Genomic DNA, 60,948 nt, shown 5'->3' on the forward strand with positions numbered 1-60,948 from the left:
GTCTATTTCTGTTTTTAGCATAATATTTTGAAATTCAAAATTATTGTATATTTTTTATGCAAAAAGGTTATTATACATTGATATTGTAAATAAATTTATATAAATACTTAATTATATTTTATTACCTTATTTTCTGTGTTTAGATATTTAGTCAAGCAAAAGGATTTTTAAATCCCACATTGAGCCGACATATGATAGACACACGCAAATCATGACGGTCAAAACCTCCTTATCAAAATGAGAATCCCCAACACATTTTACGATTGGTAGCGGTCGTCGTAGGGAGTCTTAACCACCATTGATTGAAAGCGGGAGTTCATGATCTTTTGCCTATTAATTGTACTATAAAATTTTGGGAATTGTTATTCAGACCCCACCCCCCTACAGGCTACAGCTACAGCTATTCAGATCGAATGAATTTTCTGAAACCCGAAATTACTCATTTCGAACACACCTTTAAATTGCGTGACAGTCGCAATTTGAATCTCATGTTCCGAGTGCGACACGAACGCACACTGAGAGTGCGTTGGTGACGCACTTTGAGAGTGGCTTCTGTACTGCACTGGCAGAAGTCGTTGCACTACCTACACGCCTTTTACGGGTTACCTCGTCACGCCTTTTACATGCTTCTTCTTTCTTTCTTAGGGCGGAGGCTTCACGCTCCTTACGTACCGATGTCGTGGGGGGGATTCTACTACCATGGCTAGAACGGTTGGCATGGGGCAAATTCAAATTCTTTGTTCTTGGCATATCTGAACAAAAACATAAAGGCATTGAAACTTTGACAGATAAGAGTCTAAGACGCACTCTCAGGGTGCGTCTTGGTCGCACCTTTAAGGTGCGTATCAAGCGCACCCTTAAGGTGCGTGTTTTTTGAACACGCACCTTCAAGTTGCGACACAGACGCATCTACAAAGTGCGATAAAAACCATAACATAATGCGTCGGGTCGCGTAACGAACCTGAGTTTCGGGAAGAATCTTGGGTGGTTGGCAGCAGAAGGTGGCGATGGGGGTGGCGGCGACTCCACTCGATTGCGGTGTCGCTGGCGTAATCGATGGCGGTGGCAGGCGGAGGCAGTGGAGGAGGATGCGTGAGAGAGGGAGGGAGATTTTGAATGAGGAAGATTTAAATGTGTTTGGAGGAGGGGGGGGGGGGGGGTTCGGAAGTTTGAAGAAGTGGGAGAAGTGGGAAGGGGGGGGGGGGTTAGTGGGGAAAGTGAGAAGTTTTTTTTTTTAAATAGTGGCATTTTGGGCAATTCACCAATTTTGAGGGGTCTTAATAGCTGTGGGGGGTCTGAATAACAATTCCCTAAAACTCTTGCAAAACTTAATATAATCTTTTAATATTTCAAATTCCTAGCAAAATTCACAGGTAAATTTGCAAGAAAAAATTAAAAGTAAGTATGCAAGAAGTTTTTGAACCTAAAATGTCACTTGGATGTCGCAATGCCTGAGATTTTTAACTCAATTCTAATGTGATGTTATGATGTGCTCTGCTTGGATGACCTAGGTTGAAGGCTTCGATTGAATGATTGATATTGGTGCTCTGATGGCTAGAATTGGGAATTACTCTCTCAAGTCAAACGGGATTGAGCCTCTAAACATGCGGGGTTGAGCTAGGTCCCCGCTATATATGAGTCACATGTTAGGCTTAACATGCGAACATCAAATTTCTTTTTTAGAACATCTTCCCATTATATTAATTGAAAATTAAATTACATGTTAGAGGAGTGCTAGCAATCCACTGCAAACCTGAATCTTCAATTTTTTTAAATTTTCCATTATTGCATTTCATGTCATCTGCAGGAACCACATCATTTTTTTATTGATGAAAATCAATGATTGGTTTATACGGAATAATCAAAGCGTGATTGATCACAAACCTTGCATGATTTTGGGGTTCCCAGGCTTTGCTTTTTCAACTTATGTCGTTGAACATTAAAAAGAAGCTTGGGATGCACATGAGCTTAGAATCTGCTTTAAAATTTACACGCTAGCTAGCTCTAGCTGTATGCAACATATAAATGCATGAGACAGAAATGACATGAAAATGGCCCCATTACACTTTAGTTTACATGCAGTGATTTCCATAGGTTGTTTGAATTCCCATTTGTAAATATTTGAATTTATCAAAATCGATCAACTTTAAAAGTTTGGATCGGATGTTTTCTTATACAGTTAATTCGAAGCTAGGTGTCATAGGTGTTTTATACTATATATAGTATAGTGGTTCACAAATATTTTTGCTAAACCTAATTATTTTTTAAAAGAAAGTTTTGGTGAGTTCAGTTCGGGTACCACTACCAAGGATTAGGACATACCTTTAAAATCATATGTCATTTACAGAGGTACTTACAGATCACCCACCAACATAGTCTTGATATTGATAGTGAGAATCGAATATACAATCTTCTAAAAGAAAGTGGTATATCCTTACCAACTGTGGTGCTAAACCTAATTAATCACTTCTCACTAAACATAATGAATTTTACTAAAATCAACGATGGTGACCCAAACACACTTCAATTTCAAATGCATGTCAACAACTATGAGAAATTCCTACTTATATATAGTTAGGTCCAGCTCTTCCTCACCCATATCCGTTTGAAATTTGACCTGTTCACCATTTATACAAGCTTTGTTAGCCATGCACCCATGATTTCCTCCAACACTGGCCATAATTGCCTCCCACTTTTTCTACCTATATCCCTAGCATTTTTGAGTTAAGGCTCATTATTATGTATAGTAGTACTTATTTGTCAACTTATTACGATATTTTGCTTATTGTTATAAGCTTAAATTACACTTTGCGTGGGACAACAGCAATGTAAATTAAACGAATGTTTCTACTAATTTTCAAAAAAAAGAAAATCCATTAAGCAGTTCCTGACTACTTTATACTATCCCATTGTATGTGGGTCACTCTGACCTTCCAAAAGGACTACCCAAAATGTGACTCTATCTCTATCATCACTATAAGTATTTAATGTATAATCATAATGATCTAATTAGATTGTACAACTATTTTCCCCAACTTTTTACCCACTCTATAATTCAAACATCATGCTTTTTCATTCATTAACATTTAACTATATGTCAACATGTGGCAGCAGGTAGTCACCGTTAATTAATTTAATTTAAATAATGGCTGGCACCATACAATGCGAGATTAAAGTGAAAGTCAATTGTTTTTTCTTAGATACTACCTTTCGGAATCGAATCCCAGTGGTAGATTGAAAATTTGTTAGCCACCGCAAAATGTTACTAGTATACAACTTGATTAAATTAAAACTATTAGTATATGGTCCTAAGATGAAGATTTGGCATGTCATCCAGGTACTTGTATAAAGAAACTATCAAATTCAGTATATGTCATAAATTTACCAAATAAATCAAGTGACGTTATTATTCAGAAATCCAATAATATGGAACTAACTTTATCTGTCGTCTAATGACATGCCTAACTAACCATTTTTTTATTATAGTAATACAAATACAATTCTTAGATTAAAATGACACTAAAGTAGGATGCAATATGCACGAGGTGTGTTGTGGTGGTTGCTCACATTGTCAGTTAATTGTAACGTCAAGAGTTTGATCCTCATCTAAGGGAATAAAACATATTTTGTTGTCCATTTACCGCTTAGTGCGAGCAGCACCCACAGTGAGAGATTTTAGTCAGTGTTGTCAATAGTGGATACCCTAGTATCAAAGTATCAAACAAAAAGAAAAGTATCATGGAGTGTCACCTTAGCACATGTTAGTTAGCTGCATGGACCCTCATACTACTTGTTTCTTCTTGTCCCTCAACCTGAGGACTATAAATCACTGACAACTGTTGAGGAGACAGCAAGAGAAAAGAAGTTTCCTCTTCCAAGAAGTACCTGATTGTTTATATCAATATATAGTTACTAGAATTTCTACCAGGTACACATGGAAATGGGAGGACAGAGTTGCTTCAAGGTTTTGATTGTGTGTCTTTTGGCATTGATTGCATCAAATCATGCTCAATTAGAGCAGGGTTTTTATACAAAAACCTGCCCAAAAGCTGAGAAGATCATTTTAGACTTTGTTCATGAACATATCCACAATGCTCCATCACTTGCAGCTGCATTAATAAGAATGAACTTTCATGACTGTTTTGTCAGGGTATGTATTTCAATTTTTGGTTAATTAGTTATCAGAGTACTGTTATGTCAAAATTGAGGAGGTAATTAATTAACATTAAGCATTTTCAGGGATGTGATGCATCAATCCTTCTGAACTCAACTTCCAAACAGGCTGAAAGGGATGCTCCTCCAAATCTTACAGTTAGAGGGTTTGACTTCATTGACAGAATCAAGAGCCTTGTTGAAGCTCAATGCCCTGGTGTTGTCTCTTGTGCTGACATAATTGCTTTGGCTGCAAGAGACTCAATTGTAGCCACTGTAAGTGCTTAATTCTATCAAGATCAAAATTAATAGCATGTTCAGATCAAATTATTTTTCCTCGGAACCAACATTGGATCACAGAAGCTATTCACAACAGCTTTTCCCAGAACTGTTTTTTGCTTCACAAGCACTTTATGTTTCGAAACTCGTTCGAAAAACACGGTGAAGCCAAAATCATGGTAGACATAGAAACAACTCTCCTTAGCTTTGCTTCTATCCACTATGATTTTGGCTTCATTCTAGTTTTTCAACGAGTTTATAAACATATTGTAAAAGGATTTCCAAACATGCACATAGAACTCTCTGCTTTCATCTTACATTTTCATTTTGAGGATAGAAATGACCCTTTTGGTTGTTTTTGCCATAATTGACATGGGATTTCAGGGAGGCCCCTTTTGGAAAGTTCCAACAGGTAGAAGGGACGGTGTCATCTCTAACTTGGTAGAAGCCAGAAGCCAAATTCCTGCTCCAACTTCCAACTTCACCACCCTCCAAACACTCTTTGGCAATCAGGGACTTGATTTAAAAGACTTGGTCCTCCTCTCTGGTATTATATTAAATAGATTGTTGTTACGGTAATGATATTTAGACATTCAGTTAGTGCGGACATTCCACATAGGGTGTCTGTTAGATGTCTGCACTCAGGTGTCTGTTGAGTGCTTGCATTAGGTGGATTACTGAGAATCACTTTCCTTGTTGTTGTGTATGTTATATTCTGTGGTTGTGATCACCAAGAGCTCAAATTGTTTCAGGTGCTCACACAATTGGGGTGTCCCATTGCTCATCACTCTCAAACCGTTTGTTCAATTTCACTGGTAAGGGTGATCAAGACCCATCACTTGACAGTGAATATGCAACAAATCTCAAGACCTTTAAGTGCAAGAACATCAATGACAACACCACAAAGATTGAGATGGACCCCGGAAGTCGCAAAACATTCGATCTTAGTTACTATGGTCACTTAATCAAGAGAAGGGGCTTATTTGAGTCTGATGCTGCATTGTTGACAAACTCTGTTACAAAATCTGAGGTCATACAACTGCTTCAGGGGTCACTTGCAAATTTCTTTGCTGAATTTGCCAAATCTATGGAGAAACTGAGTCAAGTTAAAGTGAAAACTGGGACAGAAGGAGAGATCAGGAAGCATTGTGCAGTAGTAAATAGCTAAGAATCTTGGCTTTTGATATTGAATCATTTGGGTACAACTTGTATGATACCATTTTGGGTTTGGTTATTTATGCTGTTGCCATGGGGTTTCTCCTAATAAAAGACCCTATGGTATGGATGTTCCATGTTTGTTGCGTAACGAGTGAGTTCCATTGTTTTTCTTATTTGCTTGCTTTGTAGATCATGTTCTTGTTGTAATAAAAAGCAGGTTTGAGAGAAATTTTCCTGTGTTTTTTACCCAAAGCAAAGTTTGGTATCATTATTTGGTGATGTACTTTTTTCACTAGTACTCTTTTTTCTTGGTTAACAAGGCAAATAAAGAAACTACTCTTGGAGAGAGAGAATTCCCACCTTGATAGTTCATACAAAAGATATCAAGTCGAATCCATAAAAGGAAACTCATGGACAACAAACTTCAAGAGATTTTAGTACCAAAGCTAATAAGTTAACAACAATATTTCCTTCACGCAAAGTATGCTCAAAGTGAATAAGCAATCCCTAACTACAAACCTTATAATACTCACAATGATTGAAGAGATGAAACTCAATGACATTATTGTTTTTATTGAACAAGCTTCAAAGTATAAAATTATTATATATATTCGCAAAATTGAGCTAAAAAATATTAAAAATTGGCATTAGTGTTAATAGTTTTATATTAATAATATTAATGCCAAAAATAATAATTTTAGGAGGATTATTGGGGGGTTTGTTTTATGGAAGGGGTGGTCATTGTTTCTTGGGTAGGCTGGTTTTTTTTGGGTTTCAAGAAACATTGTTCATTGGTTTTTTTTCCTGTCTATATCTTTGTAGATTGTCTCTCCTATTTATAAATAATATTCCCCTTTTGCTTTAAAAAAAGTTTATATCATAATATAAAATTATTTTCTATATTTATTAACAAAATTCACCTTTGAAAAATATTATTACCAATATTAATTGATCATTATTTTTGTTAAATTTTTAATAAGAACTTATTATTCTTTATATTACTAAATATATTAATTATTAAATAAAAATCACGTATAAATGTCATTTACTGATACTACAATTTTTCTAACATGTGGAGATACTTCTCAAAGACAAAAATAAATAAATAAAACCATGTAATCTATCTCTAGTAAATTAGAGTATAAACAAAAGTAAAAAACAGAGTTTATTCCGGCTGCACCTACCGTGGGTGCTTTTCAAAATGAACCACGGTGGTGCAGTTACTATTCCACACTTAAATTACCAAATTGTCTATTTTTCTTTTTTACTTTCCATCCTTCTCCTTTTCTCTCACTTTCACTGCCCTTCCCATCTGTCTCTGGTGAGCCATGACAGACCGCGCCTGTCTCAACCCATCACTCCAACAGCTCCGCCACTCCACCACTTCCTCCGATTTTTCCTCCTCTACTCCCCTACCTAGCCAATTCATAGAGATCTTGCACACATGTGAAGATAGATCTCCACTTTGCAGATCTACTGGGAAAGAAAGAGAAAGAGAGGGAAATGCAGTGGTGTTGAAGATCCATCCATGGAAATCAACAAGCAAGAAGACACGTTGATGTAGAAAGTCGAAAATCGGAAATTGGAGAATATAAATCGAAGTCGGAGATCGAAAAACATAGATCTAAGTCGTAGATCGAAAATCAGATATCGGAAATTAGAGATTGAAGTCAAATATAAAAATATAGAGGTCGAAGATCAGATCGAAGAAGAAGAAGAAAACTGCAAAAAGGAACTAAGGGTTGATCAGAGGTATTTCTTCCATATCCCAAAGCTTTTCTCCAAGCTTCTTCCATCTCTGTTTCTCGTCAAGTACCTCAAGTGGACTTATGAGACAAATTGGTATAATGATACAATATTGCTTGTCCAGTGGTGCAGAGGACAAATTTTACACTAATTTGGCATTTCTATCCTTGAAGTTCATAATAATTAATTTGATTGAAATAAACAGTGTTGAACTCTATGATTTTATATTTTTTCTCAAAAAAATCGTTTTGGTTGGCTTATAGTATAGGAACGTAGGTTCTTGAATCTGGATTCTGGAACCTGGACATGAAGAAACCCAATTAAAAGATCCAACTTTCGGAGAGGCGAGTTTGATCCTAGAGAGAGATTGGTTTCCGGAGATGGCAGTTAGAGACTTAGAGCTGTAAGGCAAGGAGAAGGGTGTGATAAAGAGAAGGCTTCAGGTGGTTGCTTCGTCGTTTGTGGTGGCGACGGTGGTCGACGTCGGCGATGTAGATGGAGGAACTGGAACAGGGCATGGATGGGAGAACGAACAGTAAAACCGACAACTTAGTATGGGTAGACTGATAGGGGGTGTTTTTGTAAAACCAACAAATGATTTTTTTAACGTTAACTAATCTCATCCATGAATTTAAAAAAACATTAAATCGAACGGTGAAAAATTAATTGAACCACGAAACTGACCCACGCTAGGCAAAACTGTTTATTCCTTTGGTCTATTCAACTGAATGATGAAATTTATTGTTAAACTTAAAACCTTGCCATATGAGGAGTTTATTATGGTCATCTAAAAACTTGTGCATAGTTGCACCATGCACTTTTTACCTGTTATAATGGATTTATCAGGTATTTCGAATTAAATTTAATTCAAAAAATATATTTATTAGTTAATTAGTTAATGAAAGTTTTACTAAATTAAATACCTAATAACCTAATGACTAAATTAAACCCTCCATCATCTTCATCACCATCTTCATCTACCTTCATCTTCACTAGATTCAACCCCACCATGAACCCAGAACTCATTGTTTACTGTGTGCTATGAGCATTGGCATTTGGCAGCTATGAAATTAGTTTAATAGATTAGATTTTAACAAAAATGCTGAAATTCATAAACACGTTGAACTTTCAATATCACTGGTGTTCTGAGTTCAAGGATGAAAATTCAAAACATACATAACCCACAATGAGATCTCAATTCTGAACTCCACAACACATTTTTTCAAAAACAAAAACAAAATCTTTACAAGTTAGAAACCAAATTGCGCACAAAGATTTAAAACTTTCTTAAGCTTCAGGGAAAGATGAAGATTGGTGGTGCAAAATCCTCCTCATCCTCTCTCTCTGCAGCTTTCATGGTGGTTCTGCAAAACCCACGGGAGTTGGGTTTGGCACCCCACCTATGGGGCTTGGCACCCCACTTTATCAAATACAGAATTTAAAATTCCGTATTCTCCCTATTGAATACGAAACTTAAAATTCCGTACTGTATTTAAGCATGCGTGTCACATTTTCAACCACTCATTATATACTAAAACAGATACGGAATTTTATTTTCCGTATTGATACGGAACTTTAAATTCCGTATTTAATAAAGTGGGGTGCAAAGCCTAAGGGGTGGGGCACCAAACTCAATTCCCAAAACCCACCCCACCCAACATGGCGCCAACCGCCACGCCCACCCTCAACCTCAACCTCAACCCCCACCCCCAAACCGAAACTCCACCCTAAACCCCAACCCCCACCTGCAACCGAAACTGGAACCCAACCCTACTCCCACCTGCAACCTCCACCCCCCCACCCCCCCCCCCCCCACCCCAACCCAAACCCAACCCCGATCTGCAACCTCAACCCCACCCCACCCCCACTCGAAACCTCAACCAGACGAAGCAAGGAGAAGGAGTGGTCGAGAGAGAAAGAAAAACCCAACCTCCATGAGTCCCAAAACCCCGATCTGGATCTAGATCGTAGAAGGAAGGCGAGCTCAGATCAAACCATATCGAGACCAAACGAGCTCAGATCGGGCCACATCGAGACCAAACTCCGATCTGGATCTGATGAAGGTTTTGGCTAGAGATCCAGATCGAGAGGGAGGTGGAGGATGAGAGGGAAGAAGATAGTGGTGTTGGAGGTGGAGGAAGGAGGGGACGGTGGTTGTTGTGGTTGGTGGGCTCGTGGGGTCTTAACTGCAGGTTTTGGATTGATGGTGGCTGGGTGGCATGGAGGTTTGAAGATGAGGAATGAAAAATGGATTTCAGAATGGGTTTTGGATCTGGTGTAAGAGAGAAGAGGAACAGAAGATTAAGGATTAATGTTTTTTTCTAAATTAATTAAGGATAAATGTTTAATTAAGAAAATATATATTTTGATTTTTTTTATTAAAACCTGTTATAGTGAGTCAAAATGGGTTGGTGTAACTTTGCACAAGTTTTTGACTTGGGTAGGACCTTAAAAAAAAGTGTAATACCGTCGTGCAGTTCCAAATCAGAAATATCTGATGCATTATAGACCGTTGATTTAAATGTTTAAAATTGGATGGCCAGGATTGAAGATATTAAAATTACCAAAATATGTCACATTCTCTCATCTGAAACATCTCCTTCCCCTGCCACCACCGTAACACCCGCCATGAACCAACAACCTTCAAACCCTCCCACCACCACCCTCTCTCACCCGCTGACAGTCAGGGCTCAAAATGACCGACAGGAGCGGCTCGAAAAATGGAACAAGAAACAACCTTCAAACACTTCCACCATCACCTTTTCGTTGTAAAGTTGCAGTTTATATATATAGTTGATGTTTTTCTACTCATATTTGGCTCAAAATTTTCTAACTTAAATCAAATTTACTTCTATATAAAATAAAGTGACACAACTGATGTAACACATGTTGCATGCAGGTCATTGTATCTTCCTTGCATTCCTCCTCTTTTACTTGCATTTTAACAACAGTCCCAGTTGAGAAAGCCTAATTGTCTTCTAAACCAGTTGTGCAAATCATGGCTCTTCTTCAATGCACTTTGGACACCTGCATTTAAAACCATAATCTGCAAGCGATGCCTGTCTCTCTTCAAGTGGAAGGTCCTCATCAACATAGGAGATGGTTATCTGAAAATCCTTCCAATTGTTAATTACTTGAACATGGCAAACACTTCAAAAGCATTAGAAATTTAATATGGTAAAATTCCATATATTGTCTCCTTTAGAACCTTGTCATAAACATCATCAATCATTTAGGCAGTATCAAAAAACAACTAAGTAAAATCATATAGTTAAAAATATTATTGGCCTATTACTCTGTTAGATCTAGGCATCAACCAACCTCTTCTCCTTTACAAATGGACCTCAGGGCAATTATTGTTGCTTGGCCATCTATATCCTGCACGCAGAGGATGTAAGATACAAAAATAAATTATTATTCAATGTTACATACAGCAGAGGTAAATTATTTCTTTTTGGCAGACAAATGCTGGCCATATGTCTAAGAAGTTAGAACCAAACAATAGTTACATGAACAGAATCTAGACAGATTGCAGAACTGAGAAGTACAATAAAACATGTTGAATTAAATAAAGATAAATGAATGTGAATTCAATAACAAGAACACTAAATGGCCAGCCGACATTATACTCTCAATTTCCGTTGGTAAGTAATTGTTCTTAACCGTTTATTGTTAGTGATTTTTGACAGCATGAAAAGGCATACATCGGAGGGCTAGGAGATCTTGTATATACATATGATAGCAATATGGAAAGAAGAATTCTCATTTCCTTTCTCAAGTTAAAACAAAATCTTAATATAAATATAAAAGGACAAGGAAAACTATCTAATGTTTTTGTGGCATCAAATGAAGTCAAATATAAGATAAAATAAAGATATTTTGGCCCCACATACCTGATCTCTTTTGAAAGCTTTGGCATTAGGATAACAGGAATGGTTCATGCAGCTTTGCAGAGGATAAAACGCAGATCCTAAAATACAGCTATATCACTCAACATTTAAAGGATGATAATCAAAATGAACCACGATATATCCTAACTTCTCAGGTTAAAAACAAAACTGAAATTGCATTGTTCTTATAATCAGTAAGGTAGTAATGTTTTCCTTTGGAGAGTCAGACAGAGAGTGAAGTAATTGCAATTGAAACTTCACAAAGGCACATAATATTTGCAAGTAAACTAAATAAATTCTTATGATAGATGTATAATTTTCACTCCATTCAATTTCTGTTTTAGGAGGGATAGTAGGGGGAAATTTTAGTTGTCAAAAGTTGAAATACAGATGATAGCTCTCCTCCAAAACTAAATGATATAATTACTTAAATAGTTCATAAAAGGCTAACTTCCAACCACTCATCAAAAAGAAGTTCAGTCAAAATCTTTAACTTGAATATTGTCTTGTATTAAGACAATAAAGACAAAGCATGAACTTAAGTAATGATAAAACAGCTCAATAATAAGAAAGGAAAGATGAAAGAGAGAGACGAGAGTTGAACTATAGATATTGTATGAAGAGATAACAAGGACTTGTCTGCATATGTCACCAGACAAACTGCAGTAAAATCAGTACCTTGGCAACAAATAGAATAGTCTTCACCAAGAGCATCCAGAATAGGTTGTGTAATATTCTCAGCTTTTTCCTGCCATTGATGATAGCAGAGAGTGAAAGACCTATTTTTTTTAGATAAAGTAGTAAAGCACGCTAATGAAATTTTACCTTATCGGGATGTGTCATATCATCAATGTATAAAAAGTAATCCTCCACAGGAGAGGCCACAACCAAATCGCTGACAAATATAAACACTGGATTAATATACATATGAGTATAATCCAAAACTTTAAACTGTAATTCTTATGTTCAGTTTAATTCAATGGCTACACCTATATGCAATATTCAAGTATTATGTTAATGGAAGCAAACACGACACAGTATATGGCTAAGACAGAATATAACAAAAACAAAGCTCTATAGCTCTTACAGATTATTCAGCTCAAACATGCCAATGATGTGTCCAAAGATTTCAAGGGAAAATACTGGAAAGTGTCAAGGACTTGGAGCTAAAATTCACAAGAAAATGATGACCCAATTTCATTGGGCATGCATATAATGAATAGTTCATCACAAAATTAGCATCTGTAAGGATACATGCTTCACATTCCTTGTCAAATATAGCTGTCTTGAGAAGTTGGAGAGACTGAAACATTATATCAATAAGCATAAAATTAGGTATAACATATTAAATAGTAAATAAAAATATGAAGAATTTCACCTCAAATGCTAACTCTTTTATTTGCATCCTGAATGAAGCTTCATCAGAAGAATCAATATCATCTGGCAATGCAATGCAGTCCCACCACCTACAAACGCTTCGAAGTGAGTACTCTGACATAGTTCCAGTTAAACCAAACAAGAATGCTCATGTTAGGAAACTGGTTCAGCAAAGAGAAACTGACAGAAGAAAAAGGATGATTTATTGATATGACTTCCTTTTTAGAACAAATAATCCCTAAGGAGGTGAACTACATGAATAAATATCCAGGATTTGTGGACATCCCACAACACTCAAATGTGTCATACAAGCACTCTCCTCTTCTCTCCTTTCACGTTTTATTCTTAACAGAATATGCTATCTGTCAACGTCCCTAAACACTTCCCCAACCTCCTAACTGCTTATAATACTGTTCTGTTGTTCGAGATGTGGGTCCACTCTCGTTGGGCCTCCTCCTACCTCTCCTATGATATACTCTCTTAATCAGGGGCCTAACAGTTCAATATCACAACTAAAAAGAACATAATGAAATTATTTTCCCAGATTATAAGATCAACTTTACAAAGTAGTTTGATAAAATAAAAATTATACTTGTAAGAACCAAAAAAAATGAAGATAATTTCAATATTCTAACTACAAAGAAAGCCCAAAATCTGCTTTGCTTAACAAGTCTTACAAAGGACATAATTCACTCTCTAAAAAGTTTGATAAAATGGATAATTTGACAACCATATAAAACAGATAGGAAATCATATATCTTGGATTTTTTAAAGTCCAATAGAGTACACAATTTCAACAACCATGCAACATAAGCATAGGTAATGGCGTAATGCAACACATACCACAAATATTTGAAACCTAACTACTTGAAACCATGGTCCAGTATATTCTTGAAAGGCATCGGTACACATGCATTTTTTATATTCATCAAAATTCAAATTATTAACCAAGAAATCATGCAATTTTGCCTGAAAATTCGATCATACACTAGGCAAGCATAAGCACTCTGTATTCTGACTTCATGTAAACGGATAAGTTATTTAGTAACAACCTTTTCTTGTGTCCCATTGATATAGGCCTCCAAGCTTCCAAAAGAAGAGAGAAATTGCAGTGATTTGAAACACGGGATGTATCATATGTCACTTGCTCCTCAAGGAAATTTGCTTTTAACTTGCGGTACCTTAATATGGTAGAAGAAATGGCCTAGTTATAAAATCCAGTTAGTTCTCCAGTCAGAGAAGTCTAATAGAAATAATTTATGCAACAACAACCAAAAATGCTCTTCTCACTGGCTGGGGTAATAGAAATAATTTATGCAAAGACTTATTAAAATAACTTGTTTCATAAGTTGAGCATATATAGATAAACAGTAAACACATGTCAAAATAGAGGGTAGCTTAGATAGAACAAAATAAATGTGTAAAATAATTAAGATAAATGAATCATGTCATATTAAGGCAGAAGCAATGTCTTACAAAAGCAAAATTTCTGCAAGATTGTTTTCTTTATTTAATGTGCCAGCTTTTTCTGCACATTAATACTTTTGAACTCTGATTTCAATAATACCTTATTAGATATGGATATATAAACAACATGCACTTGAGCACACACAAATTAAGGCAGCATTCAAGAGACAAGAAATTCAGAGTAAAATGAAACATTACCTTTGCTGCAAGGATGAATATGTCATTTGTATCTGGGAGAAAAGGAAAAGAACATTAAATAAATAAGCAAGACACAAAACAAAAACTTTCAGAACAAACTTAGATTGTCAAAGATTACTGGTGCCCATAAGGAGTCTCACCATTAGCATGTTTGAAGAATTTATCGAGCGCCGCCAAATGTGCTGGATCATTACTATCACCAGTACAGAGTAAAGAATGAGAGGATTCCCAACCAGCGTCTTCACATGACTCGCTACAGGTATTGACAACACCATCAGAAGAGATTATTTCATACTTAAAACCTAAAAAAATGATGTGCAAGAACAAATATTCTAGTAACCATATGAAACTGCAGTTAAGATCAACTTTCATCTGGCAATTTATTTAAAAGTAACCTAACATCAGGAATAGAGCTACCTTGGTCCCTGTGTTAAATTGGATACATGAAGCATTGTGCAGATCTTCGCAGGAGTCCAGGTTTTATTTTTTAAAATTTCATGCATGCGATTGAGAATTAGAGATACCAAAATCAATGATTTATATGGCTTTCTTTTATATTCCTGTTTTAGAATATACATAGGGAGTTTACTCTTCACTGTAAAGTTTACAAAGTGTCAAACTAGACCTTTTAATCAGTTTTGTTTAAATAACTAAACTAGAAGAATCACCATTGGAGTTTGGATTCCCATGCAGCACTCATTTCTGAAATTTTTTTCAGTAATAATTCATTCCTGCTCCTTGTTAAAACAAAAAATATGCTAGATAAAAGCATTATATGCCCTATATTATTTCTTCAAGCAACAACAACGGCCTTGCCTGCAATAGTAAGCTTCTCCACATCCACCACGACACGGAACATCCGACGGCAAGGAGAACTTCTCAGTGAAAGGCAATATCAATTGGCCATTGAGCAATGATTCCACAACACCTTCAGGGAGAGGAACTTTAGCTTTGGAACTCGCAGAAGCACATAGCCGATCGCCCTCCTCTTCATCAGATGAATCCATTTTATGGCAGGCATCTGAAGAGCCTGAAAAGTTTCCCACATCACAATCATGACTCTCACTGGCTTGACTTTGCAAGAGAAGCCTCCTTCCAATTTGATGTTCAATGGAACCAATAAACCGAAAGCAGTAGCTACAGACAAAACAATCAATCTGCAAAGTAAGGTAGTAAATAAGAGAAAGAACTAAGAAGCATAACAAAATAAGAACACAATAATTTTTTGTGAATAAAAAAAATTAAATAAACCTGGTTGGAGGAGTGTTGAGCCCCCACAAGCATGTGGTCCTTCAGAACCAGTTCCTCCTCTTTGAAGTCCATGGCAGCAAATAAACCTGCAATTCTCCAGTAACAGAAGAAATTCAATGGCTTATTATATAAAAAAAAAATAACAGGAAAAACAAAAAAAAAACATGTTCTTGCAATTACTGGTGTTATTGAACAAAAATGAATGACAGAATGAAAACAAAAAATACCCTTTTCAAAATTCTCATATTGTTTGACTGTGATGCCACTGCACTGTCTTGTAGACAGAAGGGTGTGATAATATTCCTGGAGAAGAGAAAAACAGCAGAATCAAGAGCAGAGCAAAATGCAAAGGATGAGGGAGAGAGAGATGAATGAAGAGATTACCTGAAGTTGAAGAGGTGAGGGAGGAGCAAGAAGAGCAGAGATTTCAGAGGCGCAACGCGAAGAAATAGGGCAAACTGGCTCCATTGATTGCTGGAAGAGTGTGTCGGAAGTAGCACAACAGCAACAAGATCAGAAACTTGACGGCGCCACCATTTTTTCGAAGGTTTCTATGATGTTTTATTGTACTCCGGTGTGATGGCATGGGCTCTATGATGTGTTTGGATGTGCATTTTCACTAAAACGGATATTGACACTTAATTAATAAACCAAATTTTTATTATGAATTGGAATGATTTTGATTTGTTCATGTTAAATTGTTTTTCTTGTAACATATGTTATAGACTCTTTTTTGGTATGATATATAATATAAGGTATGATAGTATAAGATCAAATAGTATTTATTAGGCCTGATAGTATTAAACATGATAAAAATTTAATATTATACAACATTTAGTCATACATTATTTAACTTATTATTTCGTTTAAATTAATATAAATCTATACTTCATGAAATATTGATGAATTATAGATATTATAAAAATGAGATAGTGTTAGTAGGTAGTAAAGATGGCGGTGGTGACCGAGGGTGCTACGACAATGGCAGTGACAGTGATGGTTGTGATGGTCGATGTATCAGTGATGGTGGTGATGTTGAGTAGTGGTGGCGATGACGATAGCGATGGAGGGTGATGGAGGCAACGAGGGTGGTGGTGGTGGTAGATGGTGTAGGTGGACAGGATTATGGTGGTGGTAGTGTTGTAGGGCGACGACAGTGGATGTTAGGGTGGTGGCGGCGGTGGTGCTTCGAGTGGTGGTGTATTTGGAAGAAGAAAAAAAGAAAACCATTGTGAATGTTCAAGCTTAAACCTGATTGTTTTCGATAGAGGGATACATGTGTTATCTAAAAAAATTACATGCATAAATTTAAGTAAATATAAAAAAATAAATGAAAAATTTATTACAAAATTATATTAATATATTTCGTTGAACTTACTTAAAATCAAATAATTGAGTAATTTATTCTTCCTTTCCATGATACAAACTTTAATTACACTCTTTTTCTCTTATTTTAAATCATACACTCTTCTGCAATGAAATGAAAGAAGCTTTAATTACTCTCTTATTTAGAAACCCACACATCCTCCCCAAAAGATAAATATTAATTGCACTTTAGTACTCCTATTAGGATGTCAATTGCACCACCCGCTCCGCAAGTGAAAATTAATACGCGTACCCGCTTCATATCTACACGGATATCAACTAAATGAGTTTTAACCGAATTTTAAAATATTTGTAGATATCCATGGGCATCTGACACCCACGAACATATATGAATTACATATATTTGTTCAAATGAAAATAATGTTTAAAAAATTTTAAGATACAGTCAATCAATGTGTAAAGGCAAATACTTATTTTCTACCCTTTTTTGGATGTAAGGGTTTCCATTTACCATTACTATTGTACAAGTTTACTTGAAGAAGAATTATAACTCAAACACAAATTCATTAGATATTAGACTTAATATACATCTCTTTATATCTACGATATTTTAGTATTTTATATATCAGGTGGGTATCCATGAGTATAGTTACTTCAATATTCGTACCCGCCGCATTAATAAATAAATAATGAAAATATATATTAAATAAATTTGTGGATACCCGTGGATGCGGGTAATTTTACACAACAGATTTTTATCCACTGGTGTGAGTAATTTTAACATCTTTGTCTTCTATATTTAAATACAAATAGATGTTTTAATGGTTTAAATGACCAAAGCAAAGAACATAACAATGTCATAATTAACTAATTTTAAACACTTACTGAGCAAAGAACATACTCCCTCCGTTCCTTATTAACTGTCCATTTTGAAGAAAAAAATTGTTCCTATATATCTGTCCACTTAAAGTTTCAAGAGAGCATTAAATGATGTTTTTCCAAAAAATGTCCTTGCAGGAACAATAAATGAAGAAAGATAATATACATTTTAAAGGGTGAAATAGAAAATCAAATAATATTTTTATGAAAAGTAACAAAATTAATTGCACTCATTAATATGTGTGTTTCTTCTCTTCCTGGACAGTTAAATAGGAACAAATAGGAACGGAGGGAGTAACAATGTCATAATTAACTAATTTTAAACACTCATGTGCCATTGTGCCATAGTACTTAGTTTATTTCATCCCCTAGGCCCTAACCATGAGATCAGTAGTTTGATCCTTGTCACGGAGGGAGTAACAATGTCATAATTAACTAGTTTTAAACACGCATGTGCCATTGTGCCATAGTACTTAATTTATTTCATCCCCTAACCATGAGATCAGTAGTTTGATCCTTGTCCATGAGAAATGATGTGCATATTGTGGCAAGCCATTTACCCTTTAGAGCAAGCACACGTGGCAAGGAGATTATTAATTGTTGTCGGCGGTGGATAGCCTGAGTTTAATCGCATCATGATGTATTCGCAAAAAAAACTGCATCATGATGTAATGATATCAATGAAAGGATCTGCATTTTTAGTTGGTCATTCCAAGTATCAAAATGCCACCACCATACCAGAGATAAATAGTTACAAGCGAATCAAATACACGAACTTTTTGAAGTTATACAATTCAGACCAATAAACTTCTCCATACTGTTTGGAGGATGATCACTTGATCAGTAATATTTTCCATGATTGACATATGTAAAATGATCAGATACAAATATCCATTAAAATTTGCCACCTTGCCAGTTTAAAATGTCGGGATGGGATCCAATCTAATGCACAGATTTCAATCAAAGATGAGAAAAGGAAAATAATAGAACTTGTTCCTCAAAACATCATACACATAAACAGCAGATCTTTCACCTACATGACTGAGAACCCATCAAAGCTTGAAGAAAATCTAACCTAGTTCTAATACATCAAGAAAAGCTAGGAAAATTGTATTGTGAAGATAGAATCCAAAATGCAGGGAGAAAACAAACCGGTAGCCATTTAAGAATAGTATCTGATTTTAAGTGTTTAGTTTCATATGGATCCAAAGAACAGTTCCAGGGCTGGAGCACTGAACACATTACCAGCAGTTCGTTCGCTTTTGTGAGGAGATACATGGAGTTGATACTTGATAAACCTCTGCAACATGATTTATTGTTAACCATTAGAGGACATAATAATGAAAATGTAATATTTTAGCCATAAAAAGAAATAATGATATGGTTATTAATCAGATAATGTATTTGACTAGCTCAATATAGTTAAATATAGTAACATACGGCTAACTGAAAGACAATTTCAGGATTTGTGTCGATATGCCAATCTGGCTCCAATTGTCGAACAAATGATGACCGTCCATTCTCTGTGCTGCAGAAGAGAACCTGCATATAGGTGCCAGATAGCAAAATAGAGCACAAAAGGTTATTAAGAATCACAAGAGAAAAGTAGGCAGTTTGTTGAACTCATGGATATTTACAGCACATTAGGTACATAGAAAACTGACATTTGCTACAAATCACAATTTAATCTGAATATTTGTTGCCATCTAATTTTGCAACATTCCTCTGATTCTTTTTCTTCATTGTTACACCAACTATAACGATGATCAAGCAGATTTAATTTTGTTGGAAGACAAGGAGACAGTCACGAGTAATTGTTTCAGAATTTCAAATTTCAGGTTCCAAAGGATATCTTGCAAGGAACAATAAGAAACAAGCAGCAAATGACAATAAACATTTTTTACTATTGTTGTTTAAAATTAAACCCCCTACTGGAGTCGTGCATCATGGTGATGCAAAGCATTCATTTTCCAAAATGACATTTCATATTGAATTTGTCTTTGGTCTTCTCAACCTCAATCATAATTCTTAAAAAAAAAATCATTTAATTAAACCTCTCTCTCTAAAGGTACTCTTGAAAGTAGCATAGATGTCCTCTAGGAGATCTCTGATCAAGATGTCAATCAATGCAAATTTTAGTCACATACTAGTATTCATTGTCAGAGAGCATGTTAAAACAAAATGAAAATGATAATTCCTGTGTTATCCATCAACATGTGAACAGAACACAAAAAGATGTCCTTTTAAAGTGGAAAAATACTTGTTTATGCAGGCAAACTTGGCAGACAAAATGCCCAACAATGCCACATCAAGAAGGTAGTCAAGTTCTACAGAGCTTAAAAAAAGGTATAATTGTTCAATGCATGTTCACATACCTTGTCCTTAACCAAACCACCTGAAGTGAATACCCCTGCTTCTTCTAACGCTACAAGAACTCTTTTCTGCAAAAATAATTCATTCATAAAAGCTTTAGACATTTTAATAGCATGCATTTTAACAAGAGAGGTGACACTTGCAAGGAATTTCAGTTTGACATCTGAGACTAACAGCTATAACAGACATACAATCTCAAATTCAAATTAGCAGTTGTATGATATTAAAAACTTAGCAGCATGTGATCTATGGGAGGATGGATAAGCTGGACAAAGTTAAAAAAAAATAATAAAATAATAATGACATTTCATACATCTAATGTGTCATTAACAATGGGACCATTAAAGTTTCCAAAACCAAATTATAAGGTAAGAATTTTTGCCACAAACAATTATACAATATCTTAGTTCATGCTTACAGAATCATTTGGAAAATGATAAATTTGCAGTATATGATATGACGTATAGTTCATCAATTCGATTAATTTTATCAGATTATAAAATAAGCTAATAACAAACGACACACACCTCGCTTTCGTCATCCAGAACTCGTTCCATGAGATATAAATCACAATATTTTGTTATTTCCAACAATACTTCTAGCACAGAGGATCTGACAGTAGCTTGTTTCTGCCAAGAACAGCATAAACCACATTGATTTCTTACTCCATTTTGATGTCAGAAAACAAAAGTATAAGAGAGGACAATTTCACCACCTGAAGCTCCTCTGGACTAGTTTCCTCAAGGACCACTCCAAGAAGACGACAAGTTACCTACATACAAGAGATGGGTCATGAAGTCAGGAAACATTGACCATATTAATGTTAAGCAATTAATACGACAAACTTGTAAAATTAATGTTCCTTGTGTCATCAAGTGTGAAGTATCTCATTCCAGTTAATAATCAACTATGTTGCAGAGAAACCGGTAAATAACATAATATGGTTTACCAAAAGAAAAAGAAAATAGCTTGAGTTTCTAAGTGGTTTCAGCTACAACCTGAATTTTCGATTAATGTAAATTCAAACTTATTAATTCAATGGATACCTTACTATTTTAAATTTCTGACTTCTGAGATTGTCATCAATCATTTTACTACAGAAATTCAAATTAAAAGACTGTTAATAAGTAACATTTACTCATTCCCTCAACAACAGATGTTCTTGGTAAGTAATTTTAAACTTATGGTCAGTAGTATACCTCTACAATGAGAGAGGCTTCATAATGAGAACCCCTTTTCGAATCACACACACACACAAAGACACACAGACAGCAGCAACAATAACAGCAACAATAATAATAATTGCTCTTATTTGTTTCAAAATCCAGTGTACTAGGAATTAATAGGGGCCGCGAGTTTAAAAATATAAGTTAATGCACTGTCCCTCATTGTATTCTTAATTGAAGTTAAGGATAGATAGCAATTAAAACAACAGCAAGAACAACTTCATATCAATTTTTCATATCCCTTCTCATCCAAAACCAAAAAATTATTAAGTGATTGCCCAACATTCATTCATACAAATCTCATTTATAGAGCTATATAGGTTAGTAATATGATATGGCATATTAATTTAACTAGCACTAGATTATGATCTAAGATGGCAATGGTCACCAAAGATAGATATTTCTAATGATCACACAAGAGAAGTTGATTCCTACAACTACAAGATCATAACAACAACAAAGTAGGCACGAATCATACATCATAAACACGTAAGAGTATTGAAGAGAAGGTGTTTAATTACCTTTCTTCCTTCACTCAACTTCTGCCTAACTATCTGCCCCAAGGTTGGCTGAAAAAGTTGAGGAAAAAGCAAAGTTAGAATTGCCATTTGCCAATCACACGCAAAGCTATCAAACTCAGCCCAACTTGTCTTGCACTAATCTAAAAACTTCACACATTGTTTGAACTCTGAATCATCAAACAAAGGAAAGTAGCAAAAAACATTTTACCTTGACTGGCTGAAAGAACTCATCCACAACATTTTGTGCCCTTGAATCATGTGAGGGCAAACTAGCTTCAGAAGGAACTACCGAGGCAATTGAACCTGCCCTTGCTCCAGGATTACTATTACTAGATGAAGCACCTTGCCGTTTTTGTTGCCTCTGTTGAGGCTCACCAGGGGATCTCAACAGCCTCCATGTGAAAACAATTGCAACAGCTAGACCAGCAACCGCCCCAATAGAGCGTATATCCTATTACAAAGTATATATCATCATGAGGATCATTGTAAGGCACATGCTCCAAATTCCACAAACAAACATCAAAACAGTAGTACTTTGATCTTTTATACTAATGAGACCTATTATGATGTATACACCAGCTCACTCTTTTCCCCCATTCTGGACAATAAATATGAGCATAAAACCTATCCTTTGATTCCTTTCTACCCTCACCTCGCATTAAATTAAGCTTGGCAAATACCCAGTTGAGTTTTATCATTAAAAAACAAAACTTTCACAGTTTGGGTGAAAAATTAAACAACCCGGATCCTAATAATTCAATTAACGATAAAGGGTACACATAAAAATCAAAATTTTCAAACAGAAGTGTGAAGAAAATTGAACATGAAACCAGAACAAACAATTACGAATTCGACAAACGGCAATCAACAACAAAAAGGACAAGATTTTCATAGCGTATCAGATCCAATTCAATGATTTGGAAAATTTTAGGAAAAAAGTAAAAGCAAGTGAGAGAAGACGTACGAGATTGTGAAGAGAGAGGGAGACGAGGTTGGAGATCTTGAAAGTGACATAAGCACCGAAGCGTTTGATGAGGTGAAAGAGTTGTTGTTTGGAGGTGTCACCGTCACCAGCACCAGCGCCACCAGTTGACATGGCTGAGCTTCACCGGATTCGTGAAAATCGAAGGAAGTTTCAGTTTCAGTTTGTCATCATCGAATTTATCACTGAGCGAGAGAGAGAGAGAGATGGCTTCGGGTGTTTGCCGTCAACGATTTCTACGAGCTTTCTGGTTTTGTTCCAAACAAATTTATCAGCTGCACTTAATTACAAAACTAAATAATGTTTTTTTTAAGCCTAAAAAACACTTTTTTGCCCCTTATGTTTCAAGTTTGTGCAAATTCTGCCTCTACTCTATTTTTGTCGATGTTTCTACCCCTCATGTTTTCAAACAGTGCACCGTCTACCCCCTGTCAGTCAACGTTAAAAAACTAACGGAATGAGCTCATTTGGCTTTTTTTTTATATATTTTTTGAACCTCGCACGTGGAAATTACAAGTGAAATTGGGAAAGGGGCAAGGGAGATTCAAACTCAAGACCTATAAGTAGAAAAACATGTATTCCAGTTCAGTTACATACGTAATTGATATATACATCAAGCAAATTTAATTTATATCATTTCCTTGATCATCATCAACTTCATATACTCCTCTTCATCTCTCCAATCCAATCAGGAGCCTCTTCTGAGAAAGCCTGACTGACGGAGGGGTAGACGATGCACTGTTTGAAAACATGTGGGGTAGAAACATCGACAAAAATAGAGTAGGGGCAGAATTTGCTTGAAACATCAGAGACCAAAAATGTTTTTTAGCCTTTTTTTTTTAATTAACAAAACTAATGAGTACATTCTTAATTTCTTAATGTACTTATAAAAAATGTTCAACTTAAACAAGCATTTATTTAAGATTTTATATATTATCATTATTATTATTATTATTATTATTTTTTTGTCCTTTGGTCACAAGTATCCACGGGAAAAGGGGCCACACGTGAATAATCTGACTCAAGATACAGTGGGTCCGGATCCTCTCCGGTGAAATTCTCTCAATTTTTCTCCAGTGGACATTTGTGGCGGTTTTGAACCGCCACAAAATTTTTCCAGCTGCCACAAAATACTGCTGAAAAAAATTGACAGACTTTGTGGCAGCTGGAAACATTTTGTGGCGGTCCAAAACCGCCACAAATGTCCACTGGAGAAAACTTGAGAGGATTTCACTGGAGAGGATCCCAGCCCGTAGAGTGATGTCACTGGTCACAAATGTATTATTATTATTATTATTATTATAGATATACTCCATTAATTTCTTTGATACTATTAGGGTGATTTAACCTTGTGAAAAAACTACACATATATCATTTTAAATTTTAAATTTTTATTATTTTTTCAAATTAATCATTTTAAATATTGATTATTTTTTCAAATTAATCTTCAATTGTAAAATATATTTATATTTTCATTTGTTTTACCTTAAATCAACTCAAATCAATCACTTTTGTGCAAACTGAAACTCAAGAGGTCCAAGCAATAAAATGGGCGAAAGTGCACATCGTAGCTCAACTCCGACACGATGGCATGATTACCAAGGTAATAGGTGACGATAGGATAAACATGTGTACTTGGTGAACAATGTGGTTCCTAATTTATAGTGTAAGGTTTACCTTCAGTCACCGTCAAGTGCCTGTATAAATTCTTTTGGGCGTATCACATCTAGTGCGCTCCACTGTTGAATCACAACAGGGTCGTTTTTTCCTTGTTGGACGGTGGATGTGGCTTGGCCTTTGGGCTTGAGTCCTTCGTGTGTGAAACACTTCTAAGGCTAAGTCGACCTCCACTCTCGTATGAGCAAGTCGACATGGAGTCTTCTTTGGCCCCAAGTCGACGTCCATGTTGCGCGCACAAGTTGAAATAAGTAAAGGACATGGTCGAATTTGGGTTAGCAACTCAGACTTTGGGCCGACTGATGTGGAATATTATTCATACTCCATGGATTCTTCAAGAACAAGTTGGATCTAACATTTAAAAATCTTCAAACTCAAGCAAGAGAAGTTGAAATTGTGGAAGAGGAGAGGATGGATGATAGAAGCAAGGCGTCAGGGGCCTCAAGAAAGCGAGATTTGATAAGCTACAAAGTGAAGAAGAGGCATAAGAAGGGTTCTTGATAATATTCATGAGAATTCTCTAGAGAGAAACTTGGAGGAAAACTTCTACCTCATAAATCAAATTTCAATTATGACTCAAATTGTGGGAAAATACAAAGGCTTCAGTGTTATATAAGGAAATTTAAAACACAATATCAAACTCAATCCTAAAATACAAACAAAGTACAAAATAAATAAAAAACTTAGTGAAAATAGGGAAAATACAAACTATACAAGCTATGATACTCCAACAAGCTATCCTTCAAATACTTCATCCTAGATCCTCCCTCCATATGCAACCATGCATTAGAAGTCATCATAGGCTTTGATGTCCGTAGGAAGACGATGATAGTCAATCTAGGCTTTGATGTCTCGGGAAAGTGATCTAAGTAGGCGAGGCTTTGTGCCTCAAGGAAAATCATCTAAGTCGACCCATGCTATGTACCTTAAGGAAAATGATGTAAGTCGACCTAGGCTTTATGCCTCATGGAAAATCATCTAAGTCAACATAGGCATTAGGGGAAATGATCTTAAGAACCCTTATATAAAGAGAAGTCGATTTATTCATATATATTTATATAGTGAAACACTTGAAATGTAGGATAGTTATTAAGAAAATATCATAAGTTAAGCGCATGAAAACTTCACTTTATAAAATTTAAAAACTGACGAAAACATAGATGTTTGTAAAAGCAACAACAACAAAAACAAAACATGACAACTCACATCACTAATGAAAATCTAGTTGTAGTATCCAGTGACGGATCCAGAAATTTTATATAGTGAGGGCAATATATACATATAAATTTATAATAAAAAAATTAACATATTTTATTAGAAGTGAAGACATTTTTTACCAAAGGAGACACAAGTAAAGACATTTTTTACCAAATGGGTCATAAAAAACACATATTTTTACTACTCAAGTGAGGGCATTTAGCAATGTGGAACACAAGTGAGGGCATTTAGCAATGTGGAATATAAGTGAGAGCAATTTTTATCAAAGGAATCATAAAAAACCACATACTTTTACTACTCAAATTTTTTTTTAATGCATTTTTCCATATTTAAGTGAGGGCACTTGCCTCATAGTGCACAACTTGGATCCGTCCCTGGTAGTATCTCGACATAAATTCATTGCATGTAGTATTTCCCATACATAACTAAGAAAAACATGCATGTAGAGATTGAATGAACCTTTACCCATCAATCATGGTTTCATTATATACTATCAAGATTTTTGACATTACACATTTAAAAAGTTTTTTTTTACAAGGGGACACATTTAAAAAGTTTAAAATGAATTCAATTAATAAATATGGTTTTCATAAAAAAAATCTAAAATTGTAATAACTACAAGTGTTTAAAATAATGGCTAGAAACCATTCCATTATACTTAATACTGAATAGGTCAGGCACATATTATAAACTCATATTATACGTTATTTTTCATCTCAATTCAACTAACTTTTTCTTTGGCTATGTTTGACAGCTACATTCATGAATAATTAAATTCAAAGTCTTAACCTTTTGAGATGTAGGATTTTTAATTAAAATCTATAAATGATTCTAATATTTTATTTTCAATATAAAATATAAATATAAAAAAGATGTTAAAATAAAGAGCGCATGCAAATGATAGCACTGAGGTTGAGACGCATATTATCTCCAATCAACTTTAGTTCCGCTAATTCTTTCCAATGTCAACATGTGAGTGTATCCCTTCTTTTTGTACATCACAAAGCGTTTCTTGCTATAGTTAGGAGTTGTATGCACTGTATCTATGGTTGTACTAAAATTTTCACTTCCACCAGCAACAAATACAACTTGTGAAAGCTCCAGATTTTCTAGTAGGTCCCCTGGCTCCACCCATAAAGAAGTTGGCTTTGACCCTTGCTACTAGAGTGATCTAGAACTAAAGTAGGACGCACGTGGATGAGGAGCTCCTAAACCAACAAGCTCAATTGGTCTATTATGAGGGAAATTATACATTTTCACTCTATCACCGCTAGTGCCTTCCGGTCCCTCCATGCATGTATTTGTATCAAAAACTACAACACGCAGCCAAATCCTCAAACCAGAACTTATGTTCCTTGTACTCTTATCCATACATACAACAAACAATATTCACTTATTACAAGTATAATATTAAATGAAAATAAATAGACAAGCACACACAAGCATACAAGTATGCACACAAGCACACATATGTCGCATGCCGCATGCACGCACACACAACGGTAGAAGGTTAAAATCTGCTTATATGTTGCATAGTTTGAAGGAGAAAGAAAATGCTAGGCATGATGTGGATACCCATTTTTGTCCGGGTTAATAGTTTGAATTTAAAGAATATTAATAACTTAATTAGGGATGTAAAGTTAGAGTGAACTCTTTAGTATTAGTGATCAAGTGAGTTAATTTATTTTTGATTTCTTAACCATGTAACGATAATTAAAAAAAAGGGAGAATGTCTGGTTAGTGGGTCTTTGACCCATATTTTTTTTACCATAAATGCTTTGCCAATTAAAAAAAGTGTGTGGTTAGTGGGCCTTTGGCCCACTTTCGACCAAAAATGGTAATAAGAAAGGGAAAAAAGAGGATCTGCCAAGTAAAACCAGAGAGTGTGTGGTTAGTGGGCCTTTAGCCCATTTTCGAACAAAAAAATGCTCATAAGAAGAAAATGATAAAATTGATATAAAAATAAAAAGAAAAGAAAAATAATAGGATAAAGATGATCGGGTTCCGGATCCTTCTGCCATCCCCTATAAATAGAAACTTTTTTTACTTTACCAAGGGACACAAAAAAAAAGGGATTGAAAGGAAAAAGCCATAAAAAAAAACTAAGACTGAATGCACTGAACTTGATTAAAAACATAAAACTTTGTCTAATAAAAAGAGAGAAAGAGGAACAGAGGAGCGTGGCAAGTCAGTTTGTGGAGTTTGTGGCTTTGTTGAGGTATCTCTTCTTCACCCATCACTCTACTATGTCCTTACTATTCATGTGTTCTAAATAGACATGGCTTTTTCTTTGTTGTTCTTGTTCCACTCTTTCTATTTTATTTAAAACCCCTGTTAATAGGCAGGAAATAAAAATAATTTCATGTACAAAGGGTCTGATTAACCCATGAAGACCCAAAGAATACATATTTGAGAAAGAACTAAAGAACATTTAAATCAAAAAATAATACTCCCTCCGGTCCTATTTATAAGCAACAACAAAAAATTCACATAGTTTAAGAAATGTAGTTAAACTAGATAAAATGCATTAAATTTGTCTTAAATCAAAATAAACTTCCAAAATTACACTTTGTTATTAGTGTTGGAAAGTGAGAAAGAGAGAGAATAATTAATGAGCCACATTTTACAAGTTAGAATTAATAAGGGCATCATTGGAAAAAATTAATTAATATAGCTCAAACTTTCATTTGATTCTTATAAAAAGACCAAGGTTTTTCTTCTCTTTCATGCTTATAAATAGGACCGGAGGGAGTAACAGTGAAGAGGAAAGTTCAATCTTTGATGCTCTCGCCGAGTCCCCGCCGAAGAATGGTGGCTCGGTGTTGTAGCGGTGTGTTTTTGGGTCACTCTCACTAACCCTCGCCGGAGCGTCACTGAAAGGTGTTGGCTTCGGTGTCGTGGTTGTGTTGCTGCTCCGATCCACCACTTTCCTGACAAAAATCCTCACCGGAGTCTCCACTGAAGCATCAGATCCAAGTGCATGTTGCTTTTAGTTGCAGATCGGCCTCGCCCTACCAGACCACCGTCAAAAGGCGGTGACTTTGGTGTTGTGGTGACACCCCCGTTGGTTCCGATGAGCCCCCACCAGACTGCAGCCACGGCTGCGGCTTTGGTGTTGTGGCATAGTCTTTCCGGCGTTATCAAAGCCACACGCGCATAGAAGTTCGCTACGCTGGGTTTCAGAAGAGAAGAAGAGGTAGAAGAAACGAAACAGAAACAACAACAGAGGGAGTAAAAAATGGAAATAAAAGAAATTAATTGAGAAAGGGTGGAATCTGTTTCTTTATAGAGTTTAATTTTGATGCACCGACGGTGCAAAGTTTTTTTATACCGTCAACCAATCAGATTTCAAGGATGTGACATGTCAATTAATAAAATTAAATGAAAAAAGAGATTTTCTCACATTCTTGAAATCTGATTGGTTGACGGTGTAAAAAAATTTACACTGTCGGTGCATCAAACTTTTTCTCTTCTTTATATGTCTTCCTCCCTTTTCTTTCTTTTAATAATCTAACAAACATGAATACTCCATTTGAATATGCTACGGGCTTTTGGCCCATCTCCCTTGCTTTTTCTTTTGTTAATTCTTTCTCTCCTTATTTTTGAATATTTCTTTTTTGGGCTGATCTGATGCTTTATTTTTATTTTTTTTTCGTTGAGCCCCCTTCATAACCCTACTAAAATCAAATATCTGACGGACCCTTTTGTTTTTTGAATCATGGCTTTGGTTCAGTTTTCTCTTTTGGTACCATGTGGACCTGATTGCTTAAAATTATCAAATATGAGTATCAACTATTACTAGTTTTCTTCCTAATTAATTATTTGCTTAAAAAGTCTAAAAAAATATATTTTTCTTCAATCTTGTAAATAATCTATCATAAAATGATAGGATGAAACCCCTTTTGCAAAAAAAAAAACAAATCTTTTTTCAAAAAGATCAATCTTTTAAAAACTAAAAAATATCACAACCAACTCATGTTTTTCTACCAAGAACTACGTAGCCTTGATTTTCTCTGTTGATACAGAATACGTAGGCCCGGGGTCACTCCCGCCAGGCACTCCAAACAAAAAAATCTAAATTTTGTTCTTCTTTGTAGAATAATCTTTTCATTACACTAGCAACTTGTAGATATTCCTTTTTAAAAAAAAATAAATACAAGACATTTTCTTAAGGGTAAAATAAATGATTTAGAAAGCTAAGAAATTTTGCATAATTAACCATAGATAACCGTTTCTTAACGGACGTTGTAGGGCGCTAACACCTCCTTATACGTAACCGACTCCCGAATCTAGATTTGGTTCTTTCATCTTTTGGGTTCTCTCATGTTCTCCCTAAAAAGATTAGTGCCGACTCTTCTGATACATTGATTAAGTTTTAGCGCGTCGGCCCGCCGCGACCCCCGTTGCGACACATGACCTTTTTCCAGTATGAGATGTGATAGTGTTCTAGTGTTCTTTTGTGTTAGCAATCTTTTCTTAACTAATATAGTGCAATATTGCAAAACTGTAGAGACATGTCCAAATATGAAATCCATTGTGCCCTTGATTTTGCAATTCCTGTAGAACTGTTGTTGTGAACAGGCATATAAGCTATCTTAGTAACCGGAAATCTCACATTGGTCAAAGACAGAAAGGTTAGTTGCTGATCTCATTGCGACGACTTGATGATATTCAGCCCTGCAATGTTCCTAAAGGATATGCATTGTGCTATGAACCCTTTTCCATCGACACCTTCATAAATAAAGTTAAAAAAAATGAGAACAAGATCAAATATATTAATATATTAGCTATATATTAAACAACGCAAAAGTTTCAGGAGGCCTTAGCTTGAAAATAACTAAAAAAAAAATACACTCTTATTACTTTAATTTTAATTTTACTATAGTGGGCACACAAGCTTTTGCTATTAAAGACACCTTTAAAGTTCCTTTCAAATCTAAAGGGAAAGTACCATCTCCTACCATTTTCAAGTTCCACTTAGTCTTACCAATGTTAACGATCTCATTGTAGACTCCTTTTTTTTTTTATGTAGATGGCATAGTGTTTGTTGTTATAGTTTGGGGCTGCACGTACTGCATCCATGATTCTACTAAATTCTCCACTCCAACATCAGGAAGCTCCCCATTTGACTGAAAGTCCCTTAGCTCTACCCATGGAGGAATTCCGCCCTGACCCTTGCTGTTGGACTGATGTGAAACTAAAATTGAATGCATTATGGTTTGTTTTGTTGAAGAAGAAAACATATCATTGTGGTCATTGTGGTGATTTTGACTTTTTGTCGTTTGTGCGTGCAGTATGCGTGCATCGTGTGAATGAAATTAAACTAGTAAATTAAACTAGCGTGTTTTCAATTAGTTTTTTCTCCTTGTTTTTATATGAAAGTTTCTCCTTGTAAATATTATTCAAATTTTATTTTCAAATATGATGGATTTTGCTACATTACCACCACACCAGTATTTAGAATAAAACATGGAAACTTATGACCACACTAAACATGATTGATTTCCTTTACAAATAGGTATTTTTGTTACAAAACGAAAAGCACAAAGAGGTTAATTGTGTGGGTATTTGGCATGAATTGAGGTTAATCACTTTGCAATTGTTTTAGCAAAACAAAGGTGTTCGAAGCCAAGTAATTTGTGGGCTTTAATTGATTTTCCAAACAATGTAAACTTTGTTTGTGATTGATATTGTTGTCTCTTTTTCGGAATGAATTTTTTTTGGTTGATATAAAAAAGGAACTTGAGTCATTTCTCACAAATATGCATGTTATTGAGAGCACAAGGTGCAAAACATATATAAGTCGTGCCTAACTAACATAGGTTTCAATATTAAAAGATACATGATTTTACAAAAATAAGTCTTTATTATTTAAGGTCATCATTTTTCCCAAGACATATTTATTTAGTCCCTAGTTCAGGAATGAAGGGTACTCCGGTTGAAGGTAACCATTGTTCCTCCATGTTGAGTTCAGATACCGTGAATTTCCTAGCCTGCCTAAAATCACTGATCACATGGAAGCCTGACCATTTAACCCGCCTATCTAGCCTAGCTCCTGGTCCATAGTTATTGTACTCAACGTAGTACAATGTGTTCAAATACAATGAATTATTCCACTCTAACCGTCCTTCAGGACTCAACACATCACTCATGTAGGATTGCATGAAAGTAACTCTATAATATTGCTTCCATGGTCTTCCGAGGTATGTGGATATGGAGCCAACGAAGGGTAGATGGTCCAAATCTGCTGATATGTTGTAGAACTGGAAGGAGAATGTTGATGTTAGGCTTGAGCTTGTTCTATCTTGGGCTGTGATAGTGTTCTTTTGTGTTGGTAATCCTTTCTTGACCAATATAGTGCAGTATTGGAAAACTGCAGAGGCGTGTGCAAATTTGAAATTCGATGTGCCCCTAATTTTGCAATGTGTAGAACTGCCGCTGCGAATAGGCATATAGGTTGTCTTGGTAACCGGAAATCTTACATTGGTCAAAGATAGAAAGGTTAGCTACTGATCTCGCAGCGACGAGTTGATGATATTCAGGCCATGCAGTGTTCCTGAAGGATATGCGTTGTGCTATGAACCCTTTTCCATCGACACCTTCATAAATAAAGTGGTAGCAAAATGAGAACAAGATCAAATATATTAATATATTAGCTATATATTTGGAGTGTTCTTACCAAAGGTAGCTGTGTAGTATGTAGTATGTGGTCAAATTCTGATTGTAGCTCAAAGCTTCCAAAGATGATAGTGAGATCCATACAATCTCCAACCATTTTCAAGTTCCACTTATTCTTTTCGGTGTCAACAATCTCATTGTAGACTCCTCTTTTTATGTAGATGACATAGTGTTTGTTGCTATAGTCCGGGCCTGCACGTACTACATCCATGATTCAACTAAATTCTCCACTCCCATCAGCAATAACAAAAGCATTAGGAAGATCTCCATTTGAATGCAAGTCCCTAGGATCCACCCATGGAGGAAGTTCGCCCATCCCCTTGCTGCTGGACTGATGTGAAACTAAAACAGGATGCATGTCATTTGTGCGTGCAGCGTGCGAATGAAATTAAACCAGTAAATTAAACTAGCGTATGTTCCATTAATTTTTCCTCCTTATTTTTATATGAAAGTTTCTCCTTGTAAAAAATGTTCATATTTTATTTTCAAATGTGATGGATTCTGCCACACTACCAGCAAACCAATATTTAGCATGCTACCTAAGCCATAAAAATTTCTCTTCAAGCACCAGAGAGATAATATAATGATACCTTGGGGGCTCTAAGCTATAACTGATACACACCAACTGAGCTCTTCAGTAGACAACCCTAGCAACTCCAACCATGTCGAAATGTCGTTAGAAAGAAGAGAATTCCTCTTATGGCAACTGGTGCTCAGCTTGTGTTCTAGAGTGGCTGTGACATCTCGTAGCAAGTTTTCCACTATCCTCATTCTGCTGATAAATTTAGAAGGTGGAAGTTGAAGGCACTCTAGTCCCACACGGCTAGAGTGAATAATAACTGGAGAAGTTGCGCCAAATAAGGTGATGGTGGTGAGGGCCAGCAAGAAGAAGAAGATGATTGTGGTGGTGGTGGTTGTCATTGTGGAGGAGGAGGAGGACTGTGCAATGGTGGAAGCTAGGGAGAGAATTTATGATGGATAAATGAAGAGAGAATTAAGGTTTGGTTGATGAATTTGAGGGAATTTATAGAGTGAATGATTGAGATTAGAGTAATTAATAATTACAATTTACAAGTTCTACTATGGTTTAATAAATTGCTGTAAATTTTTTCTTTTTCTTTTAAAGTAATTGCACATTTGTTACGTAGTGCAAGCATACTTGACAAATCAAAACTATAATAATAATAATAAGAATTGAAATATATATTATTAGAAAGCCTTTAAGTTAAATTGCAAATACTAGCCAAACCATCGAAAGCCAAAACATCAATTAAGATGCTCACTAATAATTAATCAGGCAAAAAGCTAACCAACTCTTCACTTATTATTGTGCTTGACCTTATTATGAGAACTTAAGCTATATCTATCTGATATGTTTTAATAACTTACATCATTTTCTTTTTTCTGATCAGGTTGCATGCTATATATATATATATATTTCCTATCTCTCAAGGTGCAGAGAGGGATTTTGGGTGCGAATCAATTATCTTTAGCAACTGGAATGAATGTTACAATTAAAGCCTTTGATGTAGTTTGTATGAATCACTTATCTTAGTTTGCAGGAAGGCATCACAAATCTTTGACATAGACATAAAATACAAAAAAGAAAGAAACTTGTCCAATATTGTCACCCCGTGAAGATGAACGTAAGGACTAAGGAGGAGGGTATGATGGGACCCAAAATTGACTTAGGTCAGTCCAATTTCCACAATTTGAGGTGGGGAAGAGCTTTGGTTATCTCCAACTGATATTTCATTCTCAATAGCCTTTGGTGTCAATGCCCTTTCAATCTTCAGGCCCGTGCCATTAACAAGCATCTCTTTTTCTAAGTGAAAGCAGTAGCTCTCAAAAGCCCGAGAGGTTACAGTAACTCTAAAATCCAACAGAAATAGTAACTCCAATTCAAGCTTGTTCAGTTCAACATTGCTCACTCCTCCTACTCTTGCATATACCGCATTGTTATAATGTCTATAACTCACAAAAGCAAAGAATAAAGCACAATATTAGATAATCAGAACAAAGGCAATGATAAAACAGGAAGTAAAATCACCAAAACCAAAACCAAAACCAAGACCATTTTCACTTCATTCAGCTGTGTTGTGCAACCCTACCTTGCATGTAGCATGCATATCACAGATGGCACAGTGAAATTCTTATAATTCTATACCTAATTTATCCCAAAAACTAGTTCATTGTCGAGATTCGAGAATTGATACATCCTTTATAAAACTTATTTGAGCATATCTATAGTCAACGTGAGACTTTAACCTCCTCACTTTCGTGATTGGACATCTGGCGTGATGTATGCAATAAACGGATCATTCTGATATCATCTTAGAATTTGAGTTAAGTTTAACTTTACCTAGAAGCTAACATATGGGTGAAGATTGTTCTATTGTGAGGGTGTGTCTCACATTGACTAGAGATAAGACCAAATAAATCCTTTCAAAAGGTATAGCAATTCTCATTCCTGAACTGATTTTTAGGTAGAATTAGGCCAAATTTGAATTTTAAGGAAAATAGTAGACCTCTTCCAGAAAAAAAAGGGAGAAAAAAGGACTCACTCATCATCCAGGATCTTGGAAGCGACCATGACACTTGTAACAAGCAACCTATGCACATTCAAGGATATGACAAGAGAATCAGGATGCCTATGTGTCAGCCTGTCTATATACACATATCCAACCACGAAACATGATGGGCTGCAGTTAGTGTACTTGTAAATCCTCTCCAAGTACTTAGGTATGCTTATGCTTGGTGCTCTCACGCCATGAAATGCATTCAAGCTCTTCCCTAGTCTCACTGGGCCACCATCACCATCTAGTTGCTGCAGATTTTCATTGCGAGCCACCAGTTTCTCTAGCATGGAAGACAGGACCCAGAGCACTCTAGGCAAGTTCAGTTCAGTTGGCCCAGTTTCAATTGTTTCCGGCTGCTGAAGCTGCCGGCCATTGTTGCTGTACTCGCCAACTGTTAACATTTAGGTCATCTTAGTGGTTTCACTCGGGGGAGTTGCATTTGAATATGCTCATGGTTGCAATTTGAGTGGTGAAGACTAACTTCAACTTTGCTTTGTTATCTGGTTTGGAGGGTTGATATGTGTGGCTCTGCATTGGCGAAGTTATAGGTTGCTATGGCAAGTGTAGCATCCTTTCCTTTGCAAATCTCAAGCCACTAACATTCTTTAGTAGGGTCCCACCCCTATGTGACTTGTCTTAGGAAAAAACCAAGTCATGCCTAAGAATACACAATCTGGCAACATCAGCTTGTGTCTAGGTTCCCTTCCATCTTTGAACATTGCAAATACTAGGCCCCAATGAAGGACCTTTCATGAGTATAAATGCCAATTATAGAATAACATTATTGACCAAAAAAAAAAGAGAATAACATTACTTCGCAGACCAGAAAGCAGAATAGCATTACTTTCAGCTAATTTATATGGTACAGGACCAGCCAAATGGAAGGCAAAATCACGTTTTGCTAGTATTGGCTAGTGTTAAGTGCTTGTCTAGATCAACATTTATTGATAAAATAGATTAAGATAAAAGTGAGATGAAACTTAAATGATCTATGTTTCAATACATGTATGAGAAGTAATTTTTGTAGGATAGTATTATAAAATTCAGCTGTGAAATATCGTTGAGTATATCCACTGCAGAAATTAACATCCAATAAAATTTATTTATAGTAATGAAGAATCAATTCTAACACTTACAAAATATGGAATCAAACATGCTATTAGGAGAGTTGGTAAAGGATTTGCCACGCAGCCAATTCAATCAAGAGAAACTAGAAATACTACTATATATAAGGCATGTTGCCGTTTAATATCAGAATTTTTTTCCTCATGAACACTGGGATACTGTAGGTACAACTGGTTGATTCAGAAACAATGTTATGAGCACGAAGGCTTGCTAAGGATACAAAATAAAATTGTTACAGAATAGAAGATAGCACTGAAGAGCACTGTAATAATGGAATAAACAACTCTTTTGTTAATAAAGAATGACATTTTTATATGCGAGGGGATCAGGGGAAGCCAATGGAATGACAAAATGGAATGGAGCTCCCCTTTGTCAAAATTTTTGAAATATACCTTGTATGATACTGCCAAGTGCCAAAGCATCATACTGTCTCTAGCCTATACATTTAGTTAATGGAATGAAGTAACTTCTCTTCGTCACTTGAAACGTCACCGGGAGAGAGCTGAATGTGTGATTTGGAATTCATCTTGATCCACTCATTTTCTACACGGAAAAAGATCCACTGGAAGCGGCGGAAAATCTCCAAAGCAGCAATAGTGAACACTGTGAGGTAGTTATGGCGAAGATGGGCAGATAGCTTGTATGTCCATGTGCACCGCAAAATCAGATTGCTTCCAATCACCCAAAAGTAAACCTGCAAACCGTGGATATGTAAACTGCGTCAGGGCACTGAGGAAACAATATATTCCTTTATTTCACTACTCAACTGTTCTTTTTGTTCTTCTTTGACCATGTGGGTTTTCACATTTTCAGCAGACCAGTTAGAAGCACATTAATAAGTTTACAAGCATATGTAGATTTATAAGTGGTTGATTGAACCATCAATTAAACTATTGCACCACGAATTTAATCAACCTTTAAAAAATATTTATATATACAAGCATATAGACATATATATAAATATTTATATATTTAAACAATCTATTGCATCATGGCCAATTTAAATTTTTTAAAATTGCTAGTTTTTCTTTATAGTTTTCACCTTATTACTATTACGTATTTTTTATATATACTTGGACTCCACACACACTGCCAAACTATCCTTACCCATCTCCTCCCGTGTAACATATGTGAGAACACATGCGGCTTGCTGAACTTGAATATTCGAGTGAAGCCACTGCAAAGTTGAAAGGAATATTTATCAGGGTATCACGAGACAGTCATCAGACCCAAAAAACTAATAATAGCTCCAATTCTGGGAATGAAGCAGTATCTTCCATTTTCAAATGTGTTTAGGCTAAGATATAAAATCACTCCTGACAGTAACATATCTATAACTTAGAAAGAAGCTTAGTTTACTAGATTGAAGGGAAAATATCTGGCATACCCAAGGTCCCAATCTCGAGTCACATCCCAGTAGAAAGAGTATGATGAGTTCACAACACTTGACAGAAGCCAGAGAGGCCTATAGAAGTTTGTCCACTTATCAGGGAAGACGTGATATTTAAGGGCAGAAAGAAAAATCACTGGCACTGCTGTTGAATATTTTAAAGCTGAAACCATAACCAAAAGCAATGAATATCATTATAAAGCAGTATAATCATTTGTTTACAAACATGATAAATAATTCAATTTAATCTGCAATGAAAAGAAAATATAAGACCAGCAGTTAAAAAACAAACATCACAGTTCTTAACAAAATGGCAATTCAAATAATCAACATCATAAAATTTATAAGTTTAAATTATACAATATAATATGCAATGATGAGAAGTTAAAATGTTCCTTTTCCAATCAGCTGAAGAAAGATGCAAAACACTGAGAGCAGTTAGCCCTTAACATGATTTTATCTGTTTACTTCTTATTTCATTTGATGTTTTTCTGGAAATGAATAGTAAAATTTCCTACTATAAGGGCTTGAATCCTTGGTCATGGGACTTGTTAGAAATTATTAAAACAATATATTGAGAGAATTTTCAAAAAGCCAAAGATTCTCTCAGGAAAGCTTCCATAGTGTCATCACAATGGATAATGCTTAATGGTACGAAAAGGGAATCATAATTTTTGCAAGAAAATTCAGTAGTAACTAGTTAAGATATCTTTCACTTTTTCTCTCCCCCATGATTTACAATTTGTCACATGCTAAAATGCACAGCTCCATAGCATGAGTTGCAACATAATAGACACGAAAAGAAATGGAGTCCTAAACACTTGGAAGCAAAGGCTGGAAAGCATGCAAAATAGATTCAAACAATGCCTTAAATTGTGTATGATTCTAATTCGACACACATTATTTTGTAATAAATACCTAGATAAAAAAAATCTAAGTTAATGGATGACATCAATTTAGTAGGGAAATGGTTTCAACTATTGTTGTAACTTTCAACAATTTCATAAGCACATGAAATTTAGATGATGACAATTACAAGTTCTAAAACGGTTACAGAAAAATGGCATTGATTAGAGCAACAAAAAGCTCTTACCATTCAGAAGACAACTTTTCTCGCCAGTATCTTTATACTGTCGGAGACATTGATTAAGGCGGAAAAGGTAGGGCAAAACAAGAACCAAAGGGATTGCAACAGAGTGACTGCCGCAAACAGAATCAGCTTCCAACCAAGCAATTGTGGCAACCTGCAAAGAAGTTTTAAAAATTGGAACCCCTAGTGAGAAAACTGAAGCATCAGCTGTAAGGAAAATACTAAATATATAGGTCCAAAAAGTCTAATTTTAATACATAAGCTCTACAGCAATGAGTAATGGTAAGCGCAATAAAAAATATAGCCAAATTACAAAACACAATATTTAGCTCTAGAGAACTAAATTTTGAATGAAATCAAGGAAACTTTCTCCAATATCCCAATGCTAAACAAAAGGAATTTATCATATACTTGAATTTGACCAAATTCTGTCATAATAAGAACAGGAAACTCAGAAGTTTTACAAAAGACGAATATATATATATATATATATATATATATATACTACCCTATTAATCGATGTTTCGTTGAGGGTATTTTAACTGATAATCATAACATGAGCACCAATTTCAAAATTTCAGAACCAAACCTGTCGGTGGACCATTCTACATACTGAACGCTCCAAATCAGAAAAGACCTGCATAAAATTGCAATAATAGTCAAAATGAAAATTGTAATGCTTTAATAGAAACTTAGGAGTAAAACTTAGACCAACGAATTACGTCAATTCTAAACTCTCATATTATGTCATGTGTGAGTCAGTGTTGGACCTCTGGATCTGTAATAAATCCAGGCAAAAGTACTCAGGAGGTGAGAATTTCCCAAGCCTTTATAATAAGCTCTACTTTGGCCATATCTCTAATTGATGTGGATCTCAACAGACCTGCTCACGCCTAGGACTAGACATTTGGAGCATGGAGGTTATAAGACTATTTTTTTATTGCACAGGGAAAGCTGTGGGGCCATCACTACAGGGTCAGGTAGATTTCATTGGGAAATATATGGGGCCAAGTTGATTTTTGGAAAGTGGTGGGTGGCCTAATGTTGAATTTAGGATAAGCCCTTATACCATATTAGAATTAAAGTATAACTCTACCCCCAAAAGCTAGCTCATAGGTGAGGATTGTCTAAGCCTTTATAACTCCACCTTAGCCATATATCCAATCAATATGGGATCTCAACAGTGGACAGATTTTTCTATACAAAGGTCATATTGAATAGAAAGCATACCTTTACCATGGAAGTCAAAATATCAGCCAAGAAAAAATCAGAGAATGATATTGCCTGTTTTCATTAAAATAGAAAAATATTAGGCCATATTCAACCCTAGTTCCTAGAAGATACTAAAAGCACCAATTGTTAAGGAATCAGGTACAGCAAGAGTAAGAATTAGGCTCAGATATCAAGGATTGGAAATTGGAATAAATAAAAAAGAATAATTCTCTTCTAGGTATAAAACTGCAATATTTCCCAAGTATCTTCAAAAAAGATCATAGAAAGGTTCAACTTATTGCCTCTTCAAGGGTTTTACTGATGCATGTAACAATGTAAACACTAACAATGATATTGATTGATTGCATCTATCATGAAAAAAGTTCCGATAAGGTCATTAATTTTTACAAATTCATTATGTATTATACATAGTCTTGCCAGTTTTTATCCTCACTTCACTACACTCAGAACAGTGTGTACAAAAGCATCTGCATTGCAATCATCTCACCTAATGCACTAACACTGGCTGCATACTTTTTTAATGACTTCCAAACAGGGGAGAGGAAGTTGGATGGATGCTTCAGTTATATTTATGAACAATGAACACAAAGAAGAAGCATGTTTCATATGAATTCATGCATTCATGCTTAAATATCTGCCTGCTTATGCATGCATAAATATATGTCACACATTAATAAACAGCATCAACTACTTGAAGAGTACTACTGCCAGAACTTACTAATACAAGACATGCAAATGAGAGCAAGCTTACCTGTAATGGGAAAAGAATTCGCCAGAGTGTCCTTAAGAAGTAATATCTAGATGAAAAATAAAAGATATCGAAAGGGAATATCAAAACTACTACAATAGCAGCATACAAGAGCACCTGCAGAAGAATACGGGGAAAATTAACCAAACTTCCAATAAGATAAAGGAAGCACAATGAAATCAAATATTCATTAACCATATACAAGCAATGAACAAAAATAATATGCATTTACAAGTTATTTTCTGCGTGAAGATTAACCTGAAAGTTATACTGACTACAATTTTCATAGGTGACAAATAAATATAACTTGCTGCATGGTAAATGTCTAATTTAAATTTTGACACCACACAGTTTTGGTCATTCCGACAAGCAAGCCTTACCTATATACCAATGATGAATTCAAATTAATAAATTTGTTAAGTAAACATTGGGAAGATATTTAAGTCGAAATACTTTTTTTTTTAGAGAACATAAGTTGAAATACTTAATGTGATGCAAGAAGACAAAACTGCAAAAATGGTCTGCCTTCCTGACCCCACTGTGAGAAAAAGAAAGATGTGCAATAGAATCAACAATAACATGATCCCAGTTGAAGTATGTAATTTTTTGGGACAGCATAATCTAGGCTACATGATAATTTGATTCTCTTTTCTTCACTTAACTATGGTCCTGAGCCCAGTCTAATGACATTAGGTTTCCAATAAATGCTCCAACTAGAAAGAATCTTCGCAACCACATCCCCACTGCTAGAGATACTTTGAAGCCAAATAGCCAATAAGCTTGGCCTCTTAGATTAGTTCATCATAAACTTAATGTTATTGTATAATCAAAGATATTAGAAAAGAAATTTCAATCAAATTAAATATAGTTAAGAAATTTTCATACTACAATACCAAATTGAATAAGCACGGAAACAAAGCTTCAATGATAAATAATAAGAGTGGATGCATCTATTACACTGGTTGTGATGCAGCATATGAGACTTCTCCACGAGAATAAAGATAAATATATGCTGTCATACTGGTTGGAACAATAATTGTCATCCATGTGGCACACTGAAAGATTCAACAGAAAAAAAGAATTCAATCAATCACTCGAGACAAATTATTAGAAAGGCCTACAAAGTGCAAAAGGAGAAAAATAAAGTATTAGATAAAAGGTTCAGAAGAAAGCCATTTGTCAGTTTAGCACTATAATAACAGTAATTGAAGACAAAACTAAAGTAAAGACTATATCATAATGAAAACAGGAATACTTAGACAACATTAGCACTCATTAATAATCCTATTCCTACATATATTCTAGAGGAAATAGTATTCCTTAGTTCAGTTTAAAAAAACACGGAATAATGATTATATTCTACACCTTGATCCATAAGGAACCCCTTTCCTCCTAGAGATGTGGGAACGCTCATTCCTTTAATACTGGAATTCATGTTTGTTTCCTTATTTATCTTTACTAGTTCGATCTTCTTTTATGTACTAACCAAGCATAAAAACAGAAAGAACAAAAATGAAATTACAAGTCCATTCTGAAGCAAACCAAATATTGGAACAGAAATGGTTGGCCTATTCCAATTTCCAAGTAATGCCACTCCCATTTTTATTTCCCGTACAGTAATGCAAAATCTGATTTTAGATGCCAAACATGACATGATTCAAAGAGGTGAGTTGACACCTTCCATATTTCCCGGTGAGACAGATGATTTAGATCAAGATCAAATATTTTTGCATAATTGACTCCTCCCTGGGCAAAAACCCATAAGTTGATTCCCCAAAGCCAAACCATCAAAGCCTGAAATAGAAAATGAGATGAAACAAAATGATACAACTCAGAATGTAAAGAAAAATTGAAAGTACTAATTTAACCTCCTTGAACACAAATCCAAAGAGATGTTTCCATGTGTGCATACAACTGACCACAAAAACACTGTAAGACGGGGGAGAACTAACCGAAAGAAGAAGAGGATTAAAATACAAAAATGCTTCATATAGAAATAATTCCCGTTTGTCTGCACTCATTCTCATGACAGAATCCCATCCAATCTGCAATTTTCAAAGATGGCAAATAAGATTGTGGAAGTATAAAGAAATGCTTTAGTCAAGGGGACACTACCTTAACCTAAAACCCCACAGGGTTTGGTGAGAATAAATATTGTAGAGAGAAACTATAACTGACCTTGCAACATATGAAGCCCCAAATAAGGAAAAATAGTACCTGGAAATCCCATCTCAATTAGATTCTTGAAAAAAAGAGATAGAAGGAGAAAGAAAAGGAAATAAGGAAGGATGAGAATCAGTAAGAAGCACACAATAGTCATATTGCAGCTCATAATTACAATAATTTATGCAACAACAACAACAAAAGCCTTATCCCACTAAGTGAGGTCGACTATCTGGATCACACTGCGCCACTGAGTTCGATCAAAAACTAAATTATGAGGGAGACTATTGATAATGAGATCATCTTAAAACTATAATAATTTATGCAACTAAAAAAAACTGTGCCAGCGATTTGCTGTTCTGAAATAAATTATGTAACCGACCACATATTTTTCTCTCCAAAAGAATCAAATATAAATGAAATAAACATTCCATTCCATCTGACAAGTTGCGCGTCCACTCAAATGACAGCATCAAACAACAAATCTGACAAGAAAGCAATGCTCTCTAAAAGGTTTACCTTCAATCTCCACAACAAAACAGGCGACGGCATTATTGCAGAAGCACTCATTGGTGTCGTGCCACCCCTTGAATCATTAGCCTCTAAGGGATACAACAGACCTTCCTCGACGCCATTTTCCACCTCATATTCATCTAAGAACATAGCAAATATCCCGCGAAAAAACCAACATAAACAACAGATTCAGTTATGGAACTTTGAAATGCAAATGATCAAGATACCATTACCAACCATGATCATAGACAACAGTTCTGCTCCCAGATTTGCGTAAATGCGGACTATTAGCAGGAACCGCAGCACCTCCGAACATAGATGAATAAACAAACAACTATGCCTCTTTAACTCGAACCCCCTTTCAATTAACCTGTTAACACGCAGAATTTGAAGAATTACTCAACGAATCAATCAATTAATCTCAATTAATTAACTAAATGCAAACTGATTTCATAAATCAACATCGAAGAGTGTAATCAGTGAATAGAGGATTGCGCTATGGGATCGTTCGATTCGATGCATGAGCTAGCTACATTGGGAATTGAAATGAAAGCAAAATGTGGATCGGAGAATGGTGGGAGAAGAGGACTGACCTGATCGGAAGGAGGCGTTGATCGGCGAGATTAGCGTAGTGGTGGTGGATCTCAGGCGGCCATGGGTGGCGGAGGAGGGTGGTGGCTTAAGACTGAAGAATGAAGATTGAGATTGATTGAGGAAAGAGCAGTAACCTAGCTAGCCTAGCACTAGCACATATCAAACGCGTTAATTTCTGAATCTGTCTGAATAGAGGACCGGTCTTGCAATTTTTTAAATTTGGTGCCTATTCGAAATCATCAAAATTGTTGAATTCTACACTGATTTCATAAATAAATACTACTATTAAATAGAGATTTCATTCAACTCTTTGATTTCATTTCAATATTGTCCCTTCATAATTATGAGTTATGACAAGGTGGAGTGGAGTCTACTTAACGCCAACTTCTTGTTCTAGGTTTTGGTGGTTTTGCTCAATTTCAAATAAGGTATGACTCGATCTCATCCATTAACTCGTCCTAACTTAAGTTTATGAAATTCTTCACACTTCATTTAAGTTTCTTTGGATTTATGATTGAGTTCGGGTTTAAAATATTAGTCATGTCAATTTTCATAATCGAGTGAAAGACAAACACAATTCGTTACGAACACCCATAGTCTCCAACTAGCTTCAAAACATGACTTTACATGTGTAGGAACTATCCACCAAGGATCACAATTTCCTAGATTAATATCACAAAGATTTTCAACTTGTCATGAACACCCCTAGTCACCTACTAGTTTTTTTTGATAATATGGAGGACCAATAGCCCAAACAAGACATCTAAACTACTCTAGGAATAACAGCCTCAATCAGATCAGCTCTAATAAGAGGGAGCAGACCAAAGGGAGCTTGATCACTAGTAAAATTAACTTCTATACTACGACCAATATGAGCTAGAAAGTCAGCACAAAGATTAGCTTCTCTAAAGATGTGGTGAAAGGAGATATTCCAATCCGGGGAGAACAAAGCAGCAATTTCTTGGATGATATCTGCAAAGGGATGCTTAACAGGACAATGCACTGTTAGGAGCTCAAAAGCAGCTTTGGAGTCTATTTCCCCTAGCAAGTTCTTTGGTTTCTGGCTTTCCAATAAGTGCAAGCCCCATAGGACTCCCCATAACTCTGCACCAAGAGGGTTACAAAACTCCAGGCTACGAGTAAAGCCTCTGATAATTCTACCCCGCGAGTCTCTAGCCAGACCTCCACAGGAAACTTTCTTACTGTGCAGAAGACTAGACCCGTCAACATTCAACTTCCAGGTCCCTTCCTGCAGAAGTTTCCAAGAGACAAGAACAGTTTTCCTATGCAGGTCGTCAATTTTATCCGGGGACAGCAGGCTTTTGGTGACTTCTGCTGCAAAGAGGGTAGCATTAATGATAATATTTCTGGGTGAAGTAATATTATTATTGATGATGAGATCGTAGCGATCCTTCCATAAGTGCCAGGCAATGATTCCAAATAACAGAGGCCACTTAACTCCATCATTGTGACGTTCTTTTCTTTTCAAGTTGTATTCAAGCCAATTCGTCAAGCCCAAGCTATAAAACTTGACCCATTCGCTAGGAGAGATAAGGGGGTTCCAGACTTCTTGAATGCACCTGAAATCCCTTATCACATGGATAACTGTTTCCTCAGCTTCAAGACATCTTGGGCAAAGAGCATCAGCTGTCATATTCCTGCGAAATCTCTCGTTATTAGTGAGAAGTCTATCATGTGATACTTGCCAAAGAAAGGTTTGCACCCTCAGGGGTCCCTTGTACTTCCAGACCAGATCAAAGGTCTTCGAGGAATATATGTCGGGGTAGTTGAAAATCAGGGAATAAACAGATTTGATGCTAAAGTACCCATCTATCGAAGGTTTCCATGTAGGAAAATCCTCCCTTTTCCTATCATCAGGAGGTTTAACTTTTGCTATCTCAGTGCAGATATAATCAGGGAGCATCTGCCTCAGAATCTCCCATTTCCAAACACCATTACTTGCATAGTAGGATACTGGCAGAGTTTTAACCCAACTATGGCTAGAATCAGGAAGATAGTATACCAGATTGTCCATAGTAGGGAGCCAGGAATCTGTCCAAAAAATGGTCAAACGACCATTACCAATTTTTCAAGTTGCTCCCTGGTTGGCAAGGGGCCATGCATTACATATGCCTTTCCAAGAGGGGGAATCAGTGGGTTTATGAGAGGGAAAAGACCTGACTGCAGGGTTGAATTTGTATTTGGCCTTGAAGACCTTGACCCATAAACATTCTTCATCCCTTAGGATTTTCCAAGCGAGTTTAGTCATGTAGGCTTTGTTGATGGTGTGTAGATCCATGAACCCCATACCTCCCTGCTGCTTGTGAGAACAAATAGTCTCCCAGTTAACCAAGTGACATTTCCTTCTCTTCACAGTAGTACCCTAGATAAATTTTCTGCAGAGCTTCTCAATCTCTTTGCAAATACCCAAGGGGATAGGGGTCGTTTGCATCACATAGGTGGGCAAGCTGAAGAGACAAGATTTATTAAGGGAGACTCTTCCTGCAAAGGAGAGGGTCTTCACCTTCCAGCTAGAGAGCTTTTTCTTGACTTTGTCTATTAAAAATTGGAAGTTGTCCTTTGTCATGCGAGAGTGAAGAAGGGGAACACCTAAATACATTCCAAGATTATGAGTTTGATTAATACCAAGCTTTTCTAAGATCAGACCTGCCAAGGAGTCTTGCACATTTTTAGAGAAGAAAACTCTAGATTTTGCTATACTCAATTTCTGACCAGAGGAGGCACAAAATCTGCTGAGGGTATCTTCAATAAGCTGAGCTTGATCCAAAGAGGCTTCAGCTACCATAATGACATCATCCGCAAACATCAAGTGGGAAATAGAGGGTCCATTCCTACCAATTTGAAAAGGCTTCCACTCTCCATTATTACAAGCATCTTTAATAGCATGTGCAAGGCGCTCAATGCAGAGCACAAACAGATAGGGGGATAGAGGGTCCCCTTGTCGGAGGCCTCTATGAGGTTTGGAGGGCTCAATGTATTCCCCTCTCCAAGCAATAGACATTTCAGAACTAGAAATACAATTATAAACCAGGTCTATGAAGTGCTCCTCAAAGCCAAAAAAAACTCAGCGAAGAATTGTGGACGGAGGAGAGAAGGAAATCATGACATTACATATGCAAGAATTGTGGACGGAGGATAAGAATTTCCTAGATTAACATTATAGAGATTTTCAATTTTATGCTATAGTAGCTCCAAGCTTCCAGCAACCCGATATGTATCTATAGTGAAATATCATATAAAAGATGCATCTCATTATATAATTAGATTAAAACCTAGTGTCATGCAAAGTAGATCTAATGACTGCATAATTTCTTTTATAATTCATCACAAATACAATAAATTAGTTCTATTCATATATAATTTTTTGATAGAATTTGAAATCGACATGACATTTGGGCAACCCGAACCTGTTTAGTTTTTGGACTTTGTTAAACTCACACTTCATCAGATTTCTTCGAGTCTATGGATAAGCTCGGGTTTAAAAAATTATTTTGTCAATATTTAGAGTCGGGTGAAAGACAAACACAACCCGCCTCAACCCATCTGACAAACATCTCTATTTTCAATTGCTTAAATTAAGTCATTCTACTTTCAAAATTAGACAATTATGTTCCAGACATATAGTTGCCATCTAATAATTAAGGGATAAAGTTGACTTGATGACAACTTTATATGAATGACATGTTAAGACAATTTATATCGCTTTTCACATACAAAAGTTGTGATATATAGCAATTTTTTAGTTAGTTATTGAATGAAAAGTTAACATTTTTGGATCAATTTTGTTCAATTTTAAAAGTAGGAGTTAGAGCAAATGAAACTATGAGGACCAAAATCACATTTTCTTGAATCCATAGGGACAAAATGCAATTAATCCATATAAGTATTTGATTTTATTTTTTTCAATGTTTTTTTTATCATGTGGTAAACTTGTGAATTTTAATTGGATAATTATTACCCGACTCAATGATAGATATTAGGTTAGAACCACCAGTCAGATAAGGGGAAAAATCATCATCAAGCATAACGGCTTTTATCACTAAGATATGATCTCCTGTGATGGACGAGAAGGAAGTTCAGGTCATCAGAGAGTGGGAGCCTCCTACCGACGGTATCTGAGTGATGGTCATCCCGAATATTTTTTAATCTTATTTTAATTTTTTTACACTATGTATAGTTTTTAAACTGAAAACATATTATATATAATTGAATTAAGTATATTATTTCAAAAAGAGTTAAATTATATATATATATATATATATATATATATATATATATATATATATATATATATAGAGAATTAGAAAGTGTCAAACTTGCTTGGAAAACAAAATGCTACTCAGAATTAATAAACAAGAGAAATTAATGATAGGAATATTGTTGGCTTCCAATTCCATACATTGTGTATGTAGCACATTAGCTCACAAAATCACCAGAAGCAGCGGAGCCTCTGGACCCGGCATATGTTTGCTACAGGCGAAGCTTTACCTCTTCAGCACTCCATTACCATTACTTGACACTCAAGATATTGTTAAATAGGTTGAAGCTGAAGAATTGCACAAGTGGGAGATGAAGAACTCTTATATGTACATGCAATTAATGAACGCTCTTTCTTGTAAGTTGGAATAAACCTTAATGCTATAATAATCACTATCTCTCACGTACATTCGGTGTAATCGTCCATGTGTGTGCTATGCATTTGCTTGCTGTTAGTGAAGCCCATTTAGAGTGTGCTGGTTTAATATTAGTATAAAAAACTAATTTTGGTTTCTTTTAGTGATTTTATGTGGTTGGTTTGTATTGATTCTTTCCAATTTGCTCTCTTGAAAGTAGGGGTGTCCAACAAACCCGAATCGCCCCAAACCGGTGTAATTGGTCTTTTTTCACTCATAGGGTCAGTTCGGTTTGGACACGGGTCTAACCGGCTTAAAATAATGGGTTTCTTATGGCGTCGGTTTCGGTTTAGACCCTAGCCCGACCGAAGTAAAGAAATACTGAAAAATATCCAGCCAGCCCACTATCATTCTCACACACGAAGAGGCTCAATCGAAGAGAGTAAATGAACCCTAACAATCTGAATGGTTTACTCTCATTCACCCTAGCTAGTCGCCCCACTCTCATTCTCTCTTGATGCGGAATAACCCAAGCGTTGTCTCCCTCGCTTCCCACTTGCATGATGCTACGTCGCGAAGGTCGCCAGTGCGTCGCAGTGTCGCAATGAGACCTTACCAACGAAAGTCATAACCAATAACCCCATCTTCTTCAGTGGTGAGTTGCAAAGATCTTCCATGGCTTCGTCGTCAATGAGTATATGTATACATGGCTTCGTCGTCCTCTAAATCGAAGAATTTGGTGGATGTGCATGTCATTGTCGTCTAATCCTCACCTCCGATCACGCTTTTATCATCCATCGACATTGGCTTCATGGAATTGCCAAGTCAAGTCTTTAACTTTTTGTAGTTTCTCACCTTCATCTTCTTCTATGTTGCAAAATTTCAATTTTTAGATCATTGTAAGTTTGTAACATTGTTTTTAATATACCATTTAGATCTTGATATGTTTTTTTCATCTCTTATTCCTTTTTTTCACAATTATTTTATGGACTTACAATTGTGCAATCAAACCCACTGACCAAACTAAAACTGAACCACCCGTCCAGTGAATAGACAATGGCGGGCATGATGGTTTGGTGTTTTTCACCCAACTAAAATCGAGGTTTGGACCGAACCCAGCCGTTGAACAACCCTACTTAAGAGAGAATTTTATCCTCAAAATCTTATCAATAAATCTGTTTTTGCTTTACCATAAAAAAAGCCTGGCTGAGATATCCTAAAGAGTTAAAGAGTAATAGTACTATTACTCTTCAATGACACGATATATATCATGATCATTCAATCAATCTGTTTCAAAAACTAAAACAAATAAAAGAAAACCAACAAGCTTAAAATCCATAAGTTCCACGGGTTTTCTTATCGCTTGATCCAAACCACTACCTTATGTTTTTCTTCCAGTTTTAAACATTGTTGCAAATTTTACAACCCTTTGTAATTTCACAGCCCTTTGTAATTGTTAGAAACGACCTCAACTAGCACATGGATATGGCTTCAGTATATAGAAACATGAAGAGGAGGACGACCATCACGTAATATTAATTAATTAGACAAACAAACATAAATGAATAATTCTTAGAGGGAGAGAGGGCAATATCAGGTGGTGTGATGCGAGGGGAAGGTAGTTGTGGGCTTGTGGCGGGATAAAATACATAGGAGAAATAAGAAACACAAGAGAAACATAGAGGACATAATGGAGGAGGAAGTAGATGAGGTAGCTGTGAGAAGAGTTTGTGAAAGAAAATGTCACAAAGAGGAGGTGATCGTGTAGAAGAAGAAGGGTGTGGTTTGGAGAGGAAAGAACTTATCTGAGAGAAAAAAAAAACTCACCTAATATGAGTATGATATGAGAGAGAAGCCCCCTTAAAAAGCATATGCATGCGGCTAGGTTTGGGGGAGTAGATAGTTAGAGTGCCCGCAACACAATGATATCTTATGTGCTGTACGTACTTAGATCCATTTCCGTACCACATTTCAAAACTTTCACAATTGACTGATCCTCCAAACTTGTTGTCCACTTCTTAATAACCTCTCATATTTGAATATTTGATAGCACAAACGACTCAAAATGCAACTGCCGATCTGATTTTAATAAGATGGTTATAAAATTTGTTCAAGATTGGTTTATTCGTTGGGTTACCGTTTTTTATTAAATTTTGACTTTTTCCACCTGATTGATATTTTTTGTTTTTGTTTTGAAAGGCACCTGATTGAATTAAAATCAATCTAGTTATCACAAATATTTTTGAGATTTAGTATCACAAAAATTATGATCAAAATTAGGAAACCCAGTATTATTTACAATGATAAATTATGGAGCTGTTTTAATTTTAAATATTTTAAGGTAAACACTTACCCCTAAAAAATGGGGTTGTCTAAATAACCCTTGTTAAAAATTGGGTTAAATCACCCTTTAATGAGGTGTTCCAATAATATTGTAACACATGTCTTTATGATAAATAACTTATTTACACAATAAACCAATCAATTAGAATAATAACATATAACTCCTACTCCTAAACCAATCAATTAGAACCCAAATTCCCAGTTTCTTCCATGTCTGCTTTAAACTGAGAACTTATTTTATGTTTCGTTCACATGGCAGAAAATAAAAGTTCACATAGATCTTAGAGGATTTAATTTGGTGTATCTATTGCTTAAACTATATGTCTGATGAATATTGAATATTGATATAATGATCTAAATTTTCAAGAAAAATCTCTTGATCTTTCTAGCCTGGTTTTGGCGATATTTTTCTGCTGCATAATCCCCTAACAATTATAGTAATACTTGAACATTACAATCAATTTGATGAGAAATGTTTATTCAACGTATACGAGTTTACTTCATTTCTCACAAATCAACAAAGCAGAACCAGAAAATGGAAGAAAATGGGGATTGGCCGATTAGGGTTTGAGAAAAGGATAGATGTGTTATTATCATAACTTATTGGTTTATTGTGTAAATAGAGTATTTATTAAAATGAATATTATGAAAACAAAAAAATAAAATACAATGATTTGGAATTTATAAAGACATGTGTTACAATATTATTAGAACACCTCATTAAATGGTGATTTAACCTAATTTTTAGCAAGGGTTATTTAGACAACCCCTAAAAAATACATAAGTTATACTTATTTTCTGTTACAATAAATTATACTATTTTTTTGGTTACAGGAGGAAAATTAACTGCAAAACAGAAAAACTAGCTAATTGCATTCAAATGCAGGGATGCATAAACAAAGGAAAGGGGCCTCTTCCACACTTGACACGAAACATTCGTTATTCTTGCCTCACAAGCTAGACAATCGGCTGTATTGTTCCTCTCACACTTCACACTGAAAATTATCCAATATTTTTAATTATTAATTTACAAAAAAACATAGCCCATTTTCTCCCCTTTTCTGGTATAGAAATAATCATGAAATACAACACGTTTTTTTGCCTGGCTTGCAAGCCCCACCAAATGTCCAATATATATTCAATTTTGAACCATTTCTACCAATTTTTCAATAAGCCACTTTTTTAAGGGAATTGCTATTTAGTAGTAAGAATGTAGAAAATAATGTTCATAAAAAAAAGAATGTAGAAAATAAGAAACACAACAATGGCAAAAAACTATTGGCACTTTATGGAAAACTGGGCGGTTATTAGCTTGCACCTGCATTTTCCGAACATTATGGTTTTGCAATTCGTACTTTCCATTCCGTACTATTAAGTCCTTTTTTAATTAAACAAACAAAACTGAATCTGTTAGTTACTTACGATTTTTTCGGCTTAGCTTCCTAGATATTATAATCGATGCTTATAAAAAAAAAGATATTATAATCGATAAGAACAATGATCAAGATTGAACTAAATTCGTTGTAAAAAAGATTAAAAGATTGAACAAATTCATTTAGAGGAAAATAGAAAAAGAAGCACATGGTAAATCTGAACCACAAAGTCAGAATCTGTTACCTCAAAAATCAATTTCAGCCTCAAAAAATCAATTTTATAAGTATATTCCTATAAGATACTTATAAATTTGTATTTATTTTCAGCATAAGCAGTGTCCGAGTAAACTGCAACTAAATTTACCAAAAAACTAATGCCCGAAATTTTCCACCACAAGCCATTCCACGTCACCATTATTCCCGAGTCAAATTTGATCATGTGGCAGCAACAAGAAAAACAAACCATAAAGAATGTTACTGTGTCATGCCACACTCATTCAGTTGCCACACTCAACCTGCATAACTGGATCATCATCTTAAGCAAACATACTTTCACTTCTGAATCTGCATTTTCCTTTCTTGCTCCAATCCATGGTATCTGTGTTTCTTGATATCAGATGATTTTATGTACCAGCTTTGTCTGGGAGGAAGTTCAGCTTTTTTTTTGGTTAATTTAATAAGGTAAGTAAAGCTCACTTTTTCCTTTTTTGTTAAGCTAATGGGGAATATTGAAGAATGTTCATGTGACTATGTTAGAGGTTTCTTATTGATGATGGTGCACATTGGATTGTTCTGCATGTTTGGCTTATTTTCATTTGCACATTTAATTTCAAGCTGATAAAAGGGTGATTTCTTGTTTTGTCATGATGCTTTGATTTTTGGTTACTTTATCTTGAAAAGGGTAAGGAGCAAGCAAGGTGGTTCAAGTTTTCAAGATCAGAACTCGCGTTAAAGGATTAGTCACTACTGTCGGTGGTGGATACCCTCAGGCTCATCAAGAAAGTTTCAGACATTAGAATAAACAAAGCTGAGTTCCCTCTCCATCAGCTATGTTAGATCAGTTTAGTTTAGTTTTTGGCTTGAATAATCAATTTTAGCATGGAACCACTATGTGAGTTTTGTGGGGTTGCAAGAGCTGCGGTTTATTGCAAGCCAGATTCTGCTCGTCTTTGCATGGATTGTGATGGCATTGTGCACTCTGCAAATTCTCTGTCTCGGAGGCACCCTCGTTCGTTTCTCTGTGATAAGTGCAATTTCGACTCAGCAACTGTTCGATGTAATGAATTTAAGCAAATTCTGTGTCAAGCTTGTGATTTGAATTCATATGATTGTATGGTTTTGGGACATAGGCATCAGCCACTGAATTTCTACACTGGTTGTCCATCTAATACTGAGTTTTCGAAGCTTTTGTCACATGTGTTTGATGCTAATTCCTCATGTGGAGGTTGGGAATCAGTTACTACATTGCTTAAAAATGACACTAGTAAGCATTTGGAGCAACCTGATAAGGGTGGTTCTTCTGGTTTGGTGAGTGATAAGTTGGATGAAGTAGTGGAGCAATGTGTTAAGTTTGAACCGTGGACTGGACAATCTTCCATCATTCCCACTAAACCAAATCACACTCAGTATGGCAAAGATCCAGCATTTTTCTTTCCTCAAGACTCAAACCAGCAAAAGGTTGTTACTTCTACTCATTTTGGTTGACATTGACAACATGTGTGTATTCTTTTTAAGTTTGAAAAGATAAGGCAACCCCTTCCATTTCAGAAGTATTTGTCATCTAATTTAATTACACAAGGATTAAGAAAGCTCCTAAATAGCCTCAAATCAATTATAGAAAAAGTGTAGCAGCAGTTGACTAAATTATCCTCTTAAAATATTTATCTCTCTACTAATGCTATCATTCAATTTAGTAGAGAACTGAAGATAACAAGAGATAGGATAAAGTTTTAAGAAAATCATGTCTTCTTACTTCTTAAATTGTCAAATATAAATGAAACAAAACTCTTTGAACTATAATAGTACTTCACAGTGTTTTTCTCACTCGGATAAGTGTTAGAAACACTCTTTTAAACACTCTCCTATACACTCTATGTGACTGGTCTACTTTTTAAAACACTCAACATATTTGCCTCACTTTTGAAGAATAAATCAACTGGATAGAGTGTGCTTAAAAGAATGTGTTGCTAGCATTTCTTAGACAAGTGGTTAATAGTAATGGTTCCAGATCCAAGTAGTAGTATCATGTCCCTAGCTTTCTTGAGAAATGGCCAGGTTTTGCCCATTCCTCGAAAGAAGTTTGTATGGGATCCCTATCCACCAAAATTTTGACTTCTGTTGTATATTTTATTGGTCCTCATAAGAATACTCTGTTGTCCTAACTCCTAACCAAAGCTGATACAAGCTTTTTTGTTTTCTTTTATTTGTTTAACTCATTTTAGCTGCAGGGATGTCCTAATGTCAAAGATCTAGGAATTAATGAAGGGAATGGTCTCTGTGAAGGCCTCAATGTGGATGATGTTCAATTAAACTTTGAAACTACTGCTGAAATATTTGACTGCTCTCAAGGTGCCCCAAGATACCAGCTTGAAGGTGGAGAAATGGACTGTTTGTTAATGGATAATAAGAACATAATAGTCACAAAATCTAAAAGTCTTCTTGAGAGCACCATGGAGGTTATCCTGCAAACTTGTTTTATTATTCTCATCTTTAAAATGCTTTATCGATATATAAGATGTTTGGACCAACTTTTCCTCATAATCAATTCTGGCATCGAGAATTTACACACAGAAGCTTCTCCCCAAAATTGATTTTGACTTTAGAATCAGTTATGTAGAAAGATTCATATTAGGTTTACTAGTGACATGCTGAAGTAACTGTTTCCTATATGTTTGTTTAAGGCATCATCGTCAGTCCAACAAGATTGTGTGGCTTTTTCACCATCCGGGGCCGGCGGCTCCTCTAGTGTGATGCAGAACATCAACAGCAATGCAAACTGTGCACTAATGACTCCTAGCTGCAACAGAAACATCAATCTGGGATTTCCTCAGGGTCAAATTCCTTCAAACATACCAATTCAATTACCCAACATTTCTGGTGAAAACAATGCTACTGAATATCAAGATTGTGGGCTATCTTCAATGTTTCTGCCAGGAGAATCCCCTTGGGAATCGAGTTTGGAGAGTACATGTCCACAAGCAAGGGATAAAGCTAAGATGAGATACCATGAGAAAAAGAAGACTCGAACGTATGTGCCTTAACAGTGTATATATCTTGGATGCGTGTGGCTAAACAGCTTAATTAAGTGCTTATGCTATAAGTGCTTATTCATAAGCTATTTTGAAAAGCTTAATGAAATAAACTCAAAATAAGTAATAAGTAGGTACAGGTGCTTATTCATAAGTAGGTCATAAGCTATTTACATAAGTTTTGCCAAACATTTTCATAAACGCTTATGCTATAAGATAAGCTCAATAGATCTTCCAAACAAGGCCTTAATGGTAATGAAATGGAAATGGTTTGTTTAAATGAAGTTGACATGCATGTACAAACATAGGTTAAGTTACTATATGTCTAGAACAATTTAATATGTTTGGGTCAGCTTCTCTTTCCTCAGAATCAATTTTGACACTCAGCTCGTAGAAGCTTCTCCCCATAATTGATTTTAACTTTAGAGCCAATTGTAGAACGATGCTCTTAATGATGTTGTTTCTTTCTGCTGAGTTAATTACAACTGCATATTGAAGTTTATTCTCTAAATCATTTTTGTTAATGCTAGCAATACTAGTGGAAAGGATAGATAAGTGAAACTGTATGCTATTGCTAACACATACTTGGAATGAGGATAAACAGCTATTTGTAACACGATTTATTGGATATCATGACGTATCAGATGTGAAGTCATTTTCTAAACTAAGGATCATCTAGTCAGCTGCTCAGGTCTCATGAATTTCACTTATAACAACATTTTAGAGAGCCTTTCTTTGGTGATGATGGGTTGAGATTCCTAACAGATTTCTTTTTTTTTTGTTGATAGGCAAATGTTAGTGGCTAGTTGTTAGTAAGTTACAAATATTCATCCTCAGGGTTTGAACCCTGGACCTTCCCCTCTCCACCCCATATGTCCCCCCATCTCTTACCACTTGAGCTATCCTTCTGGAACTCCTAACAGATTTCTTATGTGCAGGTTTGGTAAGCAAATAAGATATGCGTCTCGCAAAGCGAGAGCGGATACCAGAAAACGTGTGAAAGGAAGATTTGTTAAAGCAGGTGAAGAATATGATTATGATCCTCTTCTGACACCAGAAACCTAAGCATATTATCAGCAATCACTGTCTTTTACATGCAAGATATGGTTCTGATTCTAATTGGTAAGATAGTTCCTGTACATTGGGAATACTTTGTTTGGTTGCCAAATCCGCAGAAGTTTTGTTTATCATATAAAAGTGGGATGGAATTTTAATGCAGCTAGATTATTATGCTAAATCTGACTGCTTAGATGGTTGATAAAGATCTATTAGAGCTTTTAACATGTTAGTTTTTAGATGAAAACAGAGAAATAAAGAAGATGTTGCATTTGGGACTTGCAGCAGAAGGGATTGCATGTATACCAAGATATTGCCTTTAATTATACCAATATAAAAGGTAGAATCTAATACCCTTATCTCTAACCATACATTCACTATTTGAGACTTGAGAGTAATATCCAAGTGGTTATGAACATTATTAACTGAGTGCCTAGATCCTGCTATATATGCCTTTAAAACTTTAGTTCCTATTATGTTTTTTGCTTCTGCTTTCTGACAAATATGATAAGACTTGTTTGGTTGCATAAGCACTAGTCTTGAAGAGATAGCATATAATTTTCCCTCTTCATTCCTAATTTCAAGGCAGTGTTATTTTCAAAATCATCTCTTGTCTTCTCTGTTGACATATGGAGTATATTGGTTATCAGTCATCACTCCTTCAATTGCAGGCCTACATATTCTTTCAGAGGAGGTGTTGATCCATTCTGAATTTTAACAGGTTAGGTTGTTTGAGACTCTGAGACTGAGACACTGTCCTTTACAATCACCTTCTGATAAAGAATAAAAGGGAAACTGGTGTTTGGCAAAGCAACTATATTCAACCTCAATTTTTCTGCTTTCAGCTTGGATGAGATGGGTCCTAGACCTTCACAAAATAAAAAACCACTCTCTCAACTTCAACCATTGTCCAAGGACAGGAACTTCTTGATTTTTGAGACACATCATTTATTCCATTTTCATCAGATTAGAGAGCAAGCATATGGTCAATTGTGGATTGGAATACTATTGTTCTTGACTTGATTGAAGCCAGTTTCTCCTGCAGGATAAACCACATGCATCTTTGGCAACCTAAGTCATTTTTTCTGTGACTTAGTTTTCTACTGCCTCACTTATGTCATTTTCTATTGCTCATTATTTTCTTTGGGAACAGTAGCTATTTTTCAATAATTTTCCAACATGGTGGTGTACAAACATTGTTTGCCACTTTGTCTGCCTTCAAGGGAAGTTGATTTATCCTATGAAGCTTGTTTTGCAAAAATTCAATGCAGGAATTACCAGCAATGATTGTCTATTACTGTTTTTATTCATTGAACATGAGAATAAATTCAGTAGAATTTTTGCTATCAGAGAACAACAGTTGCCTTTATTTTCTAATTACAACTACTTAACTATAAGATGGCCCAATGGTAAGATTGTTGTCACGTAACTTTGCGGTCACATCAGAATCAGCCTCTTACAAAAATGCGAAGTAAGACTACCTATATTAGTTCCACAAAGTGAGACCATCCCCTCCTTGGACCTCGCGCATAGTGAGAATTTGAATTTTAATGCACTAGGTTTGCCTTTGTTTTACTTTTAACTATACTTCTTACATCAACTGATCAAATAAAACCAGAAAATGAAAGAAAAGAAGAGACTCGGGGTCCATATTTTCGAATTTGAAAATGGCAGAACAAAATATTAGTTCAAGGGAGCTACAGTTTATACCTAAACAGAGGTCACCAACGGAGCAGAAGCTGAGCGCCATATTCTAATGCCACACATATACATTTTATTAGGAACCATTTATGCCTGCTTGGAAATTTCAGTTCAACCATACATATTCTAATGCGACACATAATATGCATCTTGGTAATTTCCATGGATAATTTTGATCTCAAATGTATTTCCAAAGTACTCCATGTATACGTTTTCATTTTTAGGGTTGCCCGTTGCTGAAACCCTTTTGAGCTACAAGTGTATTCAATGTGTAGACCAAAGCAGACCAACGTGTTTGAAGGGGTTATTTAGCTTTCACTTTCATTTTAATAAATTTTGATGTTGAACAATTATATTATGTTTTTTTAAGTAAGTGAGAGTCACTTATCTCCTACATTCACACATTTACGAAATTTTCAACTCATATTTTTTCCTAAAATTATATGGTAGAGATATTTTACAATTTATATTGTCCAATTTAAATTCGTTGACAAGTGTGAATTTAGGGTGAATCCAACTGCATGCAATCCAAATTCGAGCAGCACCCAATTTTTTTTTGGAAATACTTTTGAGATCAACATTATCCATGAGTCCATGACTATTACCAAGGTTCTTCTTGTATAATACCATAAACCAATGTGAAACCAAAACCAATATTAATTGCCCTTATGAAGATCTTGGTAATTGCCATGGATAGTGTTGATCAAGGGTAGCTCTTGAGGGAGATGACGGTGGCTAATTAATGAACATGCTTGGTTGAGCTGAGAGTTCCAAGTAGGCATAAATTGGTTCCTAAAAAATACATCGTGTGTTGCATTAGAATATGGGACTGCCCCAGAAGTTCAGCAAAGCCAATTCCCGAGCTGGAAATGTTGTCAAACGAGATGCGTATGGGCAGTGTGTGTGACCGGCAGACAGCCCTACAAGGGAGAAGAGCGAGGTTGAGGGAGGGACGAGAGGAGGAAGCAAACAGAAGGGAAGAAGTGAGTTTTTAAAATAAGTGCCATTTTTTTGTTTTAAAATTTGTTTCGATACTGAGGTGTCTATCTGCATAATATATATGGAAATCTTGAATTTATCTGCATCTAAGATACTGAGGTGTTTAATGTAAAAATGCTATTGAACCCTCAAAAACCAAAATGTGCAAGTTTCTGTTCCTTACTTGGGACCGGGATCCTCTCTTCACATACATTATAAATTGGTGGAAATAAGTGGGGCTTTTGAGTATTTAGAACAATGTTTCACTGAACATTGTCATGTGACATGATAGCTAGGATCATGACCCTCCTTCCTTCATACTCTTACAAGGATAAAGCATTGCAAGAATCTGGTCAGTTAGGCCAAATTTTCTGTTTCATTTTGCCTAATCCTTGGATTGTTATCTAAAACTTCCAAACTGTTTGGCAGTCTTCATTTAATTAATTATTACCACAAATTGTTATGAAGTTTGCCAATGATATATCATTCTGTTAAGGCTGATACAAATTATGACCCAGTCATCCATTTTCCAGAATTACAATACTTAAAATTGTACCAGTTACTCTTGGTAGTTTAATTAATAAGCATATAGTTTGTAATATAAGCAATAATTTGAGATTATTAGGAACATATGAATGTATAAGATACATATTTTATTATATCTTATCACATAATATAACCTATTGATGTCAGAAGAAATTCGTTTCCCTGCTTTGGAGTTTGGAATTGGTTTAAAATAAAACCACTAACATACATTATATCTGAACTTAAAAAAAAAACACATTATATCTGAAGTAGCTACATGCCTACATCTACCGCAAGTTAAAGAAATCTAAAACATTACATCTAGTAATCATGACATTGAGAAAGTGTTTAGCACCTCCCATGTTTAACCATTTAACTTCGAGCTGGATAGAACCACTATGAGCGACAAAGCTCTCTCTAAGAAATATTTAACGCAATTGTATTCACAGAAACTAAAATCTGGAATTACAATACTTAAAATTGTACCAGTTACTCTTGGTAGTTTAATTAATAAGCATATAGTTTGTAATATAAGCAATAATTTGAGATCATTAGGAACATATGAATGTATAAGATACATATTTTATTATATCTTATCACATAATATAACCTATTGATGTCAGAAGAAATTCGTTTCCCTGCTTTGGAGTTTGGAATTGGTTTAAAATAAAACCACTAACATACATTATATCTGAACTTAAAAAAAAAACACATTATATCTGAAGTAGCTACATGTCTACATCTACCGCAAGTTAAAGAAATCTAAAACATTACATCTAGTAATCATGACATTGAGAAAGTGTTTAGCACCTCCCATGTTTAACCATTTAACTTCGAGCTGGATAGAACCACTATGAGCGACAAAGCTCTCTCTAAGAAATATTTAACGCAATTGTATTCACAGAAACTCAAATCTGTGACTTCTGCTTAAACTAGAACAACCTCACTCCAGTCAATCTAAGTACGTGGTAGAAAAGGTGGAAGTTAAAGAAACATAAAAGGGCTAGCTGTGATGCAATCTTGAACATTTTCTTTTGCTGCTGTTGTTAGGAAGATTTCCTAAGGCCCAGCTTATGTTGGCAGGAAGAACAAGCTCTATTGAGGCTCCAATGAGATATCTTCTTGTAAGATTCTGGCATTTGTTGCAGAGAAAACACCTAATGTGCCTGAAGGCCAAAATATTTGCTCCATGAACCCATTTATCACATTCTTTACATAAATATGCATCATCAGCTTGGCAATACAATGAAGCCTCTA

At 35.5% G+C, this 60,948-nt stretch overlaps 6 protein-coding genes across 7 annotated transcripts; 2 read left to right on the forward strand and 4 right to left on the reverse strand.

Annotated features, from left to right (window-relative positions):
* The first annotated feature begins 3,841 nt into the window (after positions 1–3,841).
* Positions 3,842–5,818, forward strand: LOC130748837 (peroxidase 3-like). Its single transcript, XM_057602082.1, has 4 exons — positions 3,842–4,150; positions 4,240–4,428; positions 4,816–4,978; positions 5,184–5,818. Exons 1-4 carry the CDS (start codon positions 3,935–3,937, stop codon positions 5,597–5,599), a joined length of 984 nt encoding a protein of 327 aa, XP_057458065.1. The 5' UTR covers positions 3,842–3,934; the 3' UTR covers positions 5,600–5,818.
* Positions 5,819–10,073: 4,255 nt separating this feature from the next.
* Positions 10,074–16,125, reverse strand: LOC130748739 (histone-lysine N-methyltransferase ATXR2). Its single transcript, XM_057601984.1, has 15 exons — positions 15,903–16,125; positions 15,746–15,821; positions 15,519–15,604; positions 15,084–15,424; positions 14,408–14,520; positions 14,268–14,299; positions 13,655–13,806; positions 12,604–12,691; positions 12,480–12,528; positions 12,313–12,367; positions 12,051–12,120; positions 11,904–11,973; positions 11,229–11,305; positions 10,657–10,713; positions 10,074–10,442 (listed from the first exon to the last, which is right to left on the reverse strand). Exons 1-15 carry the CDS (start codon positions 15,984–15,986, stop codon positions 10,332–10,334), a joined length of 1,461 nt encoding a protein of 486 aa, XP_057457967.1. The 5' UTR covers positions 15,987–16,125; the 3' UTR covers positions 10,074–10,331.
* A 2,434-nt stretch (positions 16,126–18,559) lies between these two features.
* Positions 18,560–23,094, reverse strand: LOC130748740 (peroxisome biogenesis protein 22). The gene is made up of 8 exons (XM_057601985.1): positions 22,808–23,094; positions 22,052–22,294; positions 21,844–21,891; positions 20,812–20,868; positions 20,624–20,725; positions 20,099–20,164; positions 19,164–19,265; positions 18,560–19,023 (listed from the first exon to the last, which is right to left on the reverse strand). Exons 1-8 carry the CDS (start codon positions 22,937–22,939, stop codon positions 18,919–18,921), a joined length of 855 nt encoding a protein of 284 aa, XP_057457968.1. The 5' UTR covers positions 22,940–23,094; the 3' UTR covers positions 18,560–18,918.
* A 10,770-nt stretch (positions 23,095–33,864) lies between these two features.
* Positions 33,865–35,526, reverse strand: LOC130748744 (cyclin-U1-1). The gene is made up of 2 exons (XM_057601989.1): positions 34,963–35,526; positions 33,865–34,366 (listed from the first exon to the last, which is right to left on the reverse strand). The coding sequence occupies exons 1-2, from the start codon at positions 35,376–35,378 to the stop codon at positions 34,087–34,089; spliced, it is 696 nt and encodes a 231-aa protein (XP_057457972.1). The 5' UTR covers positions 35,379–35,526; the 3' UTR covers positions 33,865–34,086.
* A 646-nt stretch (positions 35,527–36,172) lies between these two features.
* Positions 36,173–44,113, reverse strand: LOC130748743 (uncharacterized). The gene is made up of 14 exons (XM_057601988.1): positions 43,833–44,113; positions 43,477–43,609; positions 43,246–43,379; positions 42,742–42,780; positions 42,516–42,608; positions 42,241–42,357; positions 41,523–41,618; positions 40,567–40,680; positions 39,813–39,866; positions 39,172–39,219; positions 38,586–38,736; positions 37,490–37,655; positions 37,210–37,279; positions 36,173–36,796 (listed from the first exon to the last, which is right to left on the reverse strand). The coding sequence occupies exons 2-14, from the start codon at positions 43,553–43,555 to the stop codon at positions 36,548–36,550; spliced, it is 1,410 nt and encodes a 469-aa protein (XP_057457971.1). The 5' UTR covers positions 43,556–43,609; positions 43,833–44,113; the 3' UTR covers positions 36,173–36,547.
* Positions 44,114–52,697: 8,584 nt separating this feature from the next.
* LOC130748361 (zinc finger protein CONSTANS-LIKE 12-like) lies at positions 52,698–57,824 on the forward strand. 2 transcript variants are annotated; one of them, XM_057601581.1, is made up of 6 exons: positions 52,698–52,864; positions 53,084–53,860; positions 54,625–54,858; positions 55,084–55,430; positions 56,370–56,553; positions 57,209–57,824. In XM_057601581.1, exons 2-5 carry the CDS (start codon positions 53,282–53,284, stop codon positions 56,494–56,496), a joined length of 1,287 nt encoding a protein of 428 aa, XP_057457564.1. In that variant the 5' UTR covers positions 52,698–52,864; positions 53,084–53,281; the 3' UTR covers positions 56,497–56,553; positions 57,209–57,824. The 2 variants fall into 2 exon arrangements, with proteins under 2 accessions (XP_057457564.1, XP_057457565.1); XM_057601582.1 differs by lacking the exon at positions 57,209–57,824 and adding an exon at positions 56,738–56,828.
* Positions 57,825–60,948: the final 3,124 nt, after the last annotated feature.

This window comes from Lotus japonicus, chromosome 3, assembly GCF_012489685.1.
Source record: "Lotus japonicus ecotype B-129 chromosome 3, LjGifu_v1.2".
Classification (NCBI taxonomy): Eukaryota; Viridiplantae; Streptophyta; class Magnoliopsida; order Fabales; family Fabaceae; genus Lotus; species Lotus japonicus.

Excerpts from the sequence above, each read along its gene's own strand:
- LOC130748837 (XM_057602082.1), top strand. The coding sequence starts at position 3,935 with ATGGAAATGGGAGGACAGAGTTGCTTCAAGGTTTTGATTGTGTGTCTT. Across the intron at positions 4,151-4,239 it reads TTCATGACTGTTTTGTCAGG|GGATGTGATGCATCAATCCT; the intron begins GTATGTATTTCA and ends AAGCATTTTCAG. Across the intron at positions 4,979-5,183 it reads AGACTTGGTCCTCCTCTCTG|GTGCTCACACAATTGGGGTG; the intron begins GTATTATATTAA and ends AAATTGTTTCAG.
- LOC130748739 (XM_057601984.1), bottom strand. The coding sequence starts at position 15,986 with ATGGAGCCAGTTTGCCCTATTTCTTCGCGTTGCGCCTCTGAAATCTCT. Across the intron at positions 15,425-15,518 it reads CTCAACACTCCTCCAACCAG|ATTGATTGTTTTGTCTGTAG; the intron begins GTTTATTTAATT and ends CTTACTTTGCAG. Across the intron at positions 14,300-14,407 it reads ATTCTTCAAACATGCTAATG|ATACAAATGACATATTCATC; the intron begins GTGAGACTCCTT and ends CTTTTCTCCCAG.
- LOC130748740 (XM_057601985.1), bottom strand. The coding sequence starts at position 22,939 with ATGTCAACTGGTGGCGCTGGTGCTGGTGACGGTGACACCTCCAAACAA. Across the intron at positions 22,295-22,807 it reads CCCTCTCTCTTCACAATCTC|GATATACGCTCTATTGGGGC; the intron begins GTACGTCTTCTC and ends ACTTTGTAATAG. Across the intron at positions 20,165-20,623 it reads TTCTGGATGACGAAAGCGAG|AAAAGAGTTCTTGTAGCGTT; the intron begins GTGTGTGTCGTT and ends TTATTTTTGCAG.
- LOC130748744 (XM_057601989.1), bottom strand. The coding sequence starts at position 35,378 with ATGTTAACAGTTGGCGAGTACAGCAACAATGGCCGGCAGCTTCAGCAG. Across the intron at positions 34,367-34,962 it reads TCCAAGATCCTGGATGATGA|ACATTATAACAATGCGGTAT; the intron begins GTGAGTCCTTTT and ends TGTGAGTTATAG.
- LOC130748743 (XM_057601988.1), bottom strand. The coding sequence starts at position 43,555 with ATGTTCGGAGGTGCTGCGGTTCCTGCTAATAGTCCGCATTTACGCAAA. Across the intron at positions 38,737-39,171 it reads GTAGAATGGTCCACCGACAG|GTTGCCACAATTGCTTGGTT; the intron begins GTTTGGTTCTGA and ends ACTTCTTTGCAG. Across the intron at positions 37,280-37,489 it reads ACTCGAGATTGGGACCTTGG|TGGCTTCACTCGAATATTCA; the intron begins GTATGCCAGATA and ends TCAACTTTGCAG.
- LOC130748361 (XM_057601581.1), top strand. The coding sequence starts at position 53,282 with ATGGAACCACTATGTGAGTTTTGTGGGGTTGCAAGAGCTGCGGTTTAT. Across the intron at positions 53,861-54,624 it reads AAGACTCAAACCAGCAAAAG|CTGCAGGGATGTCCTAATGT; the intron begins GTTGTTACTTCT and ends AACTCATTTTAG. Across the intron at positions 54,859-55,083 it reads TTCTTGAGAGCACCATGGAG|GCATCATCGTCAGTCCAACA; the intron begins GTTATCCTGCAA and ends TGTTTGTTTAAG.